At 43.1% G+C, this 70,574-nt stretch overlaps 4 protein-coding genes across 6 annotated transcripts; 1 reads left to right on the forward strand and 3 right to left on the reverse strand.

Moving 5' to 3' along the window:
- Positions 1 to 5,789: 5,789 nt before the first annotated feature.
- Positions 5,790 to 27,694, reverse strand: wnt6b (wingless-type MMTV integration site family, member 6b). The gene is made up of 4 exons (XM_026145476.1): positions 26,914 to 27,694; positions 17,341 to 17,561; positions 8,425 to 8,720; positions 5,790 to 7,307 (listed from the first exon to the last, which is right to left on the reverse strand). Exons 1-4 carry the CDS (start codon positions 26,991 to 26,993, stop codon positions 6,846 to 6,848), a joined length of 1,059 nt encoding a protein of 352 aa, XP_026001261.1. The 5' UTR covers positions 26,994 to 27,694; the 3' UTR covers positions 5,790 to 6,845.
- A 9,047-nt stretch (positions 27,695 to 36,741) lies between these two features.
- Positions 36,742 to 43,412, forward strand: LOC113008130 (FAST kinase domain-containing protein 3, mitochondrial-like). Of its 2 annotated transcripts, XM_026145309.1 has the most exons (11): positions 36,742 to 37,021; positions 37,420 to 37,665; positions 37,917 to 38,730; positions 38,904 to 39,054; positions 39,177 to 39,364; positions 39,466 to 39,634; positions 40,509 to 40,594; positions 40,759 to 40,927; positions 42,154 to 42,223; positions 42,411 to 42,525; positions 42,792 to 43,412. In XM_026145309.1, exons 3-11 carry the CDS (start codon positions 37,933 to 37,935, stop codon positions 42,939 to 42,941), a joined length of 1,896 nt encoding a protein of 631 aa, XP_026001094.1. In that variant the 5' UTR covers positions 36,742 to 37,021; positions 37,420 to 37,665; positions 37,917 to 37,932; the 3' UTR covers positions 42,942 to 43,412. The 2 variants fall into 2 exon arrangements, with proteins under 2 accessions (XP_026001094.1, XP_026001093.1); XM_026145308.1 differs by lacking the exons at positions 36,742 to 37,021; positions 37,420 to 37,665 and adding an exon at positions 37,684 to 37,818.
- A 67-nt stretch (positions 43,413 to 43,479) lies between these two features.
- Positions 43,480 to 57,020, reverse strand: cfap65 (cilia and flagella associated protein 65). 2 transcript variants are annotated; one of them, XM_026145306.1, is made up of 35 exons: positions 56,906 to 57,020; positions 56,686 to 56,768; positions 55,567 to 55,754; positions 55,388 to 55,490; positions 54,952 to 55,118; positions 54,617 to 54,822; positions 54,138 to 54,274; positions 53,830 to 54,055; positions 53,427 to 53,695; positions 53,163 to 53,357; positions 52,864 to 53,075; positions 52,594 to 52,750; positions 52,336 to 52,455; positions 51,959 to 52,210; positions 51,727 to 51,866; positions 51,501 to 51,585; positions 51,255 to 51,401; positions 50,925 to 51,090; positions 50,709 to 50,837; positions 50,400 to 50,613; positions 50,058 to 50,186; positions 49,808 to 49,898; positions 49,616 to 49,701; positions 49,423 to 49,489; positions 48,850 to 48,960; positions 48,569 to 48,760; positions 47,782 to 47,940; positions 47,537 to 47,698; positions 45,671 to 45,784; positions 44,870 to 45,004; positions 44,739 to 44,789; positions 44,429 to 44,646; positions 44,219 to 44,335; positions 43,734 to 44,102; positions 43,480 to 43,623 (listed from the first exon to the last, which is right to left on the reverse strand). In XM_026145306.1, exons 2-35 carry the CDS (start codon positions 56,764 to 56,766, stop codon positions 43,575 to 43,577), a joined length of 5,244 nt encoding a protein of 1,747 aa, XP_026001091.1. In that variant the 5' UTR covers positions 56,767 to 56,768; positions 56,906 to 57,020; the 3' UTR covers positions 43,480 to 43,574. The 2 variants fall into 2 exon arrangements, with proteins under 2 accessions (XP_026001091.1, XP_026001090.1); XM_026145305.1 differs by having other exon boundaries at positions 56,901 to 57,020.
- Positions 57,021 to 57,414: 394 nt separating this feature from the next.
- Positions 57,415 to 60,305, reverse strand: LOC113008285 (motor neuron and pancreas homeobox protein 1-like). Its single transcript, XM_026145589.1, has 3 exons — positions 59,666 to 60,305; positions 58,687 to 58,847; positions 57,415 to 58,490 (listed from the first exon to the last, which is right to left on the reverse strand). Exons 1-3 carry the CDS (start codon positions 60,129 to 60,131, stop codon positions 58,146 to 58,148), a joined length of 972 nt encoding a protein of 323 aa, XP_026001374.1. The 5' UTR covers positions 60,132 to 60,305; the 3' UTR covers positions 57,415 to 58,145.
- Positions 60,306 to 70,574: the final 10,269 nt, after the last annotated feature.

The raw sequence follows: 70,574 nt of genomic DNA on the forward strand, positions 1-70,574 counted from the left end.
GAGATTGTGCCTCTCAGAAGGCTTCGGCTGACCTCAGTATCCCCCCTGCCTGGGAAGGGGGATTGTTCCTCCCACGACCCTGATGAGCAGTAGAAATTATTATGTTTGCTTTTTCACGTCATCAGAGCTGAAACAAATGTGTTTTTATTGCTGTAAGGTATTGTAGCTGTGTTGCAATCGCATGCTGAGGCCACAGTGTGATTCCAATCAATAAATCCTTCTTTTCGGAGAACAAAAATATCCTCAGGTAGTGAGAACTGCCGTTATTTTGGATGACCCTAATGACTCGCAGAATGTACAGTGAACACATGCTGCAGAAGAGATAAGTCTTCACTTAGGCTCCTTTAACAAAACAGGCACCAGAGTGAGAGGTTAAACTTGACTTTTTCCCCCCGGTGAAGGAAAAAGAAAATATTTTGGGGGTGTATTTTTTGGGAAATGGAGAGAATGAAAGAGTCATGTTTTCTTTAACTCTTAACACACACTCTTCCCCTTTTGTTTCCACCTTTAAAGCTTTGAGGTTATTCGCAGCTCGACAGTGAAGATTTTTACAAACCTTCATTAAATCTGCATAAAATGTGCGTAAAGGAAACTATTTAAGGTTTTACTATGTTAAACCTTTTTTCGTCATTTGATATCGTTGCTGTTTCGTGTCCTTGCATTTATACCATTATACCCTTTCTCCAGCCAGCATGCAAAAATCGTTTTTTCTTCCATCCTTTTTATGTCTGTTTTATATCTTTGGACTACAATTTAAAACTTGGAAACTCTGAATAAAGTTTCTGGTTAGAATTATCTTGCTCTGTAAATACACTGATCATTTTCTGGAAGTTTTATAAGAATTTTCAGGAAATAGAAAAGTAACAAAAATAATGACAGCATTAGAAAAATGTACACTTTAAACTACAACGGGTATTTTAAAGTTTTCACTGTTTGTCTGTGTTTTGTGAACCAGGATTTAGTGTTCTGTTCAAAACACATTTAACACAAATGCCAGATGTGTCAAATATGATTCAAATTAAAACACATATATGCAAATGAAGGTCAGAAGGTTCAAAAACACACAAAAAACCAAACAAACAAAAGGATTTTTCTAGCAATAATTTCATGATTCAGGCTTTGAAGGGTTAAATTCTCCAGTGGTCACAATGATGGGTTTGAAACCAGTCCACAATCTCTCTAAAACCTCATTCCTCTTTAACTTTCTCTTTCTTCATCGCAAACAACCCAGTGATGTTCAGAAAGGATGCTTTCATGGAATTTTAGCGACTATCTGAAGCTGAAATCGCTAGCTCTGCAAACCCCTCGAAAAGAACACTCAACGAGAATTTGCCACCATAAAATCAAATTTGAAAATCTGCTTCAGCCAAAGAAAGAACATGTTTTGTTTCTTAGTATGAAACCAAGGAGCTGAGCATGGACAGCAGAGGCAACACACCTACAAATGCTGCAGAGCACATACGCACACAGTCACACACACTCACCAAATCTTTTGTGCTCAGAGAAATCAGACGTGCTTGTTTTGTTTTACTGCCTCGTTTACCCCTGGGTATCCCTAATCTTTCACGTTTGCATGCCATTGTTGTCTCACGACGTTTTTGTCTGTGTGTGTGTGTGTCTGTGCTCATGTATGTGCTTTAGTGTGAGTGTATGCAAAGTAGCAGTTGCAACAGGTCTAACAGTATATGCACAAAGTTTCAGAGCTCCAGAGCAAAAATGCAGTATAACTGTCTTCACTTTCTCACACACAATCCAAAACAAATGTCCACACTGAGAGAAATAAGGGGCTGATTGATCTAAACGTGCATGGATTACAAGTTATGGCCATTTATTGTTTTAAACCTTTGCTTTAAATTTGGTGAATCTATGTTGTGCTTGATTATAGTTCCATTTTCACTGTTTTAATTTACTCTATTTTTTAAATTGTTATTATCATTATCATTGCCATCAGTGCTCTGATGACGTCTGTCAAGACAGACGAGATGGAGTGAGCAAGAGGACCAACTTTCCAACGAATCAACTTTCTGCTCCAAGTGCGCCATCTAGTGTTCAAACACCAAAATGAATAAATCCGTTCAGAGTGTTTAGTTTTCCTGATTTCCTCAGTCCTGCTGTGCTGCATGACAGACACACTAAACCTTAGTAAAAGTGCACGATGCTGCACAAACACTAAGCTGGAGACGGCGGATGTCTCGGGACATTGTTGCTCGTTCATCTCCCTCATTAGACAAATGGAAAGGATTCTGTGTATGCTGATCACAATATGCCAATATACATGTCTGAGCACATTGCTAACCTGCTTCCCATCAAGGCATTTCATGACTTTTGTTGTACAAACAGCCGTGTTTATTGTCTCTGTCCTGGGAGAAAGCGTCCTGCCTGGTCTTCACACAGGAACCGACTCTGAGCCAAAGCAGTCGGAGCAGACACCAGGCCCCTTCTGTCTCCCACCAACTTCTGGCAGCCATGTTTTCACAACCCAAGATAACAGAGAAGAAGGAGAAGACACGGGGCAGAGAGACGGTAACAGAGTTTGATAAATGGCACACATGCAAGCAGGAGAGCGAGTGTGTGAGAGATGAAGAGCGAGAGAGACGGAGAGAGGAAGCAACAGAGATGCGGGACAGATGTAGGGAGATTTAGGGGAGTGGGTGGTGAAGGAGCGAGATGAGCAAAAGATACATTGCGAGGTCATCTTAATGTTTATCCACCCACTACAATGATGTGGGTCAATGAGTGTTTCTCAAGAAAGAAAGTGTTGTTTTAGGGTGTTGCAATGATAGCAGGTTCCTTGAGAAAAGCACACATAATTTCTCATATAGTATATTTTTCAAGGAGTATAGGGCCATTTTGCCAAAATACTTTTTTTAAAGAGCGAGAGAGAAACCACTCTAGCAGAGCTTTATCTGCAAAGCAATTTATTTTTAACACAGCACTCCAGTCACTTCACGTTCAGGAACAACCCTGAGCAAGATTACTCACGTCACGCGCTCTCGATGTGTTTAACTGTACGGTAAATGCCGTTGAGGAATCCCCAGGCGAGCTTTACCTAAAAGGTGAGTAAGTGATGTGCACAAAATGGACTATTAAATCTCTGAGCACTGGCAGCCAAGTTGGGTGGGCTGTGGGAATTAGGCATCACCTCCAGGGCCTGCATTAACTCATAAAGATCACTGTCTCTCCCAAACACACCGAGACTGTGTGTGCAGATTTGTGCATTTTGAAAGCACGATGAATGCTGTGCGTATACATACAGGTTTCGTGAGCTCAGTTTGCTTTAAGTATGTTTCTCTGTTTCTCCCACTCCTGTAATTATGGTCGTTGGTATCAGATGAAACCCCACACAGAGCCGATCTCTGGATGTGCCCTTTGCATAAGCAACATCTTGCTGCTAGATTGATGGAGGACCGGAGGAGAGTTCACACAAATGGAGGAGAATTATAGTGTCGAGTTACCTCCAAGTTCTTTTTCTGTGTCGCTTTCTTACTTTTGTTATCTTGTTTCAGTCTCTCCTTTCCCTTCTTTTTTTCCTCTGTTCATTAATTTTCCCTCGCTCATCGCTCATTTCTCTACAGTGGCCCACTCATTTTGCATTTCTATGTAATCTCACGCCTCCAAATATCTGTTTTACTGCAAGTAAACGCTCATTTTGTGCGCTAAATGTACGGCAAATAAGAGCAGCAGACCACCAAGACTCCACTGTAGCAGATAAGCAATGACAGGACACTATTTATCTGAGTGATGTATGGGAATGACTGTCTGCAGAGTAACACTGTCAATCCATGAACAGTGGCAGCCCTTCATTAATGCTTTGTGTGTGTCTGTAAGCACTTAGCATCAACAAAACTCGTTCCCGTGAGGGACGATGTTGCAATCTGAAGGCACTGTTTCATTCAAAGGGTCACATGGAAAAATACACCCGTTCTAACCTGGCTACGCACCCGTGCAGACACGCGCAAATGGACACACGCGCTGACGAAGACAGACGCATGCAGCCACATGCGCACAGATGTCGACAGGCAACTTTATTTATACCAATGCTCCAATAAATCTACCTGCTCATCTGTCTATTTTCTCTGGCTTTGGCTGCTCTGCTCTGAACGCCAGCGCAGGTTTAATGCAGGAGGACGAGAGGGCAGAGCAGTGTGTAGGGGACAGGAGCAGAGACGAGCGCCCCATGGCATTTTCTTCCTCTTGGCTTACCTTTCCATTTCTTAAACGCAACTTCTGGCGCGAGTTTTTTGCACCACCAAATTCCTGGAAAATATGAACTTGTGTCAACTTGTACAGCTCAAACTAATACAGGCCCACTTTTCTTTCTTTCTTTTTTTGGCCTCCTTGTCATCTAATTTCTACAGAATAAATGCCCCCAAATGATATATACCTCCTCTTTATGAGTACCACAGAGAATCCTACACAAAGGGTCAGGTTTAGTGAATCACTGAGGTTAAAACCTAACTTGAACTCATGCTGATGTAAAAACAGAGCTCGTAAAAGTCTGATAAACAAGGTGACAGACACCCAAAGCAGTGACATTAGTGAGTATAAATCCCAGGTTTGTGCTGCTCCTCACAAAATCTAGTGTTCAGAGTGATAGACTGGGTCCAAATAACACACTTACATCACTGTAGAAGTAAAACATCAGTGAAATCTATTTTATTGTGTGGAAATACTGAAACTAAAAAGTATCATCATAGTTTAAATAACAATTTGTCCAACTACATACAAAGTAACTTAATTATCAAAAGGAATGATAATGTATCTGGTTTTGAACGGTGTCTTCGATGTCAGTCACGAGCCACTTGAATCTCTTTAGGCATTTATGTTTAATGAAGCTGCAGTGTAACATCCAAGTATGCAACCATTTCTCCTGAATACAAAGACGAGGAGCAGATGGAAATAAAAAGCAATATCGGACAAAACTCATTTAAATAAATGACCAATGAACGAAGAAGCTTTGCTGGTTAAAGACGGGCTGAATTATGTTACAGTGACATCGCTGAAATGTTTTTAAAGATTTGCGTTCCCACCAAACCTGATTGGAAAGTGTTAAAAAGCTGAAGAAGGGGGAAATTCTCAAAAAACACCACTAGTGATAAGATGCAGCCTCCTCATCACTGCCGTGCTCTGGCTCCGTTCACACAAAAACACTAAGGACTGCTGTGACAGCTGTTATCATGACCTTAAGTGGTTAACATCAACTACAAAATGGACTTACAGAATAACCATCGGTTAGGTTATAAAAGTCTGTCACACAGCAGACGATAAAAGTGACGAGGAAGCATCCAGATGTGAGCCACGGTGCGCCGCTAAAACCAGCTGACTCTAAATTATAAATGCGTACCTACATGAAACCTCGCGCAAACACAAAAACCTGAACAGCACAAACTGAAGCAATGTTGTGTTATAGTTCAGTATACTTGCTGTGCACTGCCAGATATACAAAAGTGTAAATTAGATGATACAATAAGTTTATGGGTATTTCTGCTGAAGAGGAACAAAGCAACAAAAAAAGACCTCGTCTGTGTCGCTCAGAGACAGACTGTCCAGGAGTGGTGTGCTTTCAGTAAGCAGCATACTGCAGTTTAACAGACAGCAACAAGATATATACACTGAAGGATATGGTGATAACTGGCCAACCTACACAAACACAATAATGCACACCTTCTCTCACACACACGCACGCACACAGGCACTTACAGTATCAAATAAAAGCTAACATCCATAGTGCATCATTATTATTATTATTATTAGCCCTGTATATCATAATATATAAACAAAATGCATCATATACATTTTTTTGATAACAAAAAAATGTCATGAAAAAAAAAGGTTTCTATTTTGGTTCAGGAGAAACAGCCGACTGCAGGTTTGATTGCCAAGCTGATGAGGACGTCCGCGGCAGCTGCTGCATCCAAAGTGCTTCTGAGAGACAGACGGAAGCAAGTAGTCATCATATCTTTATATAAATAAGAGTCTCTGCTGGCAAGCCAAGTCCGCACCTGCAAAGCATGGTGTTAACAGCATCTTTGCAACTATAACAACGGTTTACAGTTTCCCTTTTTTACATTTTTCATGTAGTAGCAGAACAACAGGTCAAGACCAGCATCGTTTTGTTTTCTCACTATGTTGATTCGCTGCAGTTACAATAACTGAGACACAGTTTTTGGTAAATGCAAACTCAAGAATATGATTACACTTGTTAAGACGGAATATATATGAAAGATGGGTGTAGCCACCAAAACCATCCCCATTGGCATGTTCATATGGGGGTGATTTGCCACGTCCTGCTTTACTGTCAGTTTTACCTGAAATGAGCCCATCGTTTACAAACTGGTTGAAGAAGACTTGAAAACAGCAACCGAGGCTATAAAGTCATTACGTATTGGGGAGTTGCTCCCTGCTGGGTTTTGGAATTAAAGCAGGTTTAAGGCACTTTTGCATTTACTTCACTCTTTAGATCCAGAGGCTACGTCCATCTTTTATGTCAAGTCTATGAGCATTACACCGTTAGATAACAGTACGTCTATGAGCACTGGAATGGAATATGGGCCATAGTGAGGTCCTTAATCTTCTTACTACCCTGCAGAATATCGTGGAATAAAAGCAACGTCTCCTATTAAGCAATGTTGTTGAACTGCAGGTGGAAGGAGGATATGGCATTGTTTCCATTGTTTCCATTGTTTCCATTGTTTCCATTGTTTCAACTTCTGACTGAGCTTGATAACCATAAACTCGAGATCCTCTGCATCTTTCACGCTATCCAAACTAAAGCAAGAACTTCAAAAAGTAACAAAAGTAGTTGTAATTAACAAAGTAATTTGACTACTTTAAACTTTAGTTCGTCAGTGACAGAGACTAAGCTCTTTTCGAACCATGCACTTTTTGCACTGGACGACACAACACCAGTGGAAACGGCATAAGCAGTTCTCCTCAAACACCACCGTCTCCTCCCGGAAGCCTCGCTCGCAGCACAACAAATCACAGCCGCTAATGTCCATGGCCGTGCTGTTGCATATACGCCCCTTTGTTCCCAGCGAACCTGTTTTTCGATTTGCGAGGCAGAAATCCGGAGACTCGTCCGAGTAGATCAGATCCTGCTTGTCCGGAGGTTTGATGTTCTGGCCCACAGGGATCAGGGTCTTCCCGTCATTGCCGCCCATCACCTTCGAGGCGCCGTTGAATCGCTCCAGCAGGCGGTCGCCCACTTCACGGAAATGCGGCATCTTTTTCCAGCACGTGCGCAGCGTGCACGAGCCTGACAGTCCGTGGCATTTGCACTCAGTCCTCATGTAGAGCTTTACTGCCTAAAGGGGGGAAAAGGGAGGTGAAAGAGGGCAGACAGGTGAAAAAGAGAGGAGAGGGTTTATCAAGCAGAAAGAAGGACAAAAACAGTTAACTTGTACCCTGAAGTGAAGCCGAGCTGCTTATGACAAATGACTAATTCGCCTAAGAAGAATTTATTATTGTGTTTTCATGATATATGACAGACAAAGGCCCTGGATCACACACACACACACACACACACACACACACACACACACACACACACACTGATAGATAGGTAAGATAAAAGCAGACGCTATTCAGAAGGAATTTAACTCCCCAGCCCCCCTCTCCCTCCACGTTGCCTCTGGCCTTCCTACATCTAACAAGCCTTGACAACAGATCATTCACTTATAATGCACATAATTAACCCATCACACACACACACACACACACACACACACACAAATGTGTATAAAAGTAGACATGCATTCATGCACATAAACAGACATTTGGGCGCATCGCAGCACGCTTATTTCTCAACCTCTGGGAATTTGTGTGCAAGTTTCTTCCTATGTTCAAACAGTTTGTTCACTAATGCTACAATTGGACTGCATCCCAAAAACCCTCCTCTCTTCCTCTCTACCTGCCGCTGACCCCAACTAAAGTGAACTTTATAATTCGGTGTTGCTTGTGCATCTTTTAACAATTCTGCAACGAACTCAAACAGCGACAACGGCGCACAAGGAAATGCGATCCTGAAGATTTGCCAGTGTTCTTCTTATAAACAAACACCAAACTAAACTTGCTCCTTCATCTTCCAGTAGCGCGGTAAGACCATCATGGTGGTAATTCACAACACAGAGGAACTTTTAACTTCTACAGTGGCAGTAGAAAGGCTGCCTCCGAGGCTCAAAAACAAAGCGCCGGGCACGTTCTTGTTTTTTTTGTTTCAGAAACCCGATTCTTGTTAGAATATCAGCTTACGGCACGACACAAATATGGCTGGAGGCCGCGGCTTTCTCTTTTCGCATGTTAGTGGAATGGAAAGAAGCATTCCAATGGACAACCGACACCTTTGTCGAACTTTATCAGCAGGTGAAACATGCATTCTTACTACATTTGAACAGGATACAGAAACTTTGTGAAACTGCTTACCAGTCTGCCAGCTTCGTTATTGTGCAGGTCGACGAGCGTCCTGATGTCACTCTTGCCTTTCCTCCTCTTGGCATCCATAAACTGCTTTGACTTTTCATAACCAAACTCCACATCATCTCCGCAGCCCCCCCACTCCCACTTGACCCCGTCCCCAGAGGAGGACGGCTTCGGAGGCGGTCTGTTCCTGGTGGCCTCACAGCCGCACTGCAGGAGGTCTCCCATACTGCAGGCCTGCGTCACAGAGTGGGTCACACCGGCGGCTGTGATGGCATAAACAAAAGCTGTCTCCCGGATATCTACAGGAACAGGTACAAGCAAAAGAGGGGGTTCGGTTACTGAGTCTGCATGCAGCATTACAAAAGTGCTCACAAAGAGTAATTCCACAGATATCTGATGACTTTTACCAGAGTTTGAAGGAATTCATAGTAATGACAACTTATACAGCCCCACTGCAAACATGTAAAATACAGGATTGTATAAATATACGCCATACACATTTTCTATTCTAAATCTTCTGGATGTGAGTTTTAGATTTAATACAGGCGACATCGATGTCCTTATAGAACCTTGGCATCAAGCATTACAGCTCCTGCCTGATCATTTTCTACTGCAATGGGACAGTTCTCCTCATCTCCAGTCCCCGTTTCGCGAGATCTTCCCCAGGGGACAATTCTCTGTGCCGTTTCGATCTCATACACACTACACTGCCAAAAGTATTCTCTCGTCTGCCTTCACACGCATATGAAGCTGAGCGACATCACATTCTTAATCCACAGGGTTTAATGTGATGTCGGCCCACCCTTTGCAGCTATAACAGCGTCAGCTTTTCTGGGAAGGCTTTCCACAATTTAGGAGTGTGTTAATGGGAATTTTTGACCGTCCTTCCAGAAATGCATTCATGTCTTTATGGACTTTGTGCACTGGTGTTCCCACAAAGTTGGGAACACCAAACACCCCCCCACCAAACACAGGGCAGTCAGACAAGTACTGTTCTCCTGGCAATCACCAAACCCACACTCTGCCAGATGCTGATTTGTCACTCCAGAGAACATGTCTCTGCTCCTCTGGAGTCCAGTGGTGGCGTGCTTTCCACCACAGCATATGACCCTTTGCATTGTAAGGTTTGGATGAAGCTTGTGAGCCCGTTCCACGAAGCTTCACCGTTCTCGAGTTAATCTGAAGGCCACGCGAAGTTTGGAGGTCTGTAGCGACTGACTCTGCTGAAAGTTGGTGACCTCTGAATACCGAGTGTTCATATATGGGTGATGCTCCGTAAATACAGAGCTGATTTTGCTGATGGGTCGTAACAAAATCTCAAATCTTATGTCTCTCATGGAAAATGCTGGATGTCATAAAACTTCATCTGGCTCCACAAACCTGACTGGAAACCTGGTGTCCAACTTCTTTGATTCTGATTGTTGCTCAAACCTCAGCTGACAGACTTGCAACAACTGAGACTTCAAAAGCCTTACATACATGTAAAATATGTGCATGAAGCTCTTCTGGTGGGATGAGTTTAGTTTTTAAGTCCAACTGTCCAAAGTTGGGATTCACAACATTTGGACACATATTTTTCATTAAGTGGTCAGTATCGCTCCACAGTCAGCTGCAGGACAATAAAACAACAAGCATCCCTCCACATCTGTCTCTGCATCCCATCAGTCGATATCTCAGCCCCAGGGAACAGGATAAGAGCGCTTCTCTCTCAGTCCTGCTCGATTACGACAACTGAAGCGTCGCTGGCTTTGTGGTGCTGAGGACGGCTATTTCTCTCTCAGGCCAACATAATCGTACACACAAGCTCTCACACGCCACAGCTGCTGGTTTATTTCGAGTGCATGGCTTAACGCTGCTGGTTAAAGCCGTGCTCAACTACAACTGCAAATCGATCGTCTGTCTCCCCGCGGGTGCTTCAGCATTTCTGCCACCCACAGATCAGCGTGTCTTTATCCGGGGTTAGAGCAGCTATTGTCCATCACCTGACAGAAAAAGAGCAGCTATAAAAAATTGCTGAGAGCTAATGCACGTGAACACTGCTCTTATTCTTACTTTAAATTGAACGTTTGTTGCAGAACAAACTGGAATAAAAAAAGATTTGTGTGTTTGCCCTTTTTTTTTATGGCGAGCAATAACAACACACTGATGCTGCTACCATGTGCTGTGCAGCCAAAGCCCATACAGGGCTTGAATGATTGGCCTTCTGAATGTCGATCTTCAGGATAGAAGAACAAAACCAAACATTTACAGTTTAACACGTTAGCAAGTAATATTATCATAAGTTAATAACGACACGCGTGTGTATGTGATATTTACTATTTTAGTATGTTAACAAATGCTAGCTGATGGGGACTAAACCACAACTGAGCACCTGCTGCTTGAGCAAAGAGGTTTATTTAGACCTCACGAGCTGCATCGCCAAAAACAACAGTGTTGCCCTCTGACCTGAACATAAGTATAAGAAGCACAAGAATGATAAGAAACTTTCTTCAGGTTTAGAATAAGACAGACAAAAGATACTGCTGTACTGTTGTGTGAAAACATCAAAGCTTCCACTCTGTGCAGTCGTGCATGACTCAGTAAGTTGTGGAACCACATTAGTCTCTTTAAGCTGTTTGCAGACATTTGTTTATGCACAGCTCTCTGAAGGATTTCATCACAGCATTTCCATCAGGTCGAGGTCCCGAGTACCAGTATGCCCAGTGTGCCCAGTGCCCGAGCACCTTGCAAATACTGAGTATGAGTTTTTTGCCAGATGTGGTGCTGTGCATTATCTGGCGAAGTCTTGTCGTTTGTTCAGATGCAGTTTTGCAATCCTGCACCGTGCTGCCATGTTCATTTTAGAGAGAAGACGCTTTCTTCTGACTATCCTCCCATGCAAGCCATACTTTTTCATTTTTCCTAAGAGTGCTGTCATGAACTTTAACATTAAACATGCTAAATAAAGCCTGTAGAACCTCTCAGCTGTAGCTCTTGGTTTTCTGCAGTTCTGTGACAGACTGTGACGTTGTTGGGACACACACGTACGAATGCTCCAGATGTACAGAGGTGGCCACACTTGCTGATCATCAAGAGTTAATCAAATTTACATTTAATTAGAAGCACCTGGCTGTACTTACCTTCTCAATTCTTATGGAGGCAGTAAGGTGTTCTTAGTTTATCACAGGACTGCACACATGTGTGTGAGGTTGTTAAGTGTGCAGGGATAAAAAAATATGATAACAATTTGTAGGAAGATGTGTTTTAAATAGTGTAAGGCCTGCTGAGGATAAACTAAACGAAAAAACATCTAAAAATAACCTCTGAAGAGAATAAAACACAACAGTTTCACAGGTTTGAGGGAAAAATCTTATTTTAACCACTGTGTGCTGAGTTTACATGAAGCAAAAGCATTTTTATTTCTAGGAGCTGGAAGGCAGCGGCTGTGCAGTCACCACTATCAACACTGCCAGCTCTATATCGCATGATTCACTGAATGGGATTCATTAGGAATGGTAACACACACACACACACACTCTGGTACAAATGCTGCATGTCCCGTCTCACATATCTAATCCTCAGATTTACTGAGCTGGTTCCAACATTTTACACAGCAGCTCTTCACGACACAGAAGACGAGCAGACTATTGTGAAATGTTAAATGCTTCAAACTGCATAAAACAATATTTTTCACACACAAACCTTTACGAGTGTGCCTGCACTGGAGACATCTCTGGGTGTCTTACAGCTGGTATTGATATCAAGGCTCGCTGGGGTGTGCAGGTTTTGTCGCACGCCACCCAGTCTGTTTATGTGTGTGTGTGTGTGTGTGTGTGTGTGTGTGTGTGTGTGTGTGTGTGTGTGTGTGTTACAACTTAAGCAGACCACACCTTTTTGTTCCTACCATTCGGCAGAAGGTTATAACTGCAAACGTACTCAAATTAAAATGTGTCATCTCCAAAGCATCCCTCCAACTATTTAGAAACACATGTGTGAAACAGCAGCACTTAAATCATTAGTACAATATGGTGATAGCAACACGTGCTGTGTCCAAACAAGCCGAGAGGCCATCCAGATGTCACCAACTGTGCTTGCAAAGCACGACGCTGAGCAGAGGAAATCTCCACGGCAAAAACTGAACATGAAAAGTGTTGTTTGACATGTTTTTCACACATTTCAGTTTTGAGGGCATCAACTAGCACAAGGCAAAAATATCCTCTCTGTAAAAATGGGCCGACAGCATACACGAGGGGGGAAAGCAGAAGGCTTAAAGAAGAGGGAGAAAACGAAGGGAGAGGAGGAAAGAAGCTATCAAAAATTTGATGATTTGAGGCACCCTGTTTCACATTTTCCTCGCAGACATGAATTCCAAACAAATTCCCTGCCACGCTGGGTGTCTGGGCCTGTCTACGTCTGCTTCGATTTCAAAAAAGTCCTTCTGCAGGATCTACAACATATTATTTTAATCGCTTTTTCATCTTTTAGAGGTCATCGTCTAAACGTGATCAGGGACGTCAAGCAAAGCTTAAAAAGGATTACGGCACAGAGGATCCACGCTATAGGAAAACGTTTGTTTAGGTGAACTGTGGTCATATCGAGTGAGTTTCAAAATGTAAGATCAAAACTTGCTCATAAAAGAAAATCTCTGTCAGAATTTACCCATGAAGTGATTCATACTTTTTAAAAACAAGGAACACCCAGATGGGACAGTTTGAGGAGAGGTGGGGAACTCCTGATATAATCACATATGCTGTGTGGAAATTAACTGTATCTATAAATCCAAACACATATCAGAAGAGACGGGTTGTATGTTGGGGCTGGACTTCAGCAGTTCTCACTCTCACAGGAGGTCAGAAGGCTACATGCTCGTTTCAGGCCTCTCTTCTGTGGAACCAGATCCCATCCTGGATCCAGGAGACAGACACTATCTCTACTTTTAAGACTTCAAACTTTCCTTTTTGCTAAAGCGTATAGTTAGAGCTGGATCAGGTGACCCTGAATCCTCCCTTAGCTACACTGTGATAGGTGTAGGCTGCTGGGGGATTCCCATGAGGCACTGGGTGTTTCCTCTTCACTCACCTCTCTGCATTGAATCATTAGTTATTATTAATCTCTGGCTCTCTTCCACAGCGTGTCTTAATATCCACGCCCATGCACACAGTGTCAGTTTAAAGGCTCATTAATGTTAAAAACACTGACAGGAAAATAAAACATCCTGAAACCCGTGTGTCAATCAATCAGCACAGAATCTGAATCATATCTGTGAGTCAGCCTGAGAGCATCATTAGTGAGAAGGTCTCAACGTTTTTGACATGATTGACGATCGGCTTAATTAACGTGAAGCCCCAAAGCAAGAGGCCTTGGTTCGTAACACAGGACAGAATTTCACACACAACTCTGCACACACAATTTGGAATATCTCCTATGTGATTACAGCATCACTGTATGGGGGCTGGCTCGCACTGGGAGCCATGCTGGCTCCATGGTCTGTATGTTTTCGAACACAGAGAGGATAATAAAGACTGATGTCAAGAAAGCAGAAGTCTTTGTTTGGGAGATAAGTGTATGTAAGATGTTTATGGCCCAAGAAGAAAACAATCTGATGCACATGCAAAATGAGCCACTGGGACACATCCACACTGTCAACTATCACGTGCTCAAATTTGGCAACGACTCTCATTTTAACACATTTTACCAGTCCTACCATTGCTCAGTGCTGCTCCAGAATCCCTTTTTTCCCACAGACAGTGTTTGTTGTGCTTCCTTTGTCTGTATTCTGTACAAACCCTGTGAAGCTGAGCGTTAGCAGCAGTCCACAGTCCATGTCCATACTGTGGGGAAATGCAGAGCGATTCCCCACAATTACAGGAGCCGATACCTCACAATTTCTATAAAAATAACTCAAACTAAATCCAGTTTAATCTCCAAGCCTTAAAATGGGCAAAGATCTAGACACAACTTGTGAACCAGTCTGTGGTACTTTCCCAGTTTGTTTGTTTTTGGCAGGGTTTATCTCATGCACCCACAGGTTTCTCAAAGCCCACGTCAAGAACTGCTGACGATGCCAGGACACAATTTCTTTCCGTCTTTTTTAAGACAACGTGCCTCTTGTTGTGTTAAAAGATGGTTTTTGTACCCAAGCAGCAAACAAACATTTACATTTAACGTACGCAGGGAGGTGAGGTAGTAAATGTTGTGTTCACTTGTCTTCCAAACCAGAAAACAGGCCCGTCTTCTAGTCCTGTCTAAATTTAGACACTAAAAGCCTTCTGGTTAGGTTTTGCAACAGGTGTTCTGAGTTAAAATTCAGCGTTTCACAGCATTAACAGCATGCTGCAAGGCAACCTTTTCCCATCTGCAAAAAGCTTTTCCTTCACAGGGACCTGAGACCCCGCAGAGCACATCTGCCTGTGATCGTATGATGCCGATTTCCCATGTTGACTGACTTGTAATGAAATTAATCAGAGCGCCCTGCACGTGATACAAAAAAGGTGGCCAATTTATTAAAATACACAGTTCTTGACCGAGCTTCAGTCTGTGATGAGACGGGAGTGAGGACACGTTGGCCCTTGTGTCAACGTGTTCACTCATTCAGACGTCTCGCACTAAAGTTTTGAAATGGCAGTGTTTCAGTAATGTTGTGAAATCCGCTAAAACCCCTGTTATATAAACACACAAACACACACACACACTAAGTTTTCACCTTCAGCGTTTCTCTTCCATCTGCTGTCTTGACGCAAATCAAAAACTAAACATTTGCACCATGGATCCTTGTATATGCGTTTTCTTTCCATACACCGAGACGAACTGAGTAATAGTTTTCATCATTATATGCACACACACACACACACACACGCGCATGTGCTGCACAGTTATTAATACAAAATAATTCAAAGCTCTTATTCCACCGACTGCAGCTACAGTCGTTCCTTGTTTCCTCAGAGAGTCGTGTTGACGTACAGCAGCGATGCAGCTCAAGATAAATCCTTTTCACAAACACAGCAAGAAATACACAAATGCCATCACGCAGGTCTTTAAACTGCTCTTAGGCTGTTTGCTAAACAGGATTCGAAGCCTGTTTAACTCAGTCAGTAAAACACCTTTCCACTGTACACGTGAAAAAGCACACAGATGGATGAAACGTGATTGGTAAGAATCATTAGGATTGGGAGAAAACTCACAGTACTGAACAGTGCCCAGCGAGTCGGCTGCTGGAGTAACCGTAGGTAAAACAAAAGTAGCAAAAATAAGCGAATAAAGCAAATAGAAACACGATGCCTGCGGTGAATCGATGAGTTGGCTGCCACAAACACAGCAGCAGAGAGTGACACAAAATGAGACGAGCAATCAAAGGAGTCGAGGCAGCTTCCCTTTTCAAACCTACGCACGGCGTAGCTGTGCTGCTGTCGCACGTGACCTGACAGAAATCGTGCAAAACGCAGCCTTCGTTTTTCTGCAAATAAAAACTGTCATGAAAGTGTCTCTGTAAGAGTGTGTTGTTGCAGAACTGTAGAGGTCAATGAGGTTAAGCAAACCACTTACAGCCAGAGAACATTAAATATGAAGGCACTTTTATTTTGACATGTAGTGCTACTAGTCTATGATAAACAGCCATTAAGAGCAGATCCAGGTAATTGTGGACAAAGGCTTTAAAGCAGCGGAGCACTTTGGCCTCCCTTATAGACAGCCAGGAATTCATGATTAATTGCTAGTCTGTCTCCTACTGGTAGATTCTTGCCCTTTTCCCTCTTCTCTCCCTTCCTCTCTCCTTCTCTCTTTTTCTCCTTTCTTTCTCTGTCCAACAAGACTGGTGTCATAAATTCATATATGGAAAACAAAATCAGTCTTTGGTCCACCTTCATTACAGAAAAATGGCTTTTCTGATGTCACACTGTTATTGAGCTGTAGAGCTTAACAAGAGAAGGCATTGAGAGCATTATTGCATCTATAATTATAAGTTATTAAAGTTAAAAGAAACATAAACTTCTCCATAAACTTCAGTTTCGCAGGTCTTCTGTGTTGATTGTAGGGGTGAGTAAACATATCTGACACATCTAATGGGTATTTGAAATCTCTCAGCCGCGTAATATGTTAGTTATTTTGATTTTGTCTCAGCTGAAAGGAACAAAAATGCCTCCTGATGCAAAAACTTATTGTGTTTACCTTCATTTAGATGGGACGCACTTCTTACTGTCAGGCCACATGAAATCAAAAGTGCTCCAAAAGGGAAACTTATTGGATTTTAATGGCAATCGTGCAGTTCTAGTATGTTACTATCTAGAATTATGACACATCAGAGCCAAACTTCATTTTGCACATCTTCCCCCACTGAGGCAGAAATGAGTTTAATGAAATGTTTGGCACGTTGTGTTTCCTTTGCTGTAAATTAATAATACGTGTGCCTTGTTTGTTAACTAAACACAAAGATAAAGGTCCTCTGTAATGCAAGTCAACGGAGAGACAAGAAACTCTCTATGAATCTAATCAGACAAGAGAAAAAACCAACACAGTAATTGCAGAAGACCCAGCAGTGACCCTGCGTCAGTTATATTACAGACTTCAAAGAGTTGGAGGAAGATGTTAGGAGATCTTAGGAAAGATGTTAAGAGAAAGGGCATTCTTAGCTGATCATTTCAGGCATGCCCAATCTGATGAAGAGGAGAGTCAGTCAAGTGTGAATACGTCTCCTCAGACATACAACAGCTGCCCTTGTTTGTTCGAGTGCCATCAGGCAGGCTTCTGACCTCAACTTGATGCAAGGACAGCGGCTATAATCGTAACCCCGCGAAGACACGACAGCTTCAAATTGAATTTTGGCTTGTAGCGCCAGGTAGACATGAGAATGATTTAAATCTTCTTATTTAACTCGCAGTACTACTTCCAACTATTCCTTCAAGACTGCATGCATTTTACTAAGAAGAGGCAGACGAAGTCACTCACCTTGTTGAAGTATTTTCCCAAAGTATTTGTGGTGGCTGGTGCAGTTCCACCTGCGGTACCTGAACTGGTACTGGCACTCCCGGACGCCCAGCCTGGCTCCTTTGGCCACCTCGTTGATGATCTCGGGCTGAGTCTGGCACAGCTCAGCCTGTTTCCCCGCCAGGCGCTTTGCCTTCCTGCAAATGCTGTTGGGGTCCATGACCAGTGGACTGCCCACCGCCCTGTTTGAACAATGTTAGACAAGAAGAAGAAGAATGGTTTCTAAGCAGCGTTATGACAACAGAGAGTTCACACGGCTTATCTTGTCACTCGGGAAACTCTGCAATCATCAGTCGAAGAAGGTTTTTCTTTGGCTCCTCTACCCACCACATCTCAGCCATGTGACAATGTGCTTCTTGAATCAGCATGTGGGAGACAACAGCATAGTTTCCCAGAGGAATCCTGACTCTGATGTCAGATTGGCAAGTTTAGATTCTGTTATTGGACTGCGCTCGGAGGAACTGTGCGGTCCTCAAAAAGTTGGAAGTCATGTAGTTGGACGGCTTTTTACAGTTGATTTTGATGCTGCTTAAGTTGATTTTGGTAAAGCAGACGGCAGTCTTTCTAGATTTCCTAACGATACAGCCTCTCTGTAGATTTTAGAGACGTTAAGAGCTTTGCTGCTTAAACCACACAGAGTCCTCAAAGCAGCGCTCCTTCAGGGAATCTGCACATATTATATTACAGAAAAGAAGAAGAAAAAATGTTTAAATGTGAGGGAAAATAAATCAAGCTCGCTTCATGAAGTTTAAATATTTAAAACATTAATATGTATATACATATTTCTTGCATTTGATGAATACAACTGTGATCGTCCTGAGCAGCTTTGACAGATTAGTGTATATAACACAGATAAATAGTTTATTCTAACTCTTAATGGGAAAGGGGGAATTGGCTCTGCCACGTGGAATCACTGCCAGCATTTGTGGACACTTCAGTGTCACTACAGGGAAAGTGACTTCATGAGAGGACTTTATTTCCACTCTTTGCTTTTCTCATCTCTGCCTGCTGCCAGTTTATCCTATGTAGAACACCTACTCCATGTCTGCTCTGCATCTTTTCATGCTTTTTGTCCCTGGATGCCAGCAGATGTGATTCATAAGTTGAGGTTTTACAATTAAATAGGGAGGGAAGGAGAAAGCGAGGGCGAGGAAAAGGCCAACCCATAGTTTTCATTCAGCCTCGTTCCTGTTAATAGCACCTCCTGATATCATTCTTCTGCCTTGAGAGTTTGCTTTAAGAAGCAGAACAAACACTCGCCAATTCTCTCCGCTGGCGGTCTGATACCCAGCACAGGCTCCTGCGGTCGTTCCTGCATGTTTTTGTCTATTTTTAGACTGATATAATAATTTAGATGGCAGGCCAACATGTCAGCGGACGACAGAATTAAGTATCTTTCACACATAAGAAAGCTCGTGTTAGCCTCTTTGCTGAAAGAGGCGATCGTGGCTCAAGAGTTGGGAGTTCGTCTTGTAATCGGAAGGTTGCCGGTTCGAGCCCCGGCTTGGACAGTCTCGGTCGTTGTGTCCTTGGGCAAGACACTTCACCCGTTGCCTACTGGTGGTGGTCAGAGGGCCCGGTGGCGCCAGTGTCCGGCAGCCTCGCCTCTGTCAGTGCGCCCCAGGATGGCTGTGGTTACAATGTAGCTGCCATCACCAGTGTGTGAATGTGTGGATGACTGGATATGTAAAGCGCTTTGGGGTCCTTAGGGACTAGTAAGGCACTATACAAACACAGGCCATTTAACCTTTAATATGGTACCACCGGGACTTTGTTATGTTACAATAGCAGAAGAACACATTTGTAAAGCACCTAATCCCGAATAATCATCCATTATACAGAGAGCACAATGGGAAAAAGCCGAATGTCATGTTATATGCTGAAAGTGCACTGGCATCTCCACACACAACTGTGGGACACCCACTCTTCCATTTCTTCTGTGGTTACTTCTGTGTGTTGAAAACACTGCTATGGAAACAATGCTGTATTTTCATTACAGGTGTTCTGTGTAAACAGTGTAGCTGTGAGGCTACAATGAGTGTTTGTGTGGTGATCCCACAGATAATTGAAACATACAGACAGTGTGTAGGTGTTAATTACCAGGTACAGGTAAAATACTTAGCAACATACACTCCCTCCCAAAAACCACTTATTATCTACCCACTGCCACCGGGGAGCATGTGTGAGAGAGCGAGGAAGAGATAAATGTCACATTTATGTCTATGCATGCAGGTGTACGTCTTTGCAGTCTGTCTGGGCTGTGAGAAAGGCAAGACGCTCGTTGGTGCGTATGTCTGCAAGAGGGCTCATCACGTGCACGCGGCCCGCTCTGTCAGCAGCTCGCAAAAACCAGGGTGGCTTTTATAATGGGAGACCCGTAAAACTAGTGAATGCACTCGAGTTTTATTCCGACTTCTGTCCACGGCATTCGAAAAATCCACAGACAGCTGGAGCCTCACAAACAAATATATAGATAGATATCGGGAGAGAGAGCCAGAGAGGCTAAAAAGGAAACTATTAAAGGATCAATTTGGCACCAGGATCCCTTGTTCACTACTACATATTACTCCACCTGACACTACTCCATGCACATGCTGACTTTATGAAATGCAATCATGTTATTTCCTTGTCTCCCTGTTCAAAAGGGCACAACACAGGTTTTTCACTTCACACCTTCTGTGATGCATTCAGAGTTTTGCTCTCGGGATGAACATAGCATTTAAGACATCAGCGTAACTTTGTGCTGAGCATCGGGGGGGGGGGGTCAAGATCTCTGTCTAAATAAATAAATAAATCTCGGTAAATTCCCAGATGATTAAACATGCAACTATTTTGCTGGTAATACCTGAAATGAGTAAAGAAATAATGCAAGATAATTCATCATTTTATTGGCTGGTTGGGTTTGATTATTGGGGGGTCATAACCCCCCTAACTTTCCTGAAAATTACACCCCTGGTTTAAGAAAGCATCTTGTCTTTTGTTCTCTCTTTGTGCTGCTGCTCACAGCGGACCTACACAGATAAGCGGCTTATTCCCACGAGGCAATCTGCTTTGTATTTGTATTTATACTTGTACAGTATACATACAGTGAAAAAGCCCCATTATTCCCGGCTGTCGAAGGCGAGCACACTGTCCCATCTGTCCAGTATCATCTCCGCAGGTTGAATCCTGAGTTTTCTTTGATTAACCACGTTTTTTTAAAAACTGAGATCAATGTCACAGAGACCTGGTTATTGCCAGATCTGTTGCAAAAAAAATCACTTAAATCGAGGCTGTCCAACAAAATGAAGGGGGCCAAAAGATCACAAATAACAGCAAGTAAGTAATGCAAAGTCTAAGCCTTTGGGACTCCAGCGAATCACAGTGAGAGCCAACGTTCACACATGGAGACAACTTGGAACTGTGCTGAAACTTCCCAGGATTACAGTCGAACACGGTGGTGGTTGTGTGATGGTTTGAGGCTCCTTTGCTGCTTCAGGACCTGGACCACATGAATTCTGCTCTCTACCAGAAAATCCTGAAGGAGAATGTCCAACCATCAGTTCATGACATGAAGGTTAAGCGGACTATTGCAGCAAGTCCAAAATGAAGGTTTTCAAAGTGTGGACTTAAATCAGACTTAGTTGACCTTAAACAGGCGCTCGTGCTGGAAAAGCCTCCAATGTGTCTGAATTAAAACTATTCAGTAAAGCAGAGTGGGACAAAGCTCCTCCACAACAGAAAGACTCATCACCAGCACATCACAAACAGCTGGAGATTTTGCTGACAAGGCAAAAGCATTTATTAAGATTAGGAAGCAACTACTGTTTCACACAGAGCGGGTAGGTTTGGACAGGTTCTTTCCCTTAATAAAAACTGTGTTTGCTCTTCTTCTTTTTGCTTAATATAAACATTTATTTAAAGATTCAAAACATGCGACAAATTTGACAAAAAAAGTAGTCAGGAGGCTACATATATGTGTGTGTGTGGCTTTAACACCTGTGAGCTCGGGCTTTGACTGCTCTCTAAATGGTCCGTTTGACATTTTTCTGCTTATGCATCCATTTATCAAAGAGATACGTCACCATGGGCATCTCAGGCAAACAGCTCTGGCTGTGAACCTTCTGTTTGCCAGAGGCAGCCAATCAGAAGAAATTTGCCTTCGAGAGAGGCTGGCCTTAAATGGGAGCGAACAGCTTTTTATAGAGAGCAAATGAACACTGAGTGGCAGCACGAAAGCCCAGTGTGAGATAAATATGGATTATTTTGACAGCAAAGCTCCCAAACGGAGCTGGACATGAGAGATAAAGTTCCCCTTTAAGGTTGTGACACGCAACACAGTGCCGTCTTCAGCTGCATAACAATTGTTATGGTATACCTTAATATAATTATAATAATTAGCTAGCTCTCGACGAGCAGAAACAAGCCCCGGCATGACCTAAATAGAGAGTCATTACAAAGTAAACTTAATTAAACTCAGAGCTTTTGCAAGTTTTAACAATTAGGAGCGATATCGACATAAATGGATACATCAAAGCACGATCGTGCAACGCTGGGACACAGTAGGAAGAAATCATGCCTGAATTTTGGCTGCACATCGGTTGGGTAACGTGGGTTCATCAGACTCAGAAGTTTAGACAAAGGGCACGAGGAGAGTGGGAATGATGGAAGTGAGGTGAACTCAGGTGGAAGAGCACATTGCTGCAGATATACCCAAAAATGGGGTGCATTAATTCAATGATGGGATCAACGTGCTGTAAGTGCCCGGCATTCTTGCCCTTGTTTGGAGACTGAAACATTATAGTGTGCATCAGTGTGAGGAAGGGGAGACTCTGGACTCGCTTTACCGTGGATCCAAAAAGTGCGGATTTCAGGTGCAAAAAAAAAAGCAGGGAAAAAATGTTTGTAATGTCACGAAAAATGCTGATGATCCACGCAGGTGCACTTACAGTGCAGACACAGATAAAAGCTTGCATACACGTCCAAGTAGGAACTTCAAAGCCGGGCAAGTAATCAGATCCTCTTCATGCAAAGTGCCACTGTTCTTCAGTCAGTCATTTATGATACAGCTCCTGAGCAGATAACCCAGTGCAAAACACTGAGAGGGAAGTTCAGTCATTGATCGTATCAGCAGCTTTGAGGAAACACTGTCTCGCATGAACAGTTCTTCTTGAAGATAAAGAGCCGGGCACAGGCAGAGGAACGCGGCAGACGGAGATAAAACAAGGCTGAGAATCACAAGTACTCGAATCAAAGGCACTGATAGGAAAACGATCACTGCTATGACAAATATTCAGCTGCTCCAATCATGAGCTAAACATCTACAGTTTGTCTGCAGATTCTTTCTTTGTACTCTTTATTAAAAAATAGGTGTCAGGCATGATCAAAGGTCTTGGACTGATAGTTTTTCACAATGGCAATAATTATATAATAACCATATTATTTTTAGGTCACAAAGGGATTCAACACTGGCACTCATAGAGACCTCATATCTCATTAAAGATCTCACGCCACCGTGGAGCTGTGGGCCTTTCTCTTTTTTCCACTCCACCCATGAATGAGTGAATTTCATCCCCCTTAATCCCTCAAGTATGCTGCAGATGAATACAGTCACGACAAGCGCTAGTCTGAGACGCCGGAGCAAACGAGACAAAGGGAAAGGGTCGGCAGGAGTGTGAAAATGGAAACAAGATGCTGGGCTTCGTTAGAAAACAAAAAGGAAACCGTTCACATGTGATGTAAATGTGTGCAAATTCAAACATGCTGTTCCCAAACTAAATTTCAAAACGAGCTCCTGGTTCTCGGCTTCGCTGTTTCTCGGTCCTCTCAGCCTGAACGTGTCGATCGCTTTCAAACACGCTCGATCCTGCTGACACGCTGCCGTGAAACGAGCCTGAAACGGTGACATTTGCTGCCATAAAAAGTTTCAGCACTCATAATGGAAGCAAAGGCAATTAAATGTGACCAGCAGGAAACCAACAACGCCGCGCTAATGTCACGAGAAAAACATTATTCTGGTTTAACAACCGTGGCACACCCAGTGACAATTAACAGATACATTTCTGAGTCAAAATATGGACATATTCACATGACTGCATGAAAGAGCTCAACAGCACTCGTGGAACATGGAAGGCAGATCCTGTTTGTGTGTCGCAGGCGTGATGACACATAAAATAAAGCTTTAGAGCAACTAAACTTTCTCTTTCCTTTTAAGAATAACGTGCACCACCAAGCTGTGGTTGCCATAGTGACATCTGTCTATAAACTAAGCCAATGTGTGAAGATGTTTCTGCCATTTCAGATTCAGATTTTTAGATCAGATCAGTTATTCACGTCTCAAAGTTTAAGATGAGAGAAACAGCCTCGGCACATACTTCTACCATTTGATTGAAATGCAGGCAGCAGATTAAACGTCTGTAAAAGGTTTCGAAGGGTTTGCACAAGCGGTTTTTAAGAACAGGCTGACGGGAATCGAACCCGCGTTCTTATCCGACACCTAAATGTGAAAGGCATCAAAGTAAATAACAGCGCCTGCTAACATCAGCACGGTATTAGTTGGTATCACTCCTGCACATGTGGCTTTGTGTGCAGGTATCACCTGATTAAATCATCATAGTTGCGCAGATCACACACAAGAATGTTCGCAGATAAAATAGTCCACATTCAGATGGGGTATTGTCATTTCCCGGACTGTTACCCAGGAAACCTGCGTCTGTGTCCCATCTTGGACTACTAGTCTTACTCTTTTCTTTTTGAGTTTTTATTTAGATGTTTGTTTAGGCACTAAAAGTGCTCAGCTTGGTTAATTATGTCGGACGAATCTGTCTGTGAAGGTAGTCTTTCTTCATTTTTGTCTTTGGAGGTGTTGTTTGCCTGATTTGAGCATTAACCAAGGAAGCGATGGCGCGTAATGAGTTCTTCATCTTCAAAGGTATTCTACCTGTTTTTTAAGGAGGTCCTAACATGTGCCACCGAGGCTTAATTCGCTCCTCTTCCTCGATTCTTGGATATTTAGACATTTCTTAGACAGTCGTTCTCCTCTGCTCTGCATTCTTCTGACATTATAATATACCGCTGGCCTGAATGTCTACCAAAATATATGCTGAAACACACTAACACACACATAAACAATTTGATGTCAGTTCTCTGTTGCACATAAAGCCAAACCCACATCGTCATTTAATGTTTATCTTACCCCATCTGCCTGGTGCTGATTACACGTTTAGCTTTCAGCCCAGGACAAGATAAGATCTGTTATAATGAAACTCTCTCGTGCTGATGATGGCAGTGCTCACTATACATTTTGTGCGAGTGTGTGTTTGTTTGCGTGCATATGAGCGCGTATACATATATATATAGTCACCATAATGTGTGACTGAATAAGTGTGTCTGTATATCTTGGAGTGCATGCAGCGCTGACACACACACATGCAGTATGCGTGTGTGTGTGTGCACCTGTGGCACGCTCTGCGCAGGCCGTCCGCCGATTCAGGACTGTGGCGCACAACAAAGCTGGCCCTGCTCAGCACTGCAGTCAAAACTAGCATAAGAGAGCAAAGACATTCCTGACTGGTGTCTGAGTCTCTGAGCTTTGCTCTCTGCTCTCAGGCCAAATGATTAGAGCGCTTTAATCAGCAGAGGCACTGAAAGGACAGCTATCTCCCAGCATTTCATCTCGCTCACTCTTCGTCTCTCACTGCAGCTCTCGCTTTTCCTTCATCAACAACCTATCTGCGTGATAGGCATTTTCCTTCAAAAGACAAGTACGGCAAAAGACATAAGGAGACAGAGACATTCAGAAGGAGACCGAGAAAGAGAGACGTACGATGGTATGAACAGCATCTTTCAACAGAGAGAATCATTGTCCTGGCAGACAGGAGAGCAATCCACAGGTGTGGTTTCACTGCTCCACAGTTGGCCACACTGTGTGCGTTTCTGTGTATGTGCTGGTGCATATATGCCCACTCATTTATGTGTGTGAGCAAGTGTGTAAGTGAGCTAGAGAGCGAGTGAGAGAAGATGACAGCGTATGTCAGTGGGGATAAAAAGGAAGTAGCTGATTTCTTCGCACTGATTCTCTTCTTCTGCAGTCTTATTTAAAACAAATGTCCCACACTGCCAGCCGAACAGTGACATCAACATCACAGATAACAGCACAGCTCTGTGTCAGGAATCTTTCGCTTACTGATTTGCATTGAGATGAGCAGATTTAGCCCAAATAAAGCGATGAATTCACGGCGACGAAACAGACTGCTGACCCTGTACGGACATTGTTTTTCTCTCTTTCCTTCCACAGCTGGGTACCAGCACAGCTCAGCAAAAGATCAGCACTTTTCTGGCTGGCATTCACTTTGCTGGCTAAATAATAAACACTGTGTTTTGGCCCAACAGCAACACTTGGCCTAAAAAAGGACCTCTGTCTCTTATATTAAAGTCTGGTAAAGGAAAACTGTGATGTGGTGGTAATGAAGATGTATACGCATTATTGTTATTAACCTGCATTAATGGCGTGAGCTGATGTCAAATTACTGTTTAACACATTAGTTATTATAGTAAAAAGAAAAACACCTTGTACTGGATGTAAAATACCAGTAACACTTGAACCCATTCTCTCTTCTCCCCCTTATTTTTGCTCACTTTCACAATCTGTAACAGATACAGTGCAGCCTGTGGATAGACAAGCAGAGACTCTTATGTTTTATTAACAAAGAGAACTCGAGTTAATTCAAACTATCGTCACAGATTACCTCCACAAACCTATTTTTCTACAGTAAGATGGAAAAATGGCAAAGTGGAGGAGCTCTATCTACCAGTCATGCAAGGACATAAACTCACACAGCTTCCATGACACTACATCCCACACTGACCTTGACTGGGCTGTGAATGAACAGTGGGAGGATTCAAGTGGAAAAAAATCACAAAGCTGCACATTCAAACACTACAAAAGTGTGTGTGTGTGAGAGAGAGAGACGGAGAGAGAGTTTGATTCCTATTGAAACAGTAAGACAGACCCTCACCAAGAGAAAATATTTTATCAGCTGATCTGCTGTCTGTCTCTCTGTCTGTCTGTCCAACTGTCACACACCTTGTGGAGCTGAGCCTATAGGGATTTTTTTATGATGACATATCCACTGAGCCCAGAGGGCCACCTGACATTCCTCCCTCTGAACTCTCACTCACAGACACACACACACACATACCACACACACCATCAACACCACATCCACCGATCTCCCTGTCCTCTCTATCGCTGCAGACAATGAAATGCACACACCTCCCTCACCTCCCTGTCTTCTCTTCAGGTTTAGTCTCTCACTCTGGGAGCACCTTAGATTGTTCTTGAGCATTCTTGGATTCGGGTAGTTTGCTGGGAAATGTGCTAATCATTAATCACTTATTAATGTTATGCTACTGCGCATATATATTTATATATATATGTGTGTTTATTTAGATTTCAAATAAATAGAAAAACCGCGATTACGCAGAAATCACACGAAGCTTTGGGTTGACGGGAGACAGACAGCGAAAAACACGTGGTAGTAAATGCAAACTCACCACCACAGTCCGATGATATTGACCGGACAAAGCGAGATAAAGAACAGAGCCAGCTGGATCCGCGAGAGACGAGCCGTCATGTTGAAATCCTCAAAGAGACTCCCCACCAAAGTTTCGAGTGACGATCTCAGCCAGCACCGAGTTATTTCTTAAATACATAGGAAGTCCCTGCTTGCTGTCTGCGGCTGGAGTCGGTGCAGGCGCGCTTACAGACTGTCAAGAAGAGCGCAAAAATTCAACTGCTCGTCGGCCGTGCGCATCTTAATGCGCAACAAAGTTGGTCAAGAGGCTACTGGAGAGATGTCCGCTTTCAAAGGTGTGGTTAACCTCTGCATTGTCGTTTTGCCCCATCTGTCGCAGCACGTTACATGCTTCCAGGGCGGACCGAGGACGAATCCCGAAAACACTCAAGTCTTATCTGACTGCGAAACAGCGCGTGAAAAAGCTCCACTCGTGAGGATCTTCGGCTCTGACTCATTTTACTTAAAACAAAAACAAAAAAAAAACTGTCATATCAGAGTCAGAGAGGAAGAGGAGCGCTTACACATGTCTAACAGTTCACGTCTTCAGGCGCGGAGCCCCGCTGGCCCCACTCTGCTCGCCCTCAAATGACGCCCGGATGAAGTTTCGGTAATTCTCGGTGCTCACCGGCTGCAGGTAGAGGCGTCTCTGCCGCGACGGCTGTCAGTGTGGGCTCTTTGGATGATGAAGGCAGCAAAAATGCTCTCCCACCTTAGCGTGACGTCGCTCGGGGCGAAGCGAAATCCTCTGTCACTCAGAAAGGAGAGAGAACGAAACTGCAATTAGTTTTAGGAGGAAACGCGCACGCGCACAGAGGGGGGCTGACACGAGCCCGCAGTGTTTACGGTCACCCGAAATCAGAGCTGAGGGGATCACGGGGTGACGTCAGCACAGGTGCGATGGCACTGCTTTGATGCTTGTGCCAAAAGGTTATACGCGTTAAATTCACACTTTCATATTTAAGAATCGTTTAAAGCAAAGACTTTAAAAACGAAACACATGTCGCACGTTGGAAGTTATTTTTAATATTGTGTATATTTGTAGGTACTTGCATGTGTGATCACCTATCTGGCCAAGGGCATATCCATTGAAATTCAACACCACTGTGCTGCCCTCACACCTGACTTTGTTCCACTGCAGTGATGCAATCAGTCACAAGTTAAACACGGACTAAATCAACCTGACACGTACCTCTGTCCTTCCACAGACCATAACCCACACTCTCAATGCCACCACGGACGCTACTCAAGCAGCTGCGCGTTGGATTGTAACAATAACCCAAATTCATATTTTACTCATAATGTTACGACCGCAGTCTGCAAACGAGTCTGGCTCAAAGGGGCAAAAATAGTGGAAACTTTGCAAGTGCTGTAAAGCTTCGACTACAACACACATCAGAACACATCAGTGCATTTCATTTGCGTTTATATTGCACACCGTCCTTTGTGGAATTTATTCCTCATTTTCCTCAAAATTTCAATCTGACGTGATTTTTTCTTCTAAAAAAGGAATAAAAACAGAATGAACGTTCAAATTCATCAGAAGTAATTTTATATGATTTTCCACACAGTCTCAGTGTGCGAACACTGCTGAAAATGTAATCTTAGAGGGACTCATCACCCACATTTGAAGCCGTTTAAACTGCTAAAACTGTGCTGATGTGCAAGTGATGTACAGATGCGGTTTTGCTTTGATATTAAATGTTTTAATGATTACAGGTCCAAATGCAAAAGCCCAGAAACTGCATTTACGCTTTGCTAGAATTTAGTATTCATCTATAAATATGAAAAGCTGCACAAAATCAGAGCCCATCAACACGTTATTAATTAAAAGATCAGATGGATTAACTCACAATAGATAAGTTTCACTGTGACTGTTTTAATATTCTTAATGTTCACACAGCAAACATCTGGAAATGCAGAATGAACATTGCACACATTTGTTCTGCAGCAGTTTTAGTCATGCTCCCTTTCTCTTTGTAGTTATTTAATAATAGTCGGCAATGGAAATAGACATTTAATAACACATTAAGAAATTTGCACTGGCTTCTGTCCGATGAAGAAAATTAAACGAGAAAGTTGTCTAGTAAATACAGCTCCAGTTGATTTTTGACTCATATTGATTGGGTTCAGACGCCGTTGCCGGTTCATACTGTAATCCCATCACTGATGGAGAGAGAGAGAGAGCAGATGAAGATGGATTCCTCAAAACTGTAGATGCCCAAAGTGGGTCAGAAATGTCTCTCGGGTTCCTTCAGCAGTAGACTGTCCTCCCAATAACTTTGGCTGAGATTGTGCCAAAATCTGTCAGGTGCAATTTAGTGATGGTGAAGATTTTCATGCTTATGGCTTCCAAGTGATGACCTCAAGCTGGTCATTCCCTCTGCCGCTTTATAGTCAGAGTGGGTTATTGATTACGTGCACGATCAGATCAGTGCAACCTGGGTTCAGTTTGCTTCAGCGATGAACCTTTGTGATTCTCCTTTCCAGACAGCGCTGTTATTGTCAGACATGATGCATTGCATCAAAAATTCAGATCTGTGATAACAGCTCTGATATTCTGATAACTCACAGTAAAGCTGCACCAGTATATTTACAGGCTACTGGTCTACAACAGTCTGTTTCTCCACGGTGGATCAAACCATCGTGTCTGTGAAGCCATTCTGAGGTAACAGGCAGACACTTCAAACTTATTCCGCTGGGTTGACAGTTCATATGACGTGATAGTGATTTGCAGTGGAAAAAGCAAGTTGGTACAAACAGCAGCGCAGCAAACCAGTGTGAAGAATACCTTAGGGCAATATTAGATTAGCAGGAACTTAGTGTTAATTTGATTCAGCCTTCTTGCACAGCTAATGATGTTTTTCTAACTGTTGAGACAATGTTCAAAACGGACTTTGTTGACTGATCCGTTCAGCTTCTGTCTCACATCCTGGCCTCGCTCGGCCTGATGTTATCCGTGTTTTCTGGCATCCACAACTCCTCAGAAGTGATATGTTGGCACCTCTAACTGTTTAAACTTGTTACTTACACAAAGAAAAGAGTTGAATGCATCTAACCAAAGCAACAGTATTTTTTCATTGCTTTATTGTAACTGAAAGGTGTCTGCCAGTGGAGTGACAAACGTATACGGATTGCAGAAAGTTTTGTTTATCATTAGCTGAGCTGTAAGGCTTCGTGTCTCCATTGCCTCGTTCCTCTCGGTTGTGGAGCTCACATAACACATAGTCACGCTGAAGCAGATAATTGGCCTCCAGTGGCAGGAACAGAACATGGTGTGATGTTTTAGCAGACAGAGCTGTGCTGCGTGGAGAGTGCTGCATTGATATGCCGGCTGGAACCAACCACAACAAAATTAGAAAGTTATGAAAATTGAGTTATCTCTCAATGATCTATAAATAACTGCAGCATAGTTGCGAGCATAAGCATGCCAATTGAACTGTGCTTTATACTGGGTGTTATCTCACCCACCTTACACACTCTCTCTGCCCCACTTTCTCTCTCATCTTGCCCCTCGCTCTGCTGGATAAGTGTGTTTTGTTAGGGAGGGCTGATTCTTCATACTTGGCTGAGGCTTTATGGACAATAAAGATCTGATTTCAAAGTCCAGCAGGGTGTTGGGCCTGGGGTCTTGGCTCAGCTTTAGCTGCCTGCTGGGAGGAGACACTGCACAGCCCCCAACCAGATGGCCTTCAGCCCACATACAGTAGATTCATATTGTACATGATGTGTAGCATTGACACGTCTGTCTCTTTTAACCGCTACGGGCTCGGCCAAAGCCCTCTGACCTCCTTGAAGTGACCTCTAGTGACCTTGTTTGAATAATTTGTGGTATTTTGAAGTTCTGTGTTTCACCCCTTACAGATGTGCATATAGAGTTGACATGGAAAACGGGTCATTTCAGCAGAACTACAGTTCAGCGAAACCAATGTTTTAACCTAAAATAGAGTGAAGTCATGTGACTGCCTGCTCAATATTTAATCCGTCCAACAACATGTAAGCTTTGGCAGACACTGGATAACAGGGATTTCTGGTGACTAGGCTACCGATGTTTCTCTTATCTCTGCTTGTTAGTTTTACAGCAAGGGTTCGGCACAAAGACACTTACACAGATGCTCACCAACAGAGTCGACGCTGCTCTCTAGTTTGAGTCGACTCTGCTCTCCGTCTTTCCTCGGGCTGGCATCATCTCAGTAGTTCACTCCCTGTTTCATCTTAATCACATAGCTCAGTATGGAGATATGCGACATGTCCTTCCAGCATGTATTATACATCTGTAGGGACTTAGATCAGTGTTACAATGGAGAACGCCCTGATAGATACAGGAGCTTCACTAAAAGCTGCCAGCAGTGCATTTTTTAGTCATTACATTAAACTTATAACATGAGTTTTGTTGTACAAGATATTTTGCAGTTGGGGAACAACCGAGTGGCAGAGTGGAGGCAGGCATTTACTGGTGACACGATGGGCGTCTGACTCAGCGTCGTAGGCCAAACGTCTTTAGGTGTCCCGATGCTTCCTCTGTTGACCCCAAACTCCAACACTGTGCGTTGTTATTTCACCGCACATCACACTGATACATATGAACAGCTGGAACAAAACTAATCTAATAGGTCTGATCTTTGAATAGCTGTTCAAAGATCAGACCTATTAGATTAGTTTTGTTCAACAGCCGGCTCTGATTCATCTAAATATTCGTTAAATTTACGTTTCATTTCAACGACTCCCTGGAGATTACATGAGAAACAAACAGCAGTTACAACCGTTGTTGCCATAGTAAACTTTGAGGAAGTTCAAGCTACAACTGTTGTCCAGAATGAAAGTTTCCTCCAGTGTACGGCTCGGATGCTCCCACAGCACTATGAGACTGTACTGAGCAAGTATTATCATGCTTACATGCTAACTGGCTTAAACTTTGCAAACATCGTACTTGCTAAACATCACAGCAGCTTTGCCTGCGTGGGTGTTTGACTCGTCTCTGTGCTGGATGCCTCGTGCACGGACTCGTAGATGTTTGTGACTGGGTTGCTGTGTCGTATTATTGTGTCCTACAAGGATCATCAGAACAGAAACAATGCTAAATGGAAAAGTGTGTGCATCGAGCTGTGTTTTCCCCTGTGGTCTGTCATCAATTGAAGTAAAAGAACATTGGTCTCGATTATGAAGTGTTCCCTCCCACCCTTCTCCACCTAGGACAAGCTAACAGGCCTAACCCCTGCCCTGCCACACCTCTCATGCACATGCTACACACACATTCCCCCTCTGACACTGCTTTCATTTGGGCGTGAAATAGATTCCTACTGTCTGCCAGAATGCACCACCTATCTCTGGATGTGATTCTTTTTTTCCTTCCCTTTTTTCCTTTCTGTGTGCCACACGTGTACCCTTTTGTTTTTCCAGAGAAAAATACCTTGCTCACAAAGCTCGTCCCCAGAAACACATTCCCGGGTGATTATGACCGAAAAATGATTTGAAATCCCACAGGGACTAATATTTTATTTGACAACGAGAATTAGGTCTAAATAAGAAACACATGATGGTCCTAACCTTTTTAAAACAAACCACAGTCATCCCTGGAATCCCCAGGAGAAAGGCATGTTCATGAAATTCCTTCATAACTGGCACACACACACACACACACACACACACTGAAAGTGTGAGAGAGATTGTAGTATAAAATATTAATACCTCCTGCTGCCACATGATTTTACATGTCCAGGAGCAGAAAGTCTGTTTTCAGAGAGGAAAGAACTGAAGTTATGCAAAATGTTCTTGTTAGAGCAAGTAATGAAAGTAAACCCTGTCTACGATCAGTCAACAAAAGCTGTATAATTTAGTGTTTGCCAAGTGTCAGCTCCATAACTCTGTCATAATTTGACACATTATTTGGATCATAACAGTTTGCAGACACTTGGATCTCCCAGCTATCTGGAAGAATCATCTATAAATCTGCAGAACTGATGGTGATGGGTTTGACTTGTGGTTCGAGTAAGCAGGTAATGACCTTTTCTAATCAGACACTAAATCACCTTCAGCCTGCTACTCACAGACATTTCAAAGAAGCTAACGAGGCTAAAGCCATCCAGAGCCGGCAGCCTCGGTATGAGCAATCAAAGCAGTTATAGCATTTACAAGTGAAAACAGGGTTGATGTCCTTTTATCTGGTGAAGTTATACAAATACTGGAGAATGATGCCAAGTGGTGGAGGGCTTTCGCTTTGGTGGCCTCAGAATCTCATCTCTGATTTTTGCAGATGATGTGTTTCTGTTGGCTTCATCGGGTGAGGGCCTCCAGCTCGCACTGGAACGGTTCGCAGCCGAGTGTGAAGCAGTGGGAATGAGGATCAGCACCTCCAAATCTGAGGCCATGGTTCTCAGCCGGAAAAGGGTGGAGTGCCCACTCCGGGTCGGGGATGAGTTCCTGCCCCAAGTGGAGGAGTTCAAGTATCTCGGGGTCTTGTTCGCGAGTGATGGGAGAAGGGAGCCGGAGATCGACAGACGGATTGGGGCTGCAGCTGCAGTAATGCGGACGCTGCACCGGTCCGTCGTGGTGAAGAGGGAGCTGAGTGTAAAAGCGAAGCTCTCAATTTACCGGTCGATCTACGTCCCTACCCTGACCTATGGCCACGAGCTGTGGGTAGTGACCGAAAGAACGAGATCGCGGATACAAGCGGCAGAAATGAGCTTCCTCCGAAGGGTGGCTGGCCTCTCCCTTAGAGATAGGGTGAGAAGTTCGGCCATCCGGGAGGGGCTCAGAGTAGAGCAGCTGCTGCTCCACATCGAAAGGAGCCAGCTGAGGTGGTTCGGGCATCTGACAAGGATGCCCCCTGGGCGCCTCCTGGGTGAGGTGTTCCAGGCATGTCCCACCGGGAGGAGGCCCCGGGGCAGACCCAGGACACGCTGGAGAGATTATATCTCTCGGCTGGCCTGGGAACGCCTTGGTATTCCCCCGGATAAGCTGGAGGAGGTGGCTGGGGAGAGGGAGGTCTGGGCCTCTTTGCTTAGGCTGCTGCCCCCGCGACCCGGCCTCGGATAAAGCGGATGAAAATGGATGGATGGATGGAGAATGATGCAAGTAATTTAAATGACTTTTGTTTAAATAGAAATTGCTGCACCTGCTTTGGTTTGATGATGACACAGTTTTATTCTCTGCTCAGAATAAAACTTGGTTCTATCACAAACTCACTCCACAGGAAGCATCGGGATTCGGTATTTTGCACGTGGGCTGCAGGAATCGAACCACTGACCTTCTGACCAGTAGATGAACACTTGTCCTCCAGATGCCTCCACAGAGTCCTGAGGGAGGAGGACTGCCTCATGATGATGACTTTACTTTGAAAGTCTAAGGAGACTAGATTTTATTTTGGTAGGCTTGTGGCTGAATTAATCCACCTTTAGGAAGCCAGATGTGAGCTTTCGTCATCTGCGGTTCACTATGTTCCTCAGTCGTGCAGGATGACGGCGTTATCCTGCACCTTACCACCCATACAGCGCTGTACACATTCAGACCACCGCACATTGTCAGGATTATGTCACAGCTGCCCTGAACTAACTTTTCAGTTTCTGTAGGTTTTAATCCACCGGTTTGCTCAAGCTTTTTAATCAGTTATTGTTATTAATTTTTAAACAAGCATCTCACAAAAAGCTGAAGAAAAAGTAAAACATGTTTATTTTTAGACTAAGATTACACTTGTTTAATTGACATTTAGTAGCTTGATTGTTTTCAGACTTCTCAACAAAATCCAGGTATAATTAATAAAAATAGACTTTTTATTTTTCCCAAAATACTTTTGTTTTCTTGTTTTTATGGTCTGATAAATTTGTCCAACAGCTAAAGTGATCTTTTTAATCTGTTTTTACATCTCAAAGTACTTTAATCCCCAGAAATGGGCCTCTGAATGTATTATAATAAATTCCATGCAGCTGATTATAGATATGAAGAACTACTAAACTTTCCTAATTTGCTGGAGGATAACCATTTGGACTGTGTTCTTTTTAATCCAATAACAGCAGAACTCCGGTAAGACTGGGAGAGAGTATATGCTCTCCAAATGCGTCACATCCATTTGTGAGTAATGATAACATCATTGCTGAACTTTGATTATTAGATTAGATTTGGTCAACACATTGAGGGATTCTATTCCCATACAATGTGCATTTGTGGGTACACGGATGGAGCAGATGAATGTGTGTGGTGGCATGTGGTCCCACTGCGTGAACACGGTTTTAGAAGTTTCCAACACTTTTGGCAGTTTCACTCTGAAGCACAAGGACGTTTCTGTCTCTGAATCTTTAACGCAGTCATTGGTTGTAAGATTGTGGTTTATATGATGAAATGAGTTGGATCACCGGCGTCTCCTCCTCCAGATATTTTGCTGCTGCTGTTGCAAAGACGACCTACAGTTTAGTTTTTTCATCAAGATTTTCATAAGAAATAAAAACTTTTCGAATGTGAATTCAGTCTTTCACTTTTTTACAAAACACGACAAACACAGAGAGTCTCAGTGACTGTTCACTGTGATTCATCAGCATTACTGGCAGAACAGTAACTTTATTATAGCAGATCTTATCTGCTCTGCCCTCCTCACCATTTGAAAGCTCCGGGTCTTCTGGCTCTTTCTTCTTCGTCCAGCTCGTGTCCACAGGGCCTGTGGTATTGCTGCCTGTTTGCAAAGAGATAGAAGGACCAGCCAGATGGGTTTTACTCCCTCTCACACACACACGCACGCACACACGCACACATACACACACATACACACGCGTGCGCGCACGCGCGCACACATACACACGCACACACACACACACAGATTGCCTTGAAGATAGAGACACAAATGATTTTTTGTTCTGCCTTATTAAACCACTCACAAACTTTTTCTTAAGACGCACATCCTCATGTTGAACTTCTCAAACAGATCAGATGTCAGAAAAAAAAATACACTAACAAGAAAATTAACAACAATTTGTTGCAAATATTATTACAAGTTCAGAAATGCAGAGACTTTCAGTTTAATTCATGCTCTAATTTCAGGCACAGCATATGCTGCTGTGTGACTGAACGAAACTCTCCACACAAACTCAGACTTTGGGGTCCGTTTCTTTGTGCATGGTGCCATCTTGTGGAGACAAGAGTCAGCAGCAGGGTTAATTCGGTCTGTTTGGTCTCATTGTCATCGTTCTGACCCCTCACAGACTCACAGACCGGACAGACAGCGCGCCCCTGATGATGTTTAAAAGTCGTCAAAGCGCAAGTGGAGCTTTTCAGATAAACTGCAAAAATAAATTTCCCTCGTACGGTCCCGGTAATTTTTCTTATAAAGATGATGAAGCCTTATTTCTGTACCATTATTTAATTCCAGAGGGTTTTGAGTTGGGTTTTTGTGCCCTTGTTGACTTGTTTAAATGTGTTAAGGTTTCTTTAAGCAAACAGTATTGTTAAAGTTCTTCATCATGACTGAGCCAAGTGTCCTCTTTTTTGGAAATCAAACTATGGTCACCCTAGTAAAGGCCACTGTTGTAAAAAAACACCCGGGTATCTGAGCCTAATAACACTTTATTTGTTAAATCTCTCTGGGTAAAATAACAGTAATATTTCCCCAAGATGATCATCAGACAGCTTCCACTGTTTAGCTCTGCATTAGCACGCTACACAGTGCGTGTTATACCTGTGCGTCAGCGAATAGAAACACAACTGTATGAATCGTGCTCCGGGAGAAACTGAACTTATGACGTCATCTTTGACCGACCCACGCATCCTGACCTAAAGCAAACAGCTGACTCTGTTTGCTGGATGATCCAAATCACCTGCAGCAGCCAGAGTCCTCACACCTACACAGACATGTGACCACAGTACTGCAGTACTGAAGTCACTTCTTTGGCTCCCAGCTCGACGCACAATTACTTTTAAAATCCTTCTGTTAGGTCGTAAAGCTCTCAGTGGTTTGGCTTCCAGCACCTCGCTAACTTGCTCAGTGTCTATAGCCCAGTCACATCTCTCCGGTCATCAGCTGTGGACCTCTTAACTGACCCCAGAATTAGATCTGTGTCCTGGGGGCGCTTTCACCCTGGCCCTGAACGCTGCTCTGACCTGAGGTCATAATTGTGTGTGTGTGTGTGTGTGTGTGTGTGTGTGTGTGTGTGTGTTCCTTTATGCTGACTGTGATAAAATTACCATAATTTCGAACAATAAGTAACATGTATCAAAGGCTTTGGGCCAAAGTCAGTTATTTTAAGCATTTTCTAAATTAGAAATAATTCAAGATGTCAGAGGAACTAAGAGTCTGAGACCAGAATCTCACATTTTATTCACCCCGTGAATTTAAGTGAATTTGTCATTTTCTTTAAGACTGTGAAGAATTTCAGTCAGTAAGACCTTTTAACGGATCTCAGACTTCAAAAAACGTTTATAGGAAACAACACTAACAAGTGCTTCCAAGCAGACACAGATTTGTTGGTCAGTTGTTAAATATCAGAATAAAATCTTCTGACAGGTTGGGACGTGTCCACGGGTAGACGGCCAGCCACAGCTCATGAATTTCCCGTGGGAGGACGTCCCCCGCCAGATTTCCACTAACCCGGCGATATGAGTATGTACCGTGCAGTCAGCGTGCAGTACATGGTGTGACTACGGTGTGGCAGCACATGCAAAGACATGGCACCTTACACAACCTCATTACCAAACACTGAAGGGGAGTTCTGTAACATGCAGCAGGAGCAGCCTGTGGTCCTGACTGACGGTATGTAATCAGCAATCAGACAGAAAGCAGGAGGGATTTCGTTTCTGTAGCACGTCTCACAGCAGAGTGAACACATTTTATGACTCTTTGAAAACTTTTAACTTTGCTGTTTTTTCTGCAGTCGCTCTGAGAGTTTGCGCTGATGTTTTTCCCGTCAGTAGATTCGCCCGTCAGGTCAATAATGATTGTGTGTTGAGTGTCGAAGTTGTCATCTGTACTGACAGAGGGGTTTCTTTGGTTTTCTGACTCAGGATCTTTCGGGGGGAAATGAAGTCCTTGATGTGCCTCTTGGCCTCTGTCAGGGCGGCCTCACCTTTTCCTCTAAATTGTGGTTCAGTGCGAAAACGCACAAGTGTGGAGTTTGGCAGCAACACAGCGCGATGTCTCCAAATTACGCGCGGCACAGACTTGAAACTGATGAGCGAAGCTGCGGTTCCACTACTGAGGAAAAGAGATACTGGACCGAGCTGGGACCGGACTGGAAGACGCACAGCACCTCAAAAGGCACCAGGAGCAGCCCTCTCTCCGTACATCCCATATACCAAACCACAGAGTAAAGCAGCTGCTCTCTTCGATATTCAGTCTCTGTTTGAAGAGGATGTCATCGCTGAACTGTGCTCCAGGCTGCAAGCTTTCCCCCGCAGTGACAGGGCAGAGGGGCTGGCCTCTTTACTTGGAGCATGTGTTGAGTTTGGCCTGGAAGCCCACAACCCTCCAGTCCTCACACTGATGAATGAGTGCCTGGAGCTGCTCTCCAACAGGGACATCGGGGTGGCACAACTCTGCCGCCTGGGTGAGGTGGTGTGCGCCCTGGAAGGCCGCCGGTCACGCGTGCTGACAGAGGTGTTGGACTGTGTGTGCGCTGCTGTGGAGGAGGATGTCGTCTCTCCCAGTGAGGCTGTCATGGTCTACTCCCTGCTGACGCGGTTTTGTGAGCCTGCCAGCCAGCAGCAGACCCGAATCCTGTCTGCTTTGCACACAGACACACGAAGGCTGGTCCACCGGCTGAAAGCCGGTCAAGTCAGTGATATTCTGCAGTCCTTGTTGAAGTTACAGCAGACACAGGTAGACACAGCAGCAGCATCGTCCTTGATTGTCTTTGATTCGTGATGACAAACCAGCTGTCACTTAAACATCCACAAATTTTAATCTCTGTCATTTAAGAACCACAATAATAATAATAATATTTAATGCTTTTACACGAAGTAACGTGAGAACATATAATACTTGTTTCACAGGCTGTTTCCCTGGTGCTGAGGCTGAGTCACAGGGCATCGCGGGTCTTTAAAGCTTTTCGTGATGATGAAATCATGAAGGTACTCACTGCTTTAATGACTCTGGAACAGCATGATGGAGAGCTCGTGGCGGCTATGGAGAAACACTTGCCAGGTGTGTTTTTTATAGTTTTATTATACACTTAAGTCAGTGCGTCTGTGACTGTTCTGATCAGATTTCACTATTTGTGTATTAAAAAATAAAAGACCAGAAAATAAGTTTTCATTCTGTCTCAGGGAGGCTGGAGAAGTGCGATCCAGAGCTGATCGGTGCCATCGTGGAGTATTGTGTGCAGATGAGGTGCCGTTCTGAGCCACTCTTTGAGGCTGTGGCTGAAAACTTTGTACGCCACGCTGAGAACCACACCACCCTTCAGATAGCCAAACAAATTGTTGCGATGGGGAGGCTCAACTACCTGCCACAGGTGAAGGTTTTCTCATATTCTCAGAGTTTATAAACAGATCCTATGTTTTGCATATTTATTACAAATCTGCTGTAATGTGTCACTGCTCTGTTCCTCATCAGTGCTCCAGCCAGATGTTTAAGAAGCTGGAGAGCATCTTGTCAGAGAGGTTTTCACAGTTCCAGCCTCGCTCGCTGGTTGACGTGATGCACGCCTGCATCCACCTGGAACGCTTCCCTCTCAACTACATGACCAAAGTATTCAGCCCACACTTTCTACAGAAGCTGCAAGGTACGCGCCGGGCTTTTATTTCAGACTGTGAAAAGCAGGAGGAGAGGAAAAAGTCTGTCACTGTTCATTTTTGGGTGTTTCCATATTTCCTGTCTGAGAGGGATGATGTCTGTTATTTGCTGCTTAAACACTCTGGCTGAGAAACACTCTTCTGTTTCCTTAATCTAACATTTTCACTTGTTGCTGTCACTTTATTTTAGTGCAGAAGTATCTGTTAGGTGTCAGCTATGGTAAATGGTCTGTATTTGTATAGCGCTTTACTTGGTCCTAAGGACCCCAAAGCTATACACAATCATCCACCCATTCACACACTGGTGATGGCAGCTACAGTGTAGCCACAGCCGGCCTGGGGCGCACTGACAGAGGCGAGGCTGCCGGACACTGGCGCCACCAGTAGGCGGTAGGTGAAGTGTCTTGCCCAAGGACACAACGACCAAGACTGTCGGAGCCGGGGCTCGAACCGGCAACCTTCCGATTACAAGACGAACGCCCAACTCTTGAGCCACGATCGCCCCCAGCACCGTGGTGTGATGGTTACACCGTCAGCTCACAGAGTTTGTATGTTCTCACCGTGTCTGTGGAGTTTCTGCTCTCCGGCTTCCTCCCACAGTCTGAACCACCTGATGCTTGTTAGGTTCATTCTAAATTGGCTGTAGGTGTAAATGGTTCATGCACGCTGGGATAGGCTCCAGCCCAGCTTTGAATCAGACAAGTGGAAGAAAATGGATGGATCTTAGTTTCTCTGCTAGCTGTCAAAAAATAGAAAACAACTTCTTTACAGTACAAGAATATATTGCACATATAACTGCATGGACTTTGTATTTACCCACAAGGCTACGCGGTGTCTCTGATGTAAGCTCTCTGTGTCCTGCAGCACAGGGGGAGCCACTGGACAAAAACACACTGGGGCAGCTGACACAGCTCCACCTCTCCACCATGTTAGAGTGCACATACTACTGGGTAAGAATCTGTGAACAGGGTTATAATTTTTCATACTGTAAACACGAGTTCTGACTGTCAGAGGTGAATTATAACCACAACGCTCTCATTTAACTCGAAAACAAAAAGAAGGCGTTGGCTCCTCGATAACAGGAGTGATTTGTCTTTACTGCTCTCCTCGCCAGGGTCCCAGACTGCCCTTCTTTCTTCACGTGAAGAGGTTTTCCTCAGCAGGCCAGGCCTTTGAGACACCAATGGAACGTCTTTTATACAAACAGGTCAAAGGTCCTCTAGCACAGCTGCTGGGGGGCACATTTTACTCCACCAGAATGATTCATGGTGGATACACTATAGGTAAGCTACAACAGGACACGTGACACATCATCACAGTACCTGCAGCTCAGGTATTTGACTTTCATGCTTATTACACGCTCACTGGACATTTTGTTAGGTACAGTCTGGGTTGGCCCCCTCGTGCTGGAAAGTTTCCTCAGAGATTTTGGTCACCATGTGAGCACCACACAGCTGCTGAACATTTAGCTACACGTCCTTGATGCCAATCTGCCAATCTGTCACATCCCAAAGGCTCTCTGTGAGACTGGAGGCCTTTTTAGTAAAGTGAACTCATCGTGTCTGAGATGATTTGAGCTTTGTATCCTGTATCCTGCTGGAAGCAGCCATGAGGAGATAGTACACTGTGGTCATAAATGGATGGACAAGGTCAGCAACAATGCTCGGCTAAGCTGTGGCATTTAAACGATGTTCAGTTGGTACTTAAACACACCCCACACCACTACACCGCCACCAGCAGGCTGAACTGTTGATAAAAGGCAGGACGGATCTATGCTTTCATGTTCTTTACTCAAATTTCTGGATGTTGTAGCAGAAACTCAACAAACTCAGCCCTGTGTTTCTCACAGGAGAGGCCCTCAGTCTGGTCTCCTGGTGCTGAAGCCCATCAGCTTCCAGGTTTCACAGAGATGATCACCTTGGTTGGAATGAGTGGTTATTTGAGTTAGTTATGCCTTCCTGTAAACCAGGAGCAGTCGTGTTATTCTCCCCTGATATCAATAAAACATATTTACGCAGAGACCTGCTCCGCCCTCCTCTATTTCAAACCTCCCTCTGTAAACACTAGAGATGAGAAAATGAATAATAGAAAATACTCAGAGCAGCACGTCTGCCCCCAGCAACATAACACCTCCAAAGCTCCTTGGCTCACCTTTCTTTCTCATTCTAATAATAATAATAATAATAATAATAATGGATACTTTATTGATCCCCATGGGGAAATTACTTGTTTTTCTCTGCATTTGACCCATTCACTCAGTGAAGCAGTGGGCAGCCCACTAAGCAGGCGCCCGGGGAGCAGTGTGTAGGGACGGTACCTTGCTCAGGGGTACCTCAGTTTGAACTTCAGCAGTTGTCTGTAAGCCTGAAAGCACTGAGGTGCTACCATGTGATTGGCTGATTAGATATGTGAGATAAGAGCTGTAGCCCGTGAGTGTATTACCTGCGTGCTGGGATAGATCGTGTTGTGACGAGAAGTTCGTTTTTTCCATTTCTTCCTTTTTGTTAAGATGTGGAGATTTGCCTGGATGAGAGTGGATTTGTTCTGCCTCCGTCTCAGTGGGATCACACTTACAAGAGGTAAGAACTGATCTGGCTCTGAGCGTTTCAACAAATTTCCAATAAATTGTAAGAAAATGTGCCTCCAACCTGTGAGGCTTAAACATGCTTTAGATTTTGAATCAGCTGAAAATGTGAAGCCCTGTTTTGTTTAAAACAACAATTAAGTGAGTAATTAAGCTTTTCTTCATGTGTTGTGCGCGTGTAGAGTTGTGTTGTGTTTGGATGATCCAAACCGTTTCTGCACCAACACACGACACCTGCTGGGGAAGGAAGTCACAAAGAGACGACACCTGCAGAGGATGGGCGTGGAGCTGGTGGAGGTAAGTGTGAAAAACCCCAGAAGATACTCGTGAAACTGAACCGGATAGAAAATGTAAGAGTTTTGTTTTGTGGTTAGAAGTTTCTTCTTTGTAAACTGAGAGGACCAACTTAAACTTAATGCTATTGTTGCTCATTGAAATGAACTGTTAAATTCTCTTTTTGGCATGTTAACATCATATCTTTAAAGTTTTATATTTATTGTGTTGGTCAAAAATGTCAAAGCTGATCTGTATTTATTTTCTTCCTCGTCTCGTCGCTCTAACAGATCCCTTACTTTGAGTTTGAGAAACTGCAAACTGAAGAGGAACAGATCCAGTATCTTCACGACAAGATCTTTCCTGCTGTATCCAAGTTTAACAATCAAGCAGCGAACCAGTTAAACCAAAAATCCACAGTGAGACAAACCAGCTTGTAATGTGCTCGGGGTACCAACGATACAAAGAGGCCAAAACCTGAGGATCGTGAACACAACAGCTGAATTTGCTGGCAGTCTGTTTGCAAGGATGGACAGACTGACGGGGAGTACTCTGTAATCTGTTACTCTCATACATCCGGACACGGTGTCAGAATGTTGGATTAGAGGATTTATTCCAAAAATGTTTCTTTACTGTTCTCATATAACAAACTTTTACCTGAACTTAAATTATACACATCCCTTCCATTAAAAGATTTTCTCAAACATTGTTAGAACCTATAAGTAATATTTGAGATGCTGTGGAGCGTCTGCTGCCAGCTGGGGTAGGGTAATAATTCCCTTTATTGCCAGGTAATATGTATATTTAAAGCTATTTTCTATTCTGCTATTAATTTATTGTTGAAAATTATATTTTCTATTTATGTGAGTAATAGTAAGAGAAATATTAAATGGCACTCGGTACGGCTCTAACCTTCGTCCTTAGCTTCTGTGTGTTATTTTGACTTTTTATAGGGAAGAACAAGAATGCCTCACAGACTGAAGATGATCGAGATTTCAGAATAAAATTCACACGAGATGTAAATAATACACAACTGTTGACGACACATGTAGTTGTTCAGCATCTCATTCGTGTCAGAGGTGAGTTTTCTCCTCCCCGGTCGGGGGTTTGGGCGTCCTCCTCCTAATGGAGCAAACAATGCGTCAAATAATTAGAGTCCATTTCTGACTCGTGCAACAAACTAAAGAAAGAGGAAACGCTGCGAAGGCTAATGTGAGTGTGTCTGTACTCACCTGGTACTAACAGGTGGCAAGATATTAGGGCGGGGGCACGCCGTGAGGACGAGCTCTCCTCTGACAGCTTCCATCATCAGGTTCTGGAGGGTGTTCATCAAAACAAGTTCACTCATGAAAGCAGACACATGTTCGCGTGTGTGGGGCGTGTTTCCTGAGCACCCTGCACTCTCCTCGCTGCCCACTGCCCTGCTCAGAGCCCGAGTCTGCGGCCTGGCGGGGGGAGAAGAGCTGGGACACAAACACTGACAGGAGGAGGATGGAAACGATGATCTGTCAGGAGAGGACGATCCCGCGGGCCGGTAGGTGTCGGGCTTGGAGGCCGAAGAAATCAGACGCTGGATGAAGGCGGAGTCATCGAGTATGTCGCTGAAATACGAAGAACATGCATGATTGATTTTCAGTGTTGTCATCTTAAATATCACCGATCTATAAATTAGAATAAATGCATAAGACAGGCTGTCTACTCTACACGTGGGCGGTACCGTAGCAGACAGCTGAGTATGTGGAAGAGGATCTCTTTGTCGGGGCTGTGTGCTGGAGCAGGAAGCCCAGTAGAGACGGTGGGTTCAGGATGATGCATCTGAACTGACTGAAGGCTTCTAATAACAGCAGGAGAAATGACATGTCATCGCTCCAGCATCTACAGTTAAGCTCAGGGATGAAGGACTGAACATATTCTGTATCTGATTTACCTATAATGCTTATTAAAGTAATCCGGACAGTTCTTTAGGTACTCTATAAGGTCATGGGAGTGTGCTGTGACCCTGAGATACAGCAGAGCAGGTCTGGGGGGGTCGGGGCGCCTCCATACTTTTGCTATCTGTCGCTGTTCCCGCAGCTCGGCCGTTCTTAGCTTAGTGCCTGCACTGGCTGCTTCATACACACCACTGGCACAGATGGGAGGAAGGGTCTAGAGTGGAAAGAGAACGTGAAGTCAGAATAAAAGCTTCATGTTCTTTTATAGTCTCGTAATTATTTTAATAATAAAATCACAGAGACCACCTTATATTTTCTGAGTGGCGGACCTTTTCTTACAGGAACTGCTGGGAGTGTCTGTGACGAGACAAGGAGTGAAATACTTTTGATTTCTACATGATTTTAAAAAATGTAATAATTAGTCTTTGAAGTCAGACCTCGTCGATCAGAACTCTTTGGCTCTCTGTGATGTTTTTGTCCGTGATTATAAATTCGTTTTTTTGTCTTTCTCTTTCTTCTTCCCAGCGCTGCAAAGCATCGTTATACCGAGTACGTTCAGCTTCCAGAGTAACCTAGAGAAGAGAGGAAAAGGACGCAACAATTCAAGGAAATGAGAAAAATAATAACAAAAAACTTGATTTATGACACAAGACAGAAGATGAACAAGGATAAGATGTTTTAAAACATTTCTTTTAGGTAAAACTGAGCTGCATAAAACAAGACTGGATGTCTGAAGTGAGATGTTTAATCCTGCTGAGGTGCTTTCAAAAAGGACCCTGAGGTTTTTACCATATTAACTTTACAGACAGGAGCTCTGTTGTTGTACTTATTTTAGCTGCAGTAAGTTCTATTCCATCCAGCATCAAAGCAGGCAAAGCTTTGAGTTTACGAATGTCAGTGGGGTTAAAAGAAAATAGAGCTGCGTGTCGTCTGCATAACGTGCCTGCAGGTGACATGTGGCAGGGGTAACATGTATAAAGGAAGGAGGAGAGGTCCAAGCACAGAACCCTGAGAAGATGCATCTGACCCTGCGTGGGTAAGGTGGCCTGTGACTTTCCTAGGGCAACAGTAAGCATTGCTGCAAACAACGATAATGCACCACACCACACTGCAGTTTCTGCACAGAAATGGTTTGTGGAACATGACAAAGACCTCATTGTACTGACTCAGTGGTGTGAACTGGGCCTTTGTGCCACCTGTAACAAAACCTAAACTTTACGATGATGCGTCTGTGTTACCTGACAGACGACATCCAGCTGATGAACTGTGGGGTAATCAGAAGTGAAGGTGAGGACACAAAGGGCACACTCCCCCGGACGAAGACGACCTCGGTCTGGGTGGATCTGCACAACCTGACACAGCACATCAACGCTCATCAACGTGAGAAAGAGAATAAAATAATGGCTTGTACAACAATGAATACAGTGGGGCAAAAAAGTATTTAGTCAGCCACCGATTGTGCAAGTTCCCCCACCTAAAATGATGACAGAGGTCAGTAATTTGCACCAGAGGTACACTTCAACTGTGAGAGACAGAATGTGGGAAAAAAATCCATGAATCCACATGGTAGGATTTGTAAAGAATTTATTCGTAAATCAGGGTGGAAAATAAGTATTTGGTCACCTCAAACAAGGAAAATCTCTGGCTCTCACAGACCTGTAACGTCTTCTGTAAGAAGCTTTTCTGTCCCCCACTCGTTACCTGTATGAATGGCACCTGTTTGAACTCATCATCTGTATCAAAGACACCTGTCCACAGCCTCAAACAGTCAGACTCCAAACTCCGCCATGGCCAAGACCAAAGAGCTTTCGAAGGACACCAGGAAAAGTATTGTAGACCTGCACCAGACTGGGAAGAGTGAATCTACAATAGGCAAGCAGCTTGGTGTGAAAAAATCAACTGTGGGAGCAATCATCAGAAAATGGAAGACATACAAGACCACTGATAATCTCCCTCCATCTGGGGCTCCACGCAAGATCTCATCCCGTGGGGTCAAAATGATCATGAGAACGGTGAGCAAAGATCCCAGAACCACACGGGGGGACCTGGTGAATGACCTGCAGAGAGCTGGGACCAAAGTAACAAAGGTCACCATCAGTAACACACTACAACGGCAGGGAATCAAATCCCGCAGTGCCAGACGTGTTCCGCTGCTGAAGCCAGTGCATGTCCAGGCCCGTCTGAAGTTTGCCAGAGAGCACATGGATGATACAGCAGAGGATTGGGAGAATGTCATGTGGTCAGATGAAACCAAAGTAGAACTTTTTGGTATAAACTCAACTCGTCGTGTTTGGAGGAAGAAGAATACTGAGTTGCATCCCAAGAACACCATACCTACTGTGAAGCATGGGGGTGGAAACATCATGCTATGGGGCTGTTTTTCTGCCAAGGGGACAGGACGACTGATCCGTGTTAAGGACAGAATGAATGGGGCCATGTATCGTGAGATTTTGAGCCAAAACCTCCTTCCATCAGTGAGAACTTTGAAGATGAAACGAGGCTGGGTCTTCCAACATGACAATGATCCAAAACACACCGCCCGGGCAACAAAGGAGTGGCTCCGTAAGAAGCATTTGAAAGTCCTGGAGTGGCCTAGCCAGTCTCCAGACCTCAACCCCATAGAAAATCTGTGGCGGGAGTTGAAAGTCCGTGTTGCTCGGCGACAGCCCCAAAACATCACTGCTCTCGAGAAGATCTGCATGGAGGAATGGGCCAAAATACCAGCTACTGTGTGTGCAAACCTGGTAAAGACCTATAGTAAACGTTTGACCTCTGTTATTGCCAACAAAGGTTATGTTACAAAGTATTGAGTTGTATTTTTGTTATTGACCAAATACTTATTTTCCACCCTGATTTACGAATAAATTCTTTACAAATCCTACCATGTGGATTCATGGATTTTTCTTTCACATTCTGTCTCTCACAGTTGAAGTGTACCTCTGGTGCAAATTACTGACCTCTGTCATCATTTTAGGTGGGGGAACTTGCACAATCGGTGGCTGACTAAATACTTTTTTGCCCCACTGTACAAGCCGTGTTTGTGTGATCCGTGACAGTCAAACAGAGCCACACAAAGAGGGCGGATCTATGTTTTTTTTGGCTACCTTTGCACCTTCCTCTTCCTGCTGGTTGGTGTGTTGGGGCAGGTCCCATTCATAGTGGGCGGTGTCTGCGCAAGACACGTTGGTGAGGAAGAAGATTCTCGAAGACTGTGAGCACACAGGGATGTCACCTAGAAAGATGCTGTCCTCAGACAGGAACAACACCTGCATAAAGCAAACATGTTAGAATTCAATGAAAATAATATTTGAATGATATACAAAAAAGATTCAAATGAACGTAGTCTCACCTGTCCCGGGAAGGGCACCCTCGTAACACTGGGTACAAAAGCTTGACAGTCACTGCTGTTACAGTGGTTTGAGGAGTCTTGTGTAAGGCTGCTAAGCCCACGTCCCTCAAACCTCACGACCGCTGAGTCACTACCTCCGATGTGGATAGGAACATCTACCTGGGGATACAGAAACGACAGAGTGTGTTTATCGTTACTGATCTGTTATCTTTCTAATTCCTCTTGATTTCTAAATGATTATTACCTAAATGATAACAATGCCAGCTGGTGAAGTACAAAACACAATTCAAACCCAGTTCCAAAAAAGGCAAAATGTAAATAAAAACAGAATCTCATAAACTCTAAATAAATAAATACATACATGTATATATGCAAACCAATAAATTCTGCTTTTATTTACATTTTTAACCTCCTAGGACCTGCGTCCACATACGTGGACATCACATTTTGGGTTATTTAGACCAAAATACTCAATTCTGCTCTACAAGGGCCTGATATCCACTTACGAGGACATTATACTGCTACTGTTCTATCAAAGTTTTAAACTAATATCCTCATATGTGGCTCTGATTTTTCATAAAAACAAAAATAAGGTAAAAAACATCTGGTAATTCTTTGTTTTTACATTCATCGGGCCCCAATCGCCCCAAATATCAAAGAGAAATTAAAAATGCTGCCGTGGAAGAGTTCGGGTCTTAGGAGGTTAAACAGCATCCCAACTTCTCTGGAATCAGGTTGTGTAAATATCCTGACGACAGGGAAAGATGTGCAGAGTATGATGTCGTACGTGATACGTCTTCGCCTCCAACGGTGAGAAGATCCATTCCAGCTTTGCAGTTTTCCCTGGAGGAATTTCTCCTTGTGGATTGAGGCAGCGCAGCACTGGATGGTCAAAGTTGTCAGCTTGAAGCTGTGACAACACAGCTGTGTCCACTTCATAGCACACTGGCACTGCCCCACCATTGTGTAATTCATACACCTGCGTGGTAAACAAACAATCACAAATCTTTTCGTTCCAAGCGTTGGGCTGTAAACATCCTCTCGCTGCACACACTTGCAGAGACACACCTGCTTTGGAGGACTGCAGTCTCCAATAGTTACGGAGGTGAAGAAGTGTTGGTGGGAGTCAAAGTGGAGATGTGGCTGATCCCTCTCTACCGTCGCCCCCTGAAAGTTCAGCTGCACACAGAATACATGAAATGGACACAAAGACAATGAAAACAATCGAATGCAGCGAATGTGCTGATGTTAAAAGAAAGTACATCATCCCTTAAAATGTGAACTGTCACATGAATAAGTTAAAAATGTTTCTTACAGAATGCCGAGTGCTTGCTCGTAGGGGGTTGTTTGATTGTTGGGTTTTCTCCGTATAACTGTGGGGTCTTTATTTTTCAAAATAAAGTGCCATGAAGCGACTGCTGTTGCAATTTGGTGCTATATAAATAAAACTGGATTCTTTGACTTCATAAATATGTTTGTCATGCCCCTCATTCATTAATCTGACGTAGCATCACAAAAAAAGGTCAAAAATGTAAAAGGAGCACAAAGCTAGCTTACCTTTGACACTAGCAAAACTGTCAGGTGACTTATTTTTACTGCACTGTCAGACCTGCGTAAATATAAAGTTTTTAAAAGCCTCACCAAGATTTCTCTGCCATATGAGAGCTTGAACACAACAGGAAAGTGATCCGTCCCAACAAAGACGTGGCTGTGAACGACAACGTTTTGAATGTTTTGGTATCAGTTTATTAGTTCATTGGTTAATAAATTAATTTGCTTCAGATTTTAGTCAGTGTGTAATGATTATGGGACATGTGCAGTCATGATCTCTGACCTGTAGCTGAAGTGTACTGCCCTCTTCTGGCCTGGGAGCAAAGTTCCAGCGCGAGGTGAAACACTGAACAATTGGTTGTCCTGAACCTGTGAAAAACATGAAACATTACTTTTGTTTTTATCTCTGTCTTATCATAATATTGATATTTTTTCTTGCAAAATGGAATAAACAAAAGACACAAAAAAGTAAGACCTTCATTTGGGACAGCTCTGTGTTACTGAACTCTCCCGTCACTGCCCAGTACTCCAACTCTATCTGTTGATCCTCTGGAAACAAGAAGGCCCTAATATCAAAGAAGAAGACAACTATCAGCAGATGGTAGAATTTACCTTCAAACCATCACATACGCTCTACTTTCAACAACAAAAATGAAAAATGACAGGGTGCATAGAGCAGACTGGTCTGTAATAATAGTATACTTTATGGCATGATATTTACATACCAGTGTACAGGAATACACCCAGGGTTGTGAAGCATCAACATAAGGTCTGAAGGATCTGAATCAACAGGAGCCGAACCAAAGTTGAAATCCAGCATGGTTTTGGTGAAGATGGAAGGACTTGTGTGCAGTCTAGAGACAGATGGAGACAACAGGGTGGTGCGCACCACACCCAGACACTGCAGGTTTAAAATGACTGTTTGTCGTTCAGGAAATACAAACTGTTCTACAACAAATACAAAATAATTCAAGTACAAAAAATTACCATAAATACCAAAAAACTTTAATTATTCCAGGGTTACGTTTCTGTTTTGTTTAGTTTTTTTGCTTGTTTCAGATGCTGACCTGTGCCTGGTGGGAGTCTGAAAGGTCAGTTCTTCAGAGGACGGGTTGGACAGCAGCTGGTCGTTGAGACAGTCCAGTGAGAAGAGTTTCCATATGTGTGTCTTGCTGAGTCTACCCACACAGCCACAGCTCCACGCATCCATCGCCTGCAGGGTGGGAAACACACCCCTAGCTCGCACTTCACAAAGCGCTTGGGGAGATGACATCACACATCCTGGAGAGAGAGAGAGACAGGCAGTGTTGCTTAATAATGACTTGGAGTTAAATTGCAGTAAACATTTAAGCGTATGGAGTGTGTATGTTTTCTACCACTGGCATTCAGAGTTGTATATGTGATGGTCCAGAGGTACTCGGCTTGCCTGTTCGGTCTGATTGTGGATCGGACCACCATGGTGGAGTGAGAGGCAACAGTTCCCCTCTCCAAGTCCAGCTGTAGGGCTAAAAGGACACAGATTCAGTCTCACTAGTAGAATCAAAAAGTACAGAGTGCAGATGAACGTATAGGTGTATCACAAAACGAGATACCACTTGGCTGAGCTGCAGAGTAAGAGTGATGTTCATCATCCAGAAGTATCTGCTGCACAGAGAGGCCGAAGGAGACTGGACAGGGACTCTTGTTTACTACAGGAATCTCAACAGTTCGACAGCTTCCAACCAAAGTCTCTCCCACATCAAGGATGGATTTCTCTGCCTGGGGAGGAAGGCACCTCTAAAGATCTGCTGCTGTTCCAAAGCTACAGGAAATGATTGCTTGAATTTTCTTGCAATATTTGTCTACGGTTATGACTGACTCACAAAAAACAAAAACAAGCATGTGTACATATTGAAATCACTCAAACACATGAATAGTTCCACCTCTATCCAGCCCCTGGATCCCACTCCCTCCACTACAAGGGTGAGGTGTGACTTGATGGATCCATGTGACTGGACAGGCCAGTAGGTTAGAGTAGGTTCTAGTGTGTATGCGTTCTCTGCCAGCGGACTGAAGGTCCACGTCTGCATCTGTAGTAAAAATAAACAAATTAAACAGATTTTTTTCCACAGTTCCACAGTTACTGTCTACATAAATGTGCAGTGTGCACTCCTCTCTCAGTCTCTCACACAGCACTCATTGGGATGCAGTTCACCAGCATCTGGTTTGACAGAGATAAGCTCCTGGTCTGGCTCTGGAATGCTCCACTGGAATCTATCATGAAAGGAAATCAGAGAAAGCCAGCTGTAGACAAGATGAATGATCCTGAGGTAAGTCCAGACTACAAACAATACACTGAAAAATGTCGGAAAACACGACCAGAATAAGAGCGCAGAAACAAATCAGGCAGCCGACCTCACTGGCAACAGGCTTCGGTTCCTGATGTGATGGGTGCGCTGGGCCTGCGAGCCCACTGCTGTTGGCTGGAAATATAAAGTGCTGCCTCCTTCCAGAGACACACACAGCTTTTCCACCACACTGACAACTGTCAGTTCCTGAAGAAGAAAGAGACATTAACAGACAGTAAAATAAAAATAACGTAAAAACGTGAGTGACTGTTGACTGACGCTCTCGTGCAGGGCCGCACCTTTGTGAGTTTAGATGCATTGAGCTGCAGGTGTAATTTAAACCCCTGGTCAGAACTATCCTCTGCTGGCACTGCTCTGAGGGACAGGATCTGGTGATCTCCTGGCTGGATCAAACCACAGCTTGGAACTACAAACGCCGATTCTGCCAGGGCAGGGTTTGAGCTGCGCTCCAAACAGAAAGTGAGCGGCCAGTCTCCAACATTGTGAAGCAGGACTGTCCGATAGGAAATGACACTGAGGGCTGGAAACACCTAGTAGAACAAAATCATTCAGCAAGCTCCAGATGTTGTTTCTAAGAAGGAATATTTGATTTATTATCTTAAAGATTTTCCTCATGAGTTGGGATTTGAAGAAAGTGCATCTTTTTTGTTCTTACCACGTGAGGGGGATTTACGGAGCAGCGTGGAGTGAAGTGTTCTTTGCCTGGCTGAAAGGAGTGGCCAATGACTCTGATGGTCACACACCAAGGCGGACACACACCTGTGTCTGGACTGTGCTGCAGAGTCCAAAGACGCATGATTGACAGCATAGGTTTGAAAGCATGTGACTGTTTAAGACCAGGTTATACTAAGTCAAAAAAGCACCGCTGCCTGTTGTAATGCACAGTTTACTGCAGTGTATAAAATAATAATACCTTATTGTATGCAAAGCACTCAAGTTGTGCTCCGTGCAGAGTATTGAGCTGCTTGGGCGCGTACGTCACTCTGAACAAGGTGGACTTAAGTGGAGCCAAGTCACAAGATGATGGAGCGATGGAGAATGGAGACTCTTGGGCGGCAGTCCAAACGAGACTTGAAGGGAAATACATGAAATATATGCATCAGCGGTCAGAAATTAAAGGTAGATTTCAGACAGAAAAACAAAAACATCAAAAGAAGCCACGCTGCAGGACACGAAGACGTACCTGAGTTTCCTCCTGGTGTGGTTTGTGATAGAGACCGACTGCGTAAAAGCAGATGAAGGAGATGAAGAGGATGTATGCTTGTGATTAAACAGCAGTTCAGTCGGGGCCACAGATACACGTAGCAATGGCAATGAAGATTTCAAACAGAGAGGATCCGTGTGCCCCAAGCAGGCCCGGTAAAAGTCTTCCACGGCGGTGGCTGACATGAACTGCTGTAAATGACACAGACAACGAGTCAGAGAGGCAAGTCTAAGCCTTCGCTGAAATTTAAATACAGAAATGTGAAAATGGAAGCATACCCCCTCCACAGGGGAGTGCAGCCCTTTCTGGTCAGACTCTATTTTATGACCTCCCCGCAGGGCTGCCGGGGCATGTGGTGAATTCTGTCTGCAGTCCTGCTGAAGCGTGTGCAGAACCAAGTGTTCAGGTTTTAGTATGGCAGGTTTCTGGTGCCCTGAGTGGCAGGTACCAATCAGGTCAAGAAACACCGGCTCCTAAAAGAGACATTATGTAAGCACATAGGTAGAAATGCTTGTCTCCGTGCCGTGTTTAACATGTCCTACCCCGTCCAGTACGAGACATGCCACTCTCCTGTAGTGTGCATTAGGCTGTGTGGGCCTGTAGGCTGCCTTCACTCTGGTGTGACTATGTGGGAGAACAGCGCCACTTGCTGGTAGGATACTAAACACACTGTTCCCACTACAGTCAATATCCCACTGGTAGAAAGCCTCAGCAGTGGAAGCATTAACGAGCTCCACCGTCCGTACAACTGATCCTCCTGCTTCAACACATTCAAAATCCACCACAGAGGAAGACAAGGCAACTTTGGGACCTGCAAAAGGAGATTATCTGGGTTATAAACTATCTTCCTTTTATTATTTGAAAATACAACTTTCTTGGGAGTGTACATGTGCTTTACTAAAGCTACAGAGAAACTGAGTTTTCCTTCATGTCTGGGCCTCTTACCAATACAACGCCCAGAGAGTTTGAGCAGACTTTGACTGAGCGTGCCTTTGCAGTTTAGAGACAAGTACTCCACTGAAACAGTATCCACCACAGCAGGGGAGTAAGTGACTGAAACCCGCCGTGATCCACCAGGAGCCACCCTACCACGGGTGGCATCACAGCTGAACTCTGATCCAAACGAGGGCACCCCACCAGGCAGCCGTGACAGAGAAAAAGACGCCGTTACCTGCAGGAAAGGATGCAAAGATGTGTGGGAGAAGGCTTCGAGCGTGAACTTTTGCACTTACGTGTCTATGTGCACCACCCACCGGAGACGGGTTAAAAATGTCAAAGTGTTTCTGCAAACTCTTGCCAACAGCAACAGGACCAAAGTCCACCAGTGGGCCACCATTATCTTCTCCCTCTTTGCTGCTGGGATTTTTCACCAGTAGATGTGGATATTTAGCTTAAAAAAGCAAGATAAAAAGTCGCAGGTAAAACAGATGCTTGAAAGACCGATGTGTCAGCTTTTGACTATTTGAAGTAGATCTAAAAATACCTAGAGTGGAATTTTACAGGGAAAACAGTATTTAGGCTAACTTTCTATTCCTCCTTTTGTATTTTACGTTCATCGTGTGATGTTGCAAACGTTATCTTTATGGGAGTGGGCCAAGCCCATCATTTTATATTTTGGTCATGACGTACAAGTAAACGAGACAGTGAGGAGGCTGACAGTTATGACAGTTTCTCACGCTAACCCTTACTCACTGACACTGTGATCAGATCTTTGGTTTGCTAGTTACAGTACCTAGTCCCTGTAGGAGGACAGTGCAGTTGCTCTCGAGCTTGCCCTCCTCTCCAAACCTGCAGAGAGCCTGCTGCTGGTACACCAGTGCCTCCTGTGGCCGGAAGACCACTGTGGTGTGACACTCCTGACCGGGTTTCAACAGGCCCTGCTCTGGACGGAGCTGGAATGGTGCAGGACACTCCCACTGGAAGTACGTATGGAGTTTACTACAGGATTAAATAAAAAAGAGGCGATTAAAGTAAAATAAAAGCAAGCGTTCTATTTTCTATTTCCTCCCAACATAGAAAACACACATACAGGTTAAATGAAATACACACAGAGACATAACCGTGTACCTGGCATTTTTTAATGGGAAATCAGTGTGTGTGGAGTGTTCAACAGCACAGAGCGGGAGCATCACAGACTCAGGAACCTCCAGGGTGTGAGAGGGAACGACGGCACGGAGGCATACATGAAAGCTGCCTTCTTTCCCTTGAAATTCAATGCTGTCCTCATACTCACACTGTCTCAGACACACGCAGCAGTACACAAGCAGAAGACTTCAAAGCACAGAGTGAGCTGCTGTATTTAAATAGTTTATCATCTACTCAGGATTTTATTGAAACAGTTAAATTACTTTTATATTTACCTGCTCTCTATACATCAGTTTGTATCATGTAAGGTTACTGACTACAGAGATACTGCTGCATAAGCATGAAAGCACTAGTACATTTCATATTTCAAAATCAGTGAAGATCAAGTAGTATTCTGTCTGATTTTGACATGTGTTACCCTTTGAAGAGGTTTAAAGGTGACTTGTATGGAGAAGGAAGTCCCGGGGCTGATGACAGCTATGTGAGGAGCCAAGGTGGAGAAAATCTTGGACACAGGAGGCCTGTGAAGGGAAGCGAGGGACGTGTTATCTGCAGGGATAAAACAAAGCTTAGCTTTGCACAGAGCAGATTAAACACCTTATGTGTAGCTTCTTTAGCTTGTTGTGGACGTTCTTTAACACTAATGTCTTGGTAAATTCTCTGCCCAGGTCCCAGTCCTCCCAGGCCAGCTCTGGTCTCGTTTCCACTCCAAAGAAGCAGTTTCTTTGGCTTGGTGCTCGTCGCTGACACTTCCCAACCCTCTGCCTGTGGGGAATCCCTGGATCCTGGCAGGTTTGGTGTTGTAGGAGATGTGAGTTTTGGAAAAACACAAAAAACAAAACATTTATTCCAAATTCAAAACAATCTTTAACATTTATAGTGGACCTGAAACAGTCATACAGCAATGTCTCTTTGAGAAAAGGCAACTATATCTTCAAAATGATACATTTTTGTACAAACTTTACATTGACCAATAGGAATGGATGAAGTCATTCAGTGAACATTTTTTGCACACAGTATATTTCAATTAAAGATTTGGCTTGATAAGAACAAATTATGATTAATGATGTTAGTTGTAAATGGATTAAATACAAATATAAAGATCCAGATAGATGGTGTTGATACAGAAAAAGACATTATAGATAGTTAGAAAGGACACGTTAAATATATTCTTCCTTCAGTGTCAACAAGCAGCACTAAACAAAGCAGAGCAGGATTTCACATCACTCCATGTTCACCTTATTTAAGCTATTGTTCAAAGGTCTGGGACAATAACAACTTTTGCAACAAACATAAATTTAACCAAAAAGAAGTATAAAGATATGATCTTCATCAGATAGGAGAGGAAGATGTTGAATTTTAGTCAGTGTTTCTGTTTTTAGCTGCTACTTGCTTTGCTGCGTGGAGCACAATTATGGAGTTGTGAAAACAAGATAATACGGGAATAATTTGTATTTTATGTAGCGTACGTATTATGTGTAGTTAGAAATGTGTTCACTGCTGTTATTGAGGTTTAAATCAACAGGGAAGCTGGATAAATAAACACTGATAACTTTGTGACATTGTAGTTTTTACTGGATTATTTTCTGTATACTGTTTACATTATTGACATAAAGTAAACAAAACTAAACAAACACAGTTTCGTAAATGTGAGCACAGCACAGGGTTATTCTCACAGATCTCAAACAGGAAAAAAACAATGATGCCAAACTTTACTTTGATATCGTTGCCAGTGACGGAGGCCTCCCGTGGAGCGGCAGACACCAGCGGGTCAGGACCCCGAGTCTCCGCTAACATGGCTGTAAAGGAAGAAGACGCTTAGTCCTCGACACAGAAGGAAACACGGGGAATGGTAACGTAGCTCTTTCCCGTTTAAGACACATTTTACGGTCAGTAACACGAACTGGTTGGTGGCTAAAAAACAACCTCACCTTACCGACACGCGGAGCAAACTCTTCAACTACTTTTTATTTGCCTCAAAATTGAAGACGAAGAAGAAAGAACACGCCGGGAACAGACATGGGTCAGCGTTGTTGCGTTGTCGTTTCCATAGCAACAAGCCTCCAGAAGAAATTACGGCGACTGATAAGGGTCATTTGCAAACTGCTACGTGAGGACGTAACCAGAGTGGTGACGCTGTGACGTAGTTTTACGGTATGTAAATACGCGGATGCAGAGATATGTTAGGTTATAGCAGGTAATCATCCTTTAAATGGTTCAGCCACACTGTGTCTACTTTATTAAATTATAGAACTTTAATTATAATTCATAATCCAAAGTTTCTCATTTTTTTCAACAAACTTGAAAACACATGAATTTAAGGTAATTTCGAAAATTTTATTAACAAGCAAACAAAAACTCTGACACTGCATTGCAAAAAAAAGAAATATATTAAATTCTATAACTGTTAAATTATATATTTTTTACAGAGTACAAGGGGGATGAGAAGGCAAACTTGAAAAGCAAGGCATGCAGATATTTCACTGAGTCCATGGCTTTAACTAAATACAAGCATTTCCAAGAAACTAAAACAAAGGGAAAGCATTCAATATCATAAAACAAACTAAATTCCTAAAAGGAAATACAGTAGCAACACAACAGTGTGCCTGTTATGTGTTTATAATGCCCTGAAACATCAGCTGAGTTCACGTAAATCACGTATTGTAACGGACCAGGAAACCTGGATAATATTACCATCCACACTGACACCATTAGTTTTATTTTATGTCTGTCTCATTGTCTACTACCTTCTATGAAAGTGCCATTATCACTCGTTCATGTAGTTTAATTGCATGCGCGTACAAAGATAAATGTGTTTATTGCAGGTGGCAGGACAGGGAAGTGGGCTTTAAGTCATAAAGATAAATTCAAAAAGTCTGAATTATTTGTTGATTTTAAAGTCATAACTCATGGATGGATAGCTGGCTATTAAAGCATTAAATGTTCAGGTACATAACAATTGAACAGTTCTGATTTCATGTAATATTAATAACAGACTGAGATGTTTGGAGTTGGTTTAGCACTATGATCCAGGCTGTTAAAAAACAAACTAACCAAGCAAAACTTTTAACAAAACGTTGTTTTCATTCCACCGTCTTCGTGCACAGGATTGCAATGGCATTACTATTTTAATAATAATGAGCATAAGAAGACATATAATAAAAACATGGATGAGTTTATGATGGGAAAGCCCCAGTTTTTGTTCCTGGGCCTCCCTCCTCAGTCTCCTCCTCTGAGTAAGAGTTGTAGTTTGCCATTTCTCCTCCTGAATGCCTCGTGAACCCAACAGAGCCAAAGGAACTTTCTCTCAGCTCTTTTATCTGCTCTTTCTCATCCTCGTGTTCCCCTGCTATCTCCTCCTCATCCTCTAGGCTCAAGGTGCGAGAGCCACCGTGACGTTTGATACTCTTCAAATCCATCCCGCTTCTTTCTCTGTCCGCGAGGCTGCTTGGAGTTACTTGTTCCCTAGTTTTGCGACTTCTCTTCCACTTCATCCGCCTGTTCTGGAACCAGATCTTAACCTGGAAATGGCAGGAATCATCACAGTTTGGACTATTTAGTAATGTAGCTGGCTGAACTGAGAATAAATGAAGTTGGTATATGAAATGCTGACAAGAATGTAGTAAAAATCAAACACCAGGGAGCTGTTAATGTTACACACAAAAAATAGCCATTGTTGGCTTATATGGTCATTCACTAACTTTGTCAGCGTCTAACCTGAGTCTCTGTTAGCATGAGCGAGGTGGCCACTTCAAACCGTTTAGGCCTGGATAGGTACTTGTTGAGCTTGAACTGGTTTTCCAGTTCCAGCAGCTGCTGACTGGTGAAAGCTGTTCTGGGCCTCCGACACTTCCCCAACAAACCTGTCTGAGATGGTGCTGAGGAGAAACCAGACAAATTATTTATGACATATCAATGATATTAATTTGTCTCTGCAAGTGGAAATATTTCACTTGTTATGACTGGTAGGCCTGTAAGGAAGCAAATCATATGGCGGCCTACATAAAGGTAATCTATAAATGGGATTAAGGAGGAAAGGAAATATTACAAAATCCCAAATCCTGGTTTCTCATTGCTGCCACGGCCGACCTGTGTCACAGTGTTTCTGTCAGTTAACAGTTATTGCTTTGATGGAGGGTCATGATAACAGGATTGCTGCAGAGGAGTAATAAACCATCACAGGGGTCCATTACCTTAATGAAAACACTATAAGTGTGATCAGTTGACTGAGGTCTGTATCAGGTGTTACCTTTACCATAAACAGTGCATGTTATTTGTATGACATAAATCGTCCTCAAACTACAGCTTCTCAATGTCAAAGCACTTTCAATACGAACACACAGGTAATAGTGATCTTTACAATAAACGACCTCAGAGAAAAACACATGCAGCTGTGCACCAAACAATCAATAACTAAAGAAAAAATATAGAATCAATTTATGAAGTGCTTTATTGTTCTACATAAATTAACACACTGGCCAAATACGTGATCAACAAAGAAACACTGCAACTATTAAATTATTATTTAAATGTTAATACCAAGCAGAAGAATGTTATAACAAGTTTTATTAAATATTCAAAAACTTTGATCCAAAAATTAAGATGTTGAAAAATTCTTACCATGTACGAAAATAACAATGATAAAGTTTATAGGCGAGAAAAATGCAAATCTGTGGAAACAAACACGCAAACTCACCGTTATACTCTCTGAGTCTGGGCATCATTATCCCGGCTCTGATCCAAGGCTCCAGTGGGAGCGTCCCGGTGACCCCCTTCAGCTGCTCCGGATACGGATGGACCAGCTGCGTGAAGCCGGGGTACATGAAGGCGGTGTGCTGGCCTCCGAGGGCCGCCACGGGATACACAGAGCTCGGGTGCATTCCGATGAGACCCACCTGATGCAGGGCAGGGAATGCCGACTGGGACAGGTTGAAGAGATGAGACTTGGAGAGGACTTCAGACTGCGCCGGAGACGAGTTTGAGGAGTTTGGATGAGGGGAGGAGGGCGTCTCTGAGCCGCCGGTCGACAGCGGGCTGTCTCCGGGGCTCCTGCTGTGATACAGCCCGGGGGACGCACTGTCCGTGTCCGTCCTCTGGTCCACGTCGTGCGCCAGCAGCGCATCAATTCGAAAGTTTTTGGATTTCTCCATGTTGGCTGTCATTCTGACTCGAGATGTGTCCTCTGAACAGTTGATGTTATTTCGTGTGAAGCGTTTTTGTTGTTTTTAAAACCCGAACCTAAACTTCAATAATGAAATAAACTCTTCTGATGAACTTTCGATGTTTCCCTAAGGTCTTGATACACGGGTTAAGCTTGTCATTCCCACTCACGGAAGAAATGCCTTTTTTCTGACCCACTGCACGAACTCTGCGTGTAAAAAACACTTCACCGCTCCGACAGTGAGCGCAAAAATTACTCGAACCCAAGCGCACGACAAAGTCTGCTTTGTTGTGATTGGCCAGAGCTCTGCAGAAGCACAGGGGCAGGAACTCACAAACTCTTCTGGTGTTAATTGATCTCGTCCTTCTTATGCATACAACTAGGTCACAGAAATGGCTTCCTGTAAGCCCCTGTTAGAACCATTTACGCGTCAATAAATCTCAAAGCAGAAAAGATTAACCTGTGTAGGAGAACTTTGTAAAAAGGAAAGAAAGATTAATAATGTGAACTTCTTCTTCCTTAAATGTCTGCGTCCTCTATCTTTAACCCTGTTTCAGGTGAAGTCGAGGTGTAGTTTTCTCACACAACCTCTTACACACTCATTATATTACACATCCAACATGTGTGAGGTGCAAACACTCTTGACGACTATATTGCCTTAATTGCTGTAATCTTACTTAGAGTTATGACAAAAATTAATCATTTTACAGCTAACTCTTGATTAAACTTTATAGCCTGCTAAGGTTGACAGAAACCCAACTGTTCTTATCAGCAGCCGCTTCCATGATTATCGTCATCACCACACTACAGAGCACATAAAAGGGCAGTAAACTGAGAGAAAGCAAACTTTTCTTTGTTTTCCCCTCCTGTAGATTAGAACCACACCGGCAAAGTAGACACAGGTGACAAAAAACACGTAGTAGTTGGCATTTATTCTTCAATTATACACACGGTGCATGCAACCAAGATTTGGAAAGGGAAGACAGTTTTCTTCTTCGTCTATTGCATGCAGTAGTATATTTTATATATTAATGTGCACAAAAGAGGACGGCATGTAAGTAGTTATAGTTTTCCAGGAGATCTTCCCTTCAACCTAAACTGATTCCTACGTGTCGCAGACAAACAGACAGACAATATCTTAATTAGAGGCTGAAACTGAGCAATTAAGCGTCGCTTAAAGGGTTCAGCCTTCATCTATATAGACTATTTTCCACAGTCACCAGGTGTGATTTCCTGCTGGACTTTACAGGATTGATAAGAGACAGTCATTGACCTGGGAAAACAAACTGTTCTCATGTCCAAGACAAATACACCAACACCTGCTGAACTGAGCACACAGCATTTAAGAGAAACAGCCTACGTGTTTAAAGTAAAAGTTGCATGTGTGTGCTGGAACGTTACATATACATATATATATTTGAGTAAATTATCAGCCGCCTCCTTTGACTGGAAGAGCTGTGCGTATAGTAGGAGTTAATGTTGTGTAATTATTATAACTTACATCACTGATCAAATATTAAAGCATGGGCACAGCAAGGTGTCTTATCCATGGCTAATGCACCCATCAGCGTGCTGCACAAAACTGTGCATGAACAGGAAGAGTCCACAAAGCAGCGTACATGTTCATCATATATTCTATAACATTTATTATGTATCCTGTTTTAACAAGAGCAAGCAATTTGATTGCAAATTCTTGGGCATTTGTTATAAAGTAAATGCTTTATGTTATAGCATGGGCGACTCGTTCTCGGTGTCTTTGATGGTCAGATACATCACTGTGATGTTGGACAGATCCAAGGCTGTAAAAACCGACTGTAAAATAATTACCACCCTGTGATCTCTTCTCCGGGCATTAGATAAGGCAGAGCGAGGATATAGCTCACCATTAAATACAGTCTGTCTAACATTTCTTGATGGCCAAGCATAAATATCATAACCTTTGAGATAAGGTTCTGTAGGCTGATGACATTGATATTTAAAATTTAACACCAAATAGAAACAGCGTGTTTGGTAATATATTAGAATTGTGATTTATGGTCATTAGACTGCCATTTTAATCATCCTTAAAAAAGTCTTTGTTTTCATATAACATCTGTGCATAGATGGTTTCTGTTCATTGCACAGCAGAGATGGCCTGTTATAAGATATCGTTCTACATCTGTTTTTGTTAAACGGAGACATTATTCATCAACCACATTCACTCATCTTCAGCTATAACAGCGGAAATCAGGAGTGAGGGTTTTAAGTGGGCTGCAAACTTTTTGTCGTTGTTCAGTTTTCAGATACGTGTTGTTAGAAGACATGACTGAAATTTAAGAGTTAACACAGGACGTCGGTTCAGGGGGGAGAAGAGTTTTTAAGGTGAAAGGCTGTGATGTAGGCTTTTGGGTTGTCTTCATTACATTTAAGGAGGAATGTGTTCTCTCCTGGCAAAAAAGTTGTCCTTCTTGGTCCAATTTAACACAAAAGAAACTGAAGGAAAGAAGCAGAGCAGATGTTTATTCTTTCAGAAGGATGGCTGCTCTTCCATTCATGTTAAAATCCTTGATTTAAATTAAATGATTTACAATTTAATGCATTTTATTTAACCTCCCTTTCTTGTTGTCTTTCTATCATGCACACACACACACTGGTCTGACAAGAGCAACAATGCAGATCACAGAGTTATAATGGATAAGAGCAAGCCATAGAATAGAAAAACAAGCCAGCCCATCGCTCCCCTCTACCCTCAGCTGTAAAAGAAGCGTTTATGTCGCCTCTTTTCATACACAAATGTAAAGAAGGTGGGCGATTCTGTCAGACCTCTATAGTTAAATGGCAAAAAGGTTACCCCATTCTTGAAGTGCAGAGGCAGAGCCGATTTTATTTCACTTATTTTATGCCAAGAACCTGTTTGTTAAACGGGGTCTAGTGCAGCAGTGAACCTCTAATAGAATTTGTGCAATTTAAAAAAATAATAATTTCCACCCACATTTGGCTACAATGTGGGTGGAAATTATGCACATCATCTCGTGACTCTCATGACTTTGCAAAGGACAGACTCTGTGCAGGCTTCTGTGGGTATTTTCCAATAGTTGACACTAATGATTGCTGCAAGGTAGCGCCTGAGAGTTCAGCAGCATGTTCCCATCATCAACACCACGCAACCAAGGAAAGATACGGGCGTCAGACAGGGATTAACACGCCACGCATTTTAGTAAAGTAAGACATGACAGTGTATCCCAGGAGACTTTGGGTTGAGAAGAAAATTCCCCCAAATTCCCAACAGATAGAATATAATAAAGCCTGTTGTTCCCCAGCTGTCTGCGTCCTATTGTGGAATCTAGTCCAAAATCTGCTTTTGGATTCTATTGTATCTTTTGTCGTACCCTCGTTTTGCTCCGATTGGCCTAATGGACCGCAGGGGAATGGAACACTTCCTAGTTGAGCAGCGGTGGGTGTTCGGGGTTGCAAGGTTCAACATTGTTCAAAATGAGTTGATTAATGACAGCCTTCAAAACTCAGACCGGGAGATAATGAGGAGGACAAGAGGGAGGGATGGAGGAGGAGGAGAGGGAAAGGAGGCGAGGCGGAGAGCTGAGATTGGATGATTATTACTTAGCACAGTTAAGGGTGAGATGACAGTACAATGACAATGAGGCTTCAGGGTAGAAGTGGAGGAAGAGAGGAGGCACATAGCTAATTACTCCTAAACAGAAGTCTGTGAATGATAGGAGGAGACAGACACACGTAGAGCTGGTTAGCACACAAAGACAGGGGCAGTGACTGGGCCGCAAAGGAGTGGCTGGAGAGAGTAGTTAAACATCTGTTGCTCTGTGGGACACCCAGTCTGCTCCTCAGAGCGAGGATCTCAAAGCGCTCATCGCACACATGTTCCTCAGCACGACAATGTGAAGCCTGTGCTAACCACTCTTATACAAAACTGCTATTTTTGCACCAGTGCTGTCAATATTTGTTCACATAAAGCATTAAGGGAACACCAGAATCATTATAAATCATGCTTTAGGGAACATGAACTTCCAGTTCCTGAGATATTTTAGCCATAAACATAGTGACAGATCAACACAGACATAAAAGTAAACTTTTATCGAATCAAAATAGCAATCTCCTCTTTTATATGTTTGCTTGAATATGACATGAACAGACATCTGCTCTTCTTGTCCGCTCTTACCTGCATTTTTCTATAACTAATAATCGTTCTTTCCACAGCTGAGACAGTTCAATTAGCCTTGTGATCCACAGACACTCCCACCAATCCATGTTTGTGGCATTTAATCAGTGGCATGCGTGTGTGTGTGTTAGGGTGAGTGGTAGGTTAAGAAGGAAACACATAATTCTTTGTAGTAACCTTGTGTGACACTGTCACATCAGCTTTATTTTGTTCCCCTTCTCCTCTGGTTGCTTTAGTACCTGACACGCTGAGATGAAACATGCCTTTATTGTTGAGTGAGGCAGATTAAATAAAAAAGGCCAGAGGGAGAAGCTTGTAACTCTGGGAATGAGTTTAGGTTGCAGATTTAGAATATTGCATCGCTGGCTGCTGTGGGGGTGTTGCATTCTTATCAAAGCGCATCCTGAAGTGACCTACATGATGATATATGGGCTGAAAACAATCTGAATAAATGAAGAAACGCTGGAATCTCAGCCTGTTTCATACTGAAGACACGGAGCAGCCTTCATGTTTTTCTATCGCTTTTATTTTGCAAATATTCTGCACACATCCTCCTCTTAATTTAAACCATGGGCTTTAAATGTCTAAATATAAACTCCATAGGGAAATATGAATTTCAGTGTAAAATGATTATTTCATTTATTAATGAGGGAAAAAACAGTTGTCCAAACCTACCTGACCCTGCGTGGAAAAAGTAACTGTCCCATAGACCTAAAAACTGTTACTACTACTCTTAACTAATTTAAGATCCTGCCAATCTGATTTAAGCCACTCCACAGCAATCGCAGACCATCACTCTACCGAGTATTTTCAATCATGCAGTTCTTTAGATGTTGTTTTGGGCTCTTCTGGATGAGTCACTGATGCACTTTTGGAGTAATTGGGATTGTCTGGCCACGCAGGGAAGTGTCACCTTCGTTTAAAGTTTCCTCCATGTGTGGATAACGGCTCTCACCGTGGTTCACTGCCGTCCACTTTCAGACTCTTCCAGACACTAAACCAAGGCACAATGTACATTTCAATTCCTTTAATTTTAAATATGTTTATATTGTCTATCCTGTAAAATAGTCAGATATCTATTCATATTAATGTACAGAATTCACCTGCTTGCTGCTACTACTGCACATTCACCCAATGTATATACTATATGTATATATATATATATATATATATATATATATATATATATATATATATATATATATATATATATATATAATGTTCTTCCTCTACACCCCCCCCAATTTTTGCACATGTCGAGGAGCGTGTCAGGCTACATTTCACTGTGTGTTATACTTGTATAACTATGCATGTGACAAATGATAAAGAACCTTGAACCTTGACCTTGAAGTCCCAAAACCTTAGAAAAGGATTCTTAGCCTTTCCAGACTGATACATGTCAGCAACATGCCTCCAAATTAATTTCTGTCACTACATGCCAGATACATGAGTGCTCTGGGTTTAAACAGCATTAAACAGTATTTTTATAAGCAAATCTTCATCATTGTCTTCTTTGCTCATGATTATTCCATGATGCTCTCGGCATATTTTTCCAAACTCATTCAGTAACAGCTCCACATACATAATGCCAAACGTCTGGCTCTAAAGACACTCGGGAGTATTTAGGAAAATAATGAGGTCTGTGTCCCCATCACTTTATTTTATTGATGTTATTTTAGTTTTATCGTGTACTTTAGCTAAACACTCAGTTTATAGCAATGAGACAATGAACAATGATGTGACTGAATCTGCTCAAAAAACATTAATTTAATATACAACCTCTTTACTGAAAGGTGCGATTAAAAATGGCAGCCAGTTCTGGTTTAATAGCAGATGACGCCTGGTTGTCGTGCAGGAATCTCCAGCCTGGGACGGGTTAAAGGATGAAGTTGTGTTTCAGAAGGTTTCCAAGCGTTAAAAAGAGAAAAACCTTTGGTTTAACTGGTCATTTAGGACTGACAGGCTTAGAGGAGGGGCTGCCACTGCTTGATGCATGTCGTGCCACACTGAGGAAGAGGTCTCATTTTCCTCACTGATCCTTTTGCTTATGTGTTATGTCTTCTGTCATTATTGTTCCCCCCAACCTTCTGCTCCTCGCTTTGTCTTCTTTTTCCACACTTTTTGCCAATTTTTGTTCATCTAACGGCAGTCTGAACAAATGCGTTAGTTACAGTAATATGCAATTTAAAAAGCAAGCGTTAAAATCATCAGTACCATTGGGGGCCATAATGTCTTGATTAAGAGTCATTATCCTTCCAATTTTGCTCTAAACAGCTTCTAAGCACCAATCAGGAAACTCAGTTTTAACTGCCTTTTCACCCTCCACGAGACAGTTTATACTATGAAGAGCAAATATTTCATCGTAGACCTTGAAGCAGCCTGGGGCCTTTTTGAAATTTAAGGAAAATGTCACAGAATCAACCTGATGTAGTAACCGGACGCAGTAAGCTGCTGGGAAGATGGATAGCTGCCAAAACTGTGCTCTACTGCACTAAAATGTATAAATTCACAGCCTTTGCATGTTACAAATAATTTATATTCACTGAGGCAGATACACTCACATACATGCCTGCTAGTTTCTGAGCTACCTGTCGTCCTGCCTAATGTCTGTAAATGAGCACCTAACGATGTGTGTGAAGCTATTTGCTTATCTATATCATTGTCGCAGCTGCTTGTGTTCACACGCAATCTATGTGAAGATCATTAAAAGACACAGATGCACACACAAACACGCCAACTTTTGCTTGCACAGGGAACAGGATGTGTTATCACTTGCATGAACTTGTAATGCAATGCAAGTAGGGTTGCCAACTCCCTGAAAAATAAATAAGGGACACCTCGTGGCCAGGGCCGGGCAACCCAGTTCACCCTTCCCAGTGTGGTGAATTTTGTAGTTTTTTTTTTTTGTGTGTGAAATTATTTTTTAACCATTTGACTTGAACTTGATTTAAGCAGATGCATATTCTTTGTGATATGACCATATAGGAAACAAATGATCATTTGGCCATTTATTTTTAGCTCAAAATGACAACATTAACACAGTAAAACAGGTCTCTTTCTTAAACAGAAGCCTGTCATGCTTAACTTTTGAGAATATAAGTAAATCTTTCTTTAAAAAAACTCTGTCCTGCTTAACTTAAAATTATATAAATTAATAGAAAACAATAGAAAAATATTCTTGTAACAGTGCACATATAGTGCATTTAGTACAACTGGCTTCAGTTGAGGTATTATTTCAGCTTTTCTAATGCTAATCAACTGCTCCTGTTTGTAAACCCACTTGTTCCCATGATTACGCATCATAACTCATCATCATTATTAAAATATGTATTACTTTTATGTATTAGTGATCTATTTGTTGCAATCATCCATCCTTGCAGTTGTTTATTACACAAAATAAATTTATATTATCACACTTCTGGCCACATAGCGCTGATATTCACTGCACATGTCCACACCGGTGTGTGAATGTGTGCGTGAATGGGTGGATGACTGGATATGTAAAGCGCTTTGGGGTCCTTAAGGACTAGTAAAGCGCTATATAAATACAGGCCAATACAGGCCATATTAACCTTAACCAGAGGGTTTAAAAAAAAACAACCAGTGTTTACATACCATATCTGCTTCTGCCGTGGCCTGGTGGACAAAAAATTGGTTAAGGGTTCCCCGAGCTTTCACGCCCCTCATGTTCTTCATGTGCCCACCATTAGAAGCATGCCTATGGAAAAAGTGCGCCGGCACACAGTGCAGTGCGCTTTATAGGTGTTACCATGCATTTTCCCAGCCAGGTGTTTTCCTTTTCCCATTCCTCCCAGTACTTTTGCAGCCTTTTTTTCTTTCTCTGAAGGGAACAAACATTGCTGCTCTAATGCTGGGCTTACACTGTGCAATTTTTGGCCCATTTTGAGCCGATTTTTGAGTCGTGCGACCGATTTGGTGATCGGCCCGATTTTGGCCTTCATCGTGCATCGTTTAGTATACGTGGGGTAATGAGAAGCGGCTGTGGTGACACAGCCGCTCACACTGCTCACGCGCAAACACGTAAACGTCGGTGAAAAAGACGGAGCAGCACGGCTGTGCAGCGTGTGATCTGGACACAAGCGATGGAGGCACAACTTGTAGAACTTTGGAAAGCTCATCCGAGCCTTTTCCATGTGGCATCACAAAATTATCACGACCACAACAACCGTGAAAATAGTTGGATTTACACTGCTGCTCAATCACAGCTGCCTGATCAATGTTTTTCATTAGCAATTTAGCAAAGTTGATGGTGGTGGTGTGTCTGTGTGAGTGAAAGACAGAGAGAGGGAGCGACAGATTTTCTGTTATAACCTTCATTTTATGGAGGCACAGTGTGAGCACTCAGGTCGCATCAGAGCATCGGGCCGTATAGTGTGAGACCTGCATCGTGACCTATGAACGTCTAACCCCTGCGAGTCAATCGTGCAGTTTGAGCAGGAGCTGAATAACGTAACTGAAAAAATCGCACAGTGTTTGCCCAGCTTTAGGTGTACTGTTGTCCGAGACTTGCACCGCAGTGTCGGCGTTTGTTTCCCTGTTGGCCATGCTTCTTGTTGTGGTCATCTGTTGTCTTCCGGTATTTTCTCCGTAAGCGACCTTTCCTCGACCAATGAGATGAGCGGTAATCTGAATTGTCATACTCAAATTGTCATAAGTGTGCTGTCAGCTCATTGGTCACAAAGCAGGAGAGGGGCTGGGAATTATGTTTTCAAACAAAGTGTTAATTCCATTAAAAGTTATAGACTACTTTTGATTCTCACTGTATTACGGGACAAAGTGCGTCCCTTATTAGCTCAATACGGGACGTGTACTTTTGTTTCTAAATACGGGACGATTCCGTTTTTTAAGGGACGGTTGGCAACCCTAAATGCAAGCGACTCTGTGTGGCAGAAAGTGAGCTCAAGCCCTTTCTCATGCTAAGCTAATGGAGAAGTTATAAGGATATTAAGATTGGTTGGTCAGTCTAGCACTTACATTTTGAAACTATTATTAGCTGGATTGCAGCTGGATTTGTGGTACATTCACATTCACTGCATATCCATCTGGTCTGTAAGTCTGACATCATCAGTCATTTCAGGGTCCAAACGCCGCTTCAGGTCCCAAAGTCAAACGAACACTGTGGCATCATTGAGAGTCACAAACGGTCTAAATTCTTCCATCTGTAATAATGATCAGCATTGCTGCTTTACCAGGTAAACAATAAAGTTTAACATCCATGAAAACAGACTTTATGAAGTTTAACTGAGTTAGAAGTTAGCAGGAAGTCAGCTCGCTAGCTTGATATAGCATGATACCTAAACATGATATAGCATGTTCTGACTGAGAGATTTCTGAAAAATTCAAACGTACAGCTCTGCTATCACTTCCAACATAAATGAAGACAGAAAACTAAACAGCAGTGACGTTTGTAGGGTTATTGAAGTTGGGCTAGCTGGTATATAATGATGTGCTACGTGATCGCTAGCGACACAGCTATGTTAGCATAGCATAAACAGTGAAGCTGGAGGATGAACGCTAACTTTTTTCCACTCGATAAAAGTTAATGAGAGGGTTCCCGATGGTTAGGCACAAATGCAATCGCATGGCAGGATGCTGTAAACTTCAGTCAGGAGAACAACTGAGATAATCCATCCACAATACGAGGTTAGTCATTAATATACTGCTGCATGGGCTGTAGCTACATCGTAAGGGTTTAAAAACTGAGCTTTAAAATGAACAGTGGTAATAAAAACCCAGACAGGCCGACAGTGATCACTGACTGTTTTTAGGGGCTTGTTCAGATTAAATAGAACAAGATACAAAACATGTTAAAAACACAACAGCCTTGTAGTTTGGAGCAGGAAGCAGGGTTTATCACATCATCATTTAACAACTGGATAGTGTCCGGAGAATTCTACCTTTGATTTTGGGCCACTAGCAGACTGTGAGAATCATTACTTTTCCAATGAAATGAAGTATCTCTACAATATAAATACATTATTTTATGTTAACTTCCCATGTATCACCATTGTTTAAGTCAATTATGACTGATAGGCTGTAGTTCCCAGAGGAAAAAATTCACAAACATTGGCAGGTTAGCCTAGTTATCATTAGCATTTTAGCATGGTGCAGATACAACACAGTTTTAGTTAAAAGCCATGAATATTTGAATAAAGTCAAACTTTTATCAAACAGACACTTTAACTTAGTGGCTGCATTCAGCACATAAATGTGTCATTTTATAATCTGAAAGAAATGATTACTACTCGCGCA

Source organism: Astatotilapia calliptera, chromosome 16, assembly GCF_900246225.1.
Source record: "Astatotilapia calliptera chromosome 16, fAstCal1.2, whole genome shotgun sequence".
Taxonomy (NCBI): Eukaryota; Metazoa; Chordata; class Actinopteri; order Cichliformes; family Cichlidae; genus Astatotilapia; species Astatotilapia calliptera.

Bases quoted from the DNA above. Each gene is read 5' to 3' on its own strand.
- cfap65 (XM_026145306.1), bottom strand. From the start codon at position 56,766: ATGTTAGCGGAGACTCGGGGTCCTGACCCGCTGGTGTCTGCCGCTCCA. The intron at 55,755-56,685 runs GTAAAGTTTGGC...CAAACCTGCCAG, and splicing joins TCACTGGCAACGATATCAAA to GATCCAGGGATTCCCCACAG. The intron at 51,586-51,726 runs GTCGGCTGCCTG...CTTTCATGATAG, and splicing joins CGAAGCCTGTTGCCAGTGAG to ATTCCAGTGGAGCATTCCAG.
- wnt6b (XM_026145476.1), bottom strand. From the start codon at position 26,993: ATGACGGCTCGTCTCTCGCGGATCCAGCTGGCTCTGTTCTTTATCTCG. The intron at 8,721-17,340 runs GTGAGTGACTTC...CTGTTCCTGTAG, and splicing joins TGGGAAAATACTTCAACAAG to ATATCCGGGAGACAGCTTTT. The intron at 7,308-8,424 runs GTAAGCAGTTTC...TCCCCCCTTTAG, and splicing joins ATAACGAAGCTGGCAGACTG to GCAGTAAAGCTCTACATGAG.
- LOC113008285 (XM_026145589.1), bottom strand. From the start codon at position 60,131: ATGACAGCCAACATGGAGAAATCCAAAAACTTTCGAATTGATGCGCTG. The intron at 58,848-59,665 runs GTGAGTTTGCGT...GTTTCTCCTCAG, and splicing joins CAGACTCAGAGAGTATAACG to CACCATCTCAGACAGGTTTG. The intron at 58,491-58,686 runs GTTAGACGCTGA...TGCCATTTCCAG, and splicing joins TCATGCTAACAGAGACTCAG to GTTAAGATCTGGTTCCAGAA.
- LOC113008130 (XM_026145308.1), top strand. The intron at 38,731-38,903 runs GTAGACACAGCA...CTTGTTTCACAG, and splicing joins TGAAGTTACAGCAGACACAG to GCTGTTTCCCTGGTGCTGAG. The intron at 40,928-42,153 runs GTAAGCTACAAC...CTTTTTGTTAAG, and splicing joins TCATGGTGGATACACTATAG to ATGTGGAGATTTGCCTGGAT.